Source organism: Nomascus leucogenys, chromosome 7b (assembly GCF_006542625.1).
Source record: "Nomascus leucogenys isolate Asia chromosome 7b, Asia_NLE_v1, whole genome shotgun sequence".
NCBI classification, from domain to species: Eukaryota; Metazoa; Chordata; class Mammalia; order Primates; family Hylobatidae; genus Nomascus; species Nomascus leucogenys.
Window position 1 is genome coordinate 90318204 of NC_044387.1, and position 72089 is coordinate 90390292.

A 72089-nucleotide genomic window follows, 5' to 3' on the forward strand; every position below is an offset into this window, starting at 1 on the left:
CTCACAAACCACGTCTCTGTCTGGATTGTACACGTTATTTTAAAGTGACAGGAAATCAGACACCAAGAAACTGATAAATTGGCACATATTTTTATGGAAAAACACACTCACTACAATTGGTTGCAGACATGCTTCAGTTATCTAATTAATCAGAGTTTACTGATTTTTTAAAAAAGTGTGTTCTGGGGGTGGGAGGGATAGAGGTGTGTTTATATATGGAAATATGAAGGATCTTTGTGATGGAATTGTTCTATATCTTGATTGTGGTGGATACACAACCTACAATGTGATAAAATTGTATAGAAGTAAACACACACAGACACATACACAGACACAAATAGGCACATGTAAAACTGGGTAAATCTGAGTCAGAGTTGAAAACTGTATAATGTCAATATCCTGGTAATGATACTACAGATGTTATCACTGAGAGAAACTGGGTAGAGGATACGCAGGACTTCTCTGTACTGTTTCTTACATGCGAATCTACAATTATCTCAAAATAAAAAGTCTAATTTAAAAATGTGTGTTCCGGCCAGGCACGACGGCTCACATCTGTAATCCCAGCACTTTGGGAGGCCGAGATGGGCAGATCACCTGAGGTCAGGAGTTCGAGACCAGCCTGGCCAACAGGGTGAAACCCTGTCTCTACTAAAATATACAAAAATTTGCCAGGCGTAGTGGCGGGTGCCTGTAATTCCAGCTACTTGGGAGGCTGAGGCATGAGAATTGCTTGAACCTGGGAGGTGGAGGTTGCAGTGAGCCAAGATTGCGCCACTGCACTCCAGCCTGGGTGATAGAGTGAGACTCTGTTTCCAAAAAAAAAAAAAAGTGTTCTATGTCCCAGGCTTAGAGTATTTAGAAAGATAAAATTCATACATGCAACAGATAAGCAAACACACATGTTCACGACAGTTGTCAGGGTTCAGCCCACCACAGTGAGTACACACATTTTGCTACCTGTTGGAGACAGTTTTATGTTTGGGCAATGGACTGAATCTAAATTCGGTATCATAAAGCATAACCATCCTTTTTAGATCTCTCACACACAGGAAAATCATGACTATATTAGAATTTTTCTATGCTGGTGAATGTAATTGTTTAATGTGGCGGGCACCTGTGATCCCAGCTACTCAGGAGGCTGAGGTGGGAGAATCGCTTGAACCTGGTGGGCAGAGGTTGCAGTGAGCCGAGATTGCGCCACAGCACTCCAGCCTGGGTGACAGAGCAAGACTCCATTTCAAAAAAAAAAAAAAACCAGAAGAAGGTTTGTAACTCTATATTTGTATTGATTTTTATATTGAAGTATTTTTTTAAAATATCATAAAGAAAAAGGTTTAAAAAGCCAAATTCACTTCCATATGTAAGAACTTGGAGGAAATGTGTTAAATGTTTTATGGGTTCTTGCAGTCTTTTCCCCACCACATACCCCATTTGTGAGCATAGCATAACAATATATTATCCTTATGTGATAGCAGAAAGTCTTCTTTTTAAGCTTCAGATAAAGAAACATTTATAGATCACCCACTGCTCTGCTTTTATAATCATACTGTAAATCTCTCATTGATTCAAAATGATTGGGAATAAAATGTTTGACTAATAGGTTACTGAGAGTTTGTGAGCTTGTATGAAACACAGCAATTACCAATTTCAAGGGATTCAAAGAAAGTCAAATATATTTTAATCCAATCACCTCAAATTCATTACGGAATGAGAGAAGGTAATAAAATAGTCAACATGATACTAAAATATTTATTTTTAAATTTGGATTTTTTTTCAGGATCTGTCAGGGTTCAGAAATATCATTAGTGTATCTCAACTATTATTGTGAAAACAAATAATTTAGGCTGAATTGATACAGAAAGTTATTCTGCATATTAAACAATCTAACAATCACAGATTTCTCTTATTGACTGTCATTTTTTCCCTACAAATAGAATGTAGACTATGCAATTAAATTTTCTGAGGTCTTAACACTTTCAGATTTATTATTTACATTTTTTTTCTTTTTTCTCTCAACAATCGTCACAGATCAAATTTCTTATTAGATAAAAACACTTCCATAAATTTGATGCCAGGTCCTAGTTTTTGTATGGTTTGTTTTAAATAATTTCAGACACACACAGCATTAAACTGACAAAGGGCCTGCTACCTGGCAGATGAATTTTCTCCTGGAATCTATTCTATAACCAAGCATTTTACATCACGCATAAGTAGCTGGTCTGCTGGTCAGACAGCTGAGGTAATGCTAGCAGGGAAGAAAATAGAAAACACCAGCTAACTATGAGGGAATCTATGCAACTGTTACAGGATTACTTTACCTTCTTCAGACACACGTTTTTATTTCCATTTTGTGTAAAAACTTTGGTGGTTTGCAGAATTATGAATCCTCTTAAAGCTCTGGGGCTTTGTTCATCCATCTCACCAAGTGTCTAAACAGAAGTCTACGGCACCAGCAGACACAGTAGTAAATCTGACTTAAATCAGAGGCACTGATCACTTAAGGGGTCTCCAATGTACATCAGCTTCATATAAATCATGAAAACTTTCAGGAAATAGATGCTGTGCAGCATTTATGCTGAACAGCAAAAAGTGCCCTAATTTTGTTGGATTTCTATGCTCAGGTGATTTTTTGCATGGTTCACTGGGATTCCTATTCCATAATGAACTTTAAAACACAAATGAATTGCAAGAAAATCCACTTTGTTTAGTTAGTTGCAAGGGCTTACCAATTCACCTTTTTCAATGAACTGGGCCAGAGGTGGAAAATACATTGGTAGTGAGCAATTTGTTTTTTGAAAAATTCATATTACTGTATCAACCTTCATTTTTAAAGATTATGTAGTATTTGTTAATTCATATCTTAGGAAAATTATTTTCCCCTCGTATCCTTATTTTATCTAATAGTGTAAATGCAATTGGTGCCGGCTATAATCCAATTGCTATTTTAAAATACCTAAATATGCCACTTCATAAACATATTTATCTGTAGCTGTATCTATCATCTATCTATCTATCTATCCATCCATCCATCCATCCATCCATCCATCCATCCATCCATCCTTCTTTCAGGGAGTCAATTCTAATGGTCCTTCAAAAACATACTAATCAACCAAGGCAATTAATCTACTGGTTCACTCATTTTCTTCCCTGGTTACTGAACAACTCTTTAAGGAGCTGTAGCTTTACGGCATCTCAGGGGGTGGGGGGTATAACTGATTCTGTTTTTAACATCCCTATTGGCAGAAATCATTCACTCAGAAGGGTGTTCACCACATGGCATACAGCTAATGTAGTAGTATCAGGCGCACCCAATCTTTTTTTGTCATCATCTCTTTTATATATACTTTTAGTTTTGTCTTGACAGTAAAGATGATTTTATTGTGGCAGGACTAACTCATGCTTCCAGCTCCAGATGGCTCAACAAGGACTGGTGGGGTACTACTATTAGGATTTTTGACTCAACACTTAACACCTAACAACAGAACATGCATGAGGTCATAAGCTCCCCGTTTCTCAGAGAATTTCAGACGGAGCTGAACTACTACTTGCCAGGGATACTGTAGAATAGATTTGTATAATACAAATCTTGAAATAAATCAGATACCCTCACACGTATTTTCCAACTCTGTGACTATACGCTTCTTTGAAAATCATTTGTTCATGTTAAGCCTGACTGATATATCCCCTTTAGACCCATGCAGAACACGGCATTCCAAAACCTGAAAAAAAAAATTAGCAGTTTGTTCTGGTCTTGAAAATAGGGATCAGCCAGGATTTCCCAGTTAGGACAAAAGTTTCCTGTTTTCTCATTTGTGATGACACGCTGTTAATTCTTCCATTTATGCCAATGTAATTCGCTTAAATCCTTTTTTACTTGAGCAAACCTGTGGATGGCTGCAAGCAGAGTTTATTGGATAACTCACTCAGCTGTTTTGTTTGCCTGTTTGTTCTGTCCTGCACTACGATATTGATTTGCCGCCCGTTTCTTTTGTTGCACTTTCCATTTGGTAGTCTCCTTTCTTGGTTCACTTATATACACTCCACGAAATCATCTCAACCAAGAGGAATTTCATTTTTGCTGTTTACTGATTGTCAAATAAACCTACTTAGCATGTTCTTGGATTTGGTGTTGTCTAGGTGCCTTGTGGCATTTCTGCTACTGATGCCTTCTCCCTGTGGAATGTTTTAGGGATGTGAGTTTCTTTCTTGGATTCTCTAAAGCAAGCTCAGTGTGATGTGCTAAAAATTATTTCTTGATATAGATTAAAATTGATTGCTATAAGATTTGTCAGGACAGAGTTAGGCTTCTGTAGTGGGACGAAATTATGCAGGTTTTAGATACAAATTACTTCATTTTTCTCTTTTCCCAAGAAATGCTGCAGATGCAACGGGTAGGGGTAAGAACGGACTGCAGGTTTTATACCACTGGAAAGAATGAGTCAAGCCACAGTTACACACCCTTCAGGTGGGACACGACACACATTCCACACAGCTGTGCAAACCCTTTATTAAAGCATCAATCAAAATACAGGATGGATCACACGGTTTTCTGTTTTTGCTACTGTAATACCAACTTATATGAGTCATTTGTTTACATCTTTATTTTTAAAAGTGAACATTTTACAGTTCACAAAATCACCAGATTGACATTTCTGTTGAGACATTTTTCCATTTTCCAATTTTAACAAAGGACATCCAGAACTACTGAAATACAACAAACGAAACCTAAATGCAAGCATCTTCCTTGACTCTCACTGTTAGCAGCTCTATGGTGTCTGAGATATACATTTGGAGGCTATTTTATTGGCTAAATAAAAACAATTTATGCCAGAATATTCTTAGAACTATTTACTTTCTATTTTTACATTCTCTACTTCAATTTTGATTGTAGTATTCTTAGTATTAGCCTCTTTATAAATTCCATCTCTAAAAAATCTGTTAAAGATCATTGTCATCCTCATATGATATCTTCGTGAATAAAAGATAAATGCTCAGTCCTTTGGAAAATATAATAAGCAATTGTTTTATTTGATTTTTCCCCCACAATTGATTTGTGTAACCCAAACCTGGTTGATCAATGAAGAAACCCTAAAAATGTCATTAGGAAAATAAACTGTGTTATTTACTGAAGGATTTTTTAAAATGACCAGTATCTTGATGCTCAAAATATGTGAAAATACAATGAGATTTGGTAGATATTTTAAGAGTATGAATAACTTGGTTTAAAAACCAAGAATAGAAACATTTATGGAATTACTCAATGCCAAAGGGTATGTGAAGAGCGGTAAAGGAAAGTTATCTGAACAATGCTGAGAAAACAGGGTATCTGAAATGTAAGGTAAATGCTCCGTTTTGGTACCAAATGAAACACTGAAAGGAAATCCCCAGTTAAAAGAACCAGTGACTGCCACTGAAGAGTTTTAGCACTGATCAACCCTGTATTTCCTAGGGCAGAATAAAAGGTATCTGGTTTGCCTTTCTAAACCATTTCTTCCAGTGGCTGGAATTGGTGTTTCTACAGTCAAGTTAATTAGTGTCGGCTGCACAGGGCTTAGAGCGTGCTGTTCAAAACATGCAAATGTCCTTTGTACCTGATTTTCTTCATGTGCTAAAGAGCTGAGCAGATCCTAGATCACCAGTAAATAAAGATCCAAGCATCAGACTTGAAACATCTTATCAGTCCATTAAAATAATTTACATAGCCATAGTTAAATTCATCCAGTCTTTCCATCACATTGCTTTCTTGTTATCTCACATTTGCCCCTCAAAACAAAGTTTAGACAACATAGACTGGTGCAATTAAAAATGAAACAAACAATAAAAACAGATAAAAGAGGAAAGGGGAATTCCAGAACTCCATTGTGTGAGATGTCAGGTCTTTCAGCCTTAGTTGTGAAAAAGGAATGCTCATAAGCGTCCAAGACAAATCATTCTGGACATAATGACACAGCACAATAATGCTTGGGATGGATGAGACATTCAGAGATTTTTAGAGCGATTTCTATAAGTTATATATCACATGTATCACATTTGGTTCCTAGAGATTTTAGTCAAGTATTAGTATTTCTTTTTGCTAAGTATGGTATACAAAAAGATGAGGATAGTAGATGTGCCCTAAAGATATGAAAATATAATATATAAAACAAAACCATTATAAATTACATAGATTTTTCCATATAAAATTGTTTTCCCCATTTAGAATAAATACCATCCAAGTTTACAGATCATCTAAGTGAATTAAATATACACACATACGTGAATCATTTTCAGAATTTCAAGAAAAACATTGCTAGAGATATGACCAGGATGACTCAGAAGCCAGAAATTGATTTTACAAATGACTACATATGACCCAAAGGACGAGGCTTTGGATTTAGTGTGAAGCTTTTAAAACTGCCCAAATGAGTCCAATGTGCACGAATGTGTACACACACACGTTCAGTCACACTCGCATGAATTTCTATGAAGCTGAACAGTTCACTTTATCTTTGAAAAATCAGCTGAAAGTCATGAGGTCTTCTGCATCTCATATTCTAGCAGGAGGGCCTCTCTTATTTCATAAAGAAGCTGTAGGATGGATAGGAAGAGTGTAGCATTTTTGGAAGGAGAAATTCCCATTTTTAAGTCAACCTCCCTTTGTCAGCTATTATCAAAACCGAGAGCATTATGACACCTTAAAGAGGGAGAAAGTTTTGAAAATCTACATAAGCTCTCCCCACTGCAGTCTAAAGCAGCGAAACCAATCAGGAAACATTCTTTGGCCGCATATTTCTGCTCTTGCTCCACTGAAAATCTGCCCACTTTTAGTTTATTATCACTATTCAATGTCTAGGTGGAATGGATGCCTTCTCCTTTCCATGTGGAAACCTACACACGGGTTTGGGTGGAATGACAACTGAATAGAATGGAGCAACATTCATACAGTATCACAAAATGAACTTAAGTCCTCTGTTGTGGCTTTGGGCATATAAACCCATGGTAAAGAGTTTGTGGACCTCCATGACAACTGGAAAATTTTTACATTCTAAGACGTGGTGTTAAAACTTTTCTGCAACCCAAAAACATACAATGCTAGTCCAGAAAACCCAACAGGAGTCATAATTTCTCCTGATTTCTCACTGCTCATTTCTTTATGTGACTGCTCAAAGCACTTCTAACCAGAAGTCAACAGTCCTTTTCAAGAGATGTCTGATCAAACTCCATGACTAGTCCTATCACCTTCCACAACAGTTATCTATAAATAAACAAATCAACGCTAGGTTTAAAACCAAGCCCACTGCTCTCAATTACAGAGCCAGATAATGTTTGTTGTAAAGTTTGGATGGCAAAAGCATCCAACTTCATGGACCCATTTTTTGCTTGTCTCATGCAACGGGGGCTGGTTATCCTGGAAGACTGCACACTTTCTGTGAACTATAAATGTTTCAACTAGAAGGGATCCTGTAGACCCTCGAGTACTACCTGCATATTTTACAGATGAAAAAGATTAAACCCCAGAGAGAGGAAGGGAGTTGTCCAAGGTCACCTCCTCAGATGGTGACAGAGTGAGGACTAAACATCTGGGTCTGCTCTCATCACCAATGTGATTCATGCAATCTTGGACATCATAACCCCATTACCTGATGTGGCCAAGGCCCCTATGAGTTTATTAAGGTTACTGTCTCCTTTGCTTATAAGGGAAAATTAAGTAAAACCACTCATTCTCACTAATATTAAATCTTAATTCCAGATGTGGTGCTAATGGTTTTTTTGGAAGGAGAAGATCCACGATTTGTTTAAAATGCTATGATTTCTCAAAACCAACATTCTTATTTAAGTAATGCAGCATGAAAATGTTAGGTGGACTGAGAGATGAAAGCAAAAATCTTTAAAGTGATTGTGAAAAGGAGCAAGGATGTGAATATTGGTTTGGTTCTGTGAGACAGTTGACACCATTTCAACGGTGCTCAGAGCTCATGTCATCTGCCCCTTCTACAGATAAGGGACCTGAGGCCCAGACTTGTCCAAAGCCAGGCAGCTGGTTATTGGCACAGTGGGTATTAAGCCTTTGGATGACTAATTTTGTCTTCTTTCCATAACATCATGCACCTCACATATAACCACTTTCTTGCAGGACTGAATAATTATTCAACAGTTTTGGCATAACATTTGATGGCACAGTTCCCTTTGCTATTACCCTAACCTTTCGCTCTCCCCTTTAAGGACAACCAGTCAGCTATGCAGTTCACAAAAGTGGACCTGGTTATATGTCATCCAACAGCATATGGTCCCTGCAAGCCTGTTTGAAAGCCAATATTCTATAACCTACAGGAATCCACTGAATCCGATGACTTTGGAAGCAATACATTTTCCAGGTAAAGAATCAGTCTTTATTTGGAGGATGATGTAACTTAAACAGTGACTTTCATGGGTGGTGTAGGTATATTTAACCTTTTACAATCTCCCTCTACATCTCAGCTGAGCTCACCAAAAGGCTCACTGAATCAGACAGGTAAACACATTTTTGACTATTAAAGTGCTATTCCGGGGCAAAGTTTTTCTCAGTTTCGTTTAACAGCAGCTTCATTGGAAACAAACAAAAAAAACAATCTATGAAAATAGGCCTGGGGAATGAAAAAAAAAAAAAAAAAACAAGCCTCATAACTACTTTGGAACATGACAAATGTAATGTGACTTGTAGATATCAGCCCTGGTACTGGTGACTGATACCAAAGTCTCTGAGGTACGTGTTCTAGGGAAAAATAAGGACAAAAATGGCAATGAGGACTAAACCAAAAAGAACAATTAGTATTAATAACAATGACCCCATTATAAAGGAACAGCAAAATTAAAACTGAGAAGAAAGTGCAAAAAACCCACGTACGTGCATTTGCTATTGTAGCAGACCTATACTTTTTAAAAGGAAAAGCAATGCAGGGTGCATTGGACAGGGTTCTTGAACTCAGAATATCTTACAGTGGTGTACTCTTTGCCAAGAAGGCATCACCAATTAAGGTATCTGGCAGAGATCAGCCTCTAAAACTCATTATCACATAGACACCTTCTGTCTGATATCAATTCTGCACCCTGATGTTTCTCGCATCCTTTTCTACTGGGGAAATTCCAGTCCCATTCACTGCAGGCAGGTGTTTCTCCTTTTAAAGTGGCATCACTCCTACCTAAGGGATGAGAGTCTCCTGGTAAGGCTTAGCGGCAAGTGCGTACTACATCTGTATTACAAGGAGCAGCCCCTGATTTTCTTGATATGCATAGCTTTTTGGGGTTGGTATTAGACATGGCTTTCGTAAATAATGCAGGTGTTTTTGTCATGTGTCACTGCTGGCTCTGTGGCTTCCAGGTAAGCTGGCGTCAGTGCCTTATCTGGTACCTCAACAGGTGTTGGCTCTTCAGATGTTAGCTCGGTGGACGTGACATCGGTAGAAGGCTCTGCAGTTTCGGGGGAATGTTCAGCCGACAGTTCTGTCTCCTCTACATCTTTGACTTCAAACTGTCCACCCTCTTGGTCATCTGCATGCTCTTTTTTGGACTGCGGGTGAACTGACACCTTGATGGCGATTTGCTGAGGTTGCTCGTGCAGCGATGAGGCGTCCGAGTCAGCGGCGGGGGAGTCGCTCCGCTTCAGAGAGTTGGGGATTGTGTAGACCTCATCCCTGTGTGCGGCCTCCTGACCCTCTGGAGTATGCCTCACAAAATTCTGCCCCTGCTCCTCCAGCCCAACCACCTCCATAATCTCCTCCATGATAGTCCTGCAGTTCATAATGAGAGGTGGCAGAGGCACGCTCCTGGCAAGCTCTTCGATGTAGCGGGCGAACTCCATGGTTTTGAACTGGGTGACTTTGGCAAGCTCTAGAGTTTTGGCGGAGGTGATGATGGGGATGCGCTTGGCGATCTCGAATGCCTTCTGCAGCTTCTCTGCACCTTCGGTCCTAAAGAACTCATTGATGGCCTTCTCGGTCTTCTTTAGGTGGCTGCTCATCATGCACAGGCGGGTGATATTGAGGACCATGACGATGGTGAAGGCCACCAGGCACACAACCATGTAGTAGACACCCATGTCTCCAGAGGTGAAGATGACGCGCAAGGTCACCGTGTTGTTCACGGTGCCGTAGATGTTAGAAGCCACGCATGTGTATTTACCTCGGTCTGAGAAGGATACCTTGGTGATGTTCAGCAGGCCACTGTCGTGCATTTGCCATTTTCCTGTCAGAAGGGAGAGAAGAGAATTCAGCCAAGGACACAGAGTTCCCATGACTACAAACTGATGCGTTTCTAAGAACATCTACTACTATGAACATCGACTTCACGTGCTTACTATGCGGCAGGCAGTGACACGCATCAGCTCATTTAATCCTCACGGCAACTCTGCAAGGTGGCCCCTGACGCTGCCTCTGTTTTACAGGATGAGGAAACTGAGGCACAGTCAGATTAGACAACATTCCCAAGGGCACCGGCTTGGAAGCCATAGAACTGGAAGATGAACTTGAGTTCCAGAGGCTGCACTCTTAACTACCAAACCATATTGTCTAACTCCACATCCTAGTGAAAAATGAGAGAAACGATCTGGAAAACACTGTGCTCGTATCGAAGAGTTCCTTAACTTTAAAAGCAACTGATTCTCTAACCTGCCAGTGAGCATGCCTCTATTGAATATATGTTCACTGGGGAGGTTAATGGAATTAAATTGTTTACCTGAGTTTCTCAGATTTAAGATTGAAGTCATCCTTGTATGATCTCAGTTAATTAAAACATAATTTGTGTCATTCATTTGGAGACTCCACAGTCAATTATCTATACCATTTAAAGTTACAAGTTAACAATGTGAGTATTCAGAGGCTGGATATGAATTCATAACAATTTGTTTTAGCCTTGCAAATAAATTACAGACCCATCAAGTTGAAAATAAGCTTGACATGAAGGAGAGAACACATATCGATAATAAATGTGAGTTTTCTTACCCCCACCACCCTCTCTGGAAAGGATCTAGCATCGCCTCAGGAATGATATTTTGAATTCAGTGAAACACTTTGGTTTGAATTTAGCCTGCCCATCTACCTGCAGGTCAAAGACCCCTGTGAAACATGATACTAGATATGGCTTCAGGGTGTTAGGTCTGAGCCCTTCTGAAACCCTACTACCTCCCTGGACTGTCCCATAGAGCAAATGAAGATCCCAGTTAGGCTTTTGGGGAGTTCTAAGGAACAGGCAGATATTTCTCCATAAAAACATTCTAATTCCCGGAGCCGACTACAGAAACCTCTCCTGAGAGCTGGGGCAACTGAACGCAGAGTTTCCTTTTAAGTATCTATTATTGCACTGTATAGTATTTGTTTGCTCTCCTTATGATAGTGAGTTTTAATTCTAATAGAAAGCCTGGTATTTCCCGAAAGCAATTTTTTGTTGTTGTTGTTGTTAATACAGGGTTCCAGTGGACTACGGAATAAGGCAACACAGGGCCTGTTTTCCCGCAGTGTCCTCTGCTCCAAGGAACTTTCTTGAGGAAGCTGGACGTGTCAGTGAGGTACCTCCTGGGGTTCTACAGTTCCTCCTGCCGAATGGCCAGGGCGAATCCGGTGGGAGCCTCTCGGTGGATGCTGTCACATGACTGTGCCTTCTGAAAGAACATCTGTGAAGAGCAGTTTCTGGTGTCCCTGAGTAACCCTTTTCTAACAATTCAGCCAGTGTATTTCCTCCAAGAGTAGAAAACACTGGCTTGGAGAATCTAGTGAATTTTCAGCTTCTTGTGAATGTGTATGAACAAACCAACCTACTTGGTCTGTGAAATTCTCGCTAATTCAGATGGGACATGGGCAAGGCTTCTAACACTTTCATCCCATGAACATAAATTTTGATATTTAAGCTGCAGATTTATTCAAATATACAATGACCTGAGGCCAGGAAAGTTACCTTGTCAATTTATTTTCTTATAATTTGCATGTCTCATAAAAGTAGACTGCAGCAGGCATGGACAAAAACAGAACAAAACTCTAACTGATTGAAAGCTTATTCCATTGAGGAGATGTTGGGTTCTAGAGACTTATAGGCTATGCTTGTAGTTTCTCATATTTACCTTCCTTTTGTTGGAAAATATAGCAGAAAATAGAGTGGAGGAGGGTGAGAAGGTGAGGTTATTTGTGTGAAGAATGGTTAGGATCAGTTTGTTTACCTCCTCCCCATCTGTACCACTTTTTGGAACAATTATCTATAAATATAAGGATAAACTAGTCTGAACCTGGGTACAGAAGAAGAGAACACTAACAAGACAGGCATCTGATGGTAATATCAACAGCTTTTTCCCCAAACCTAAGTAACAACTTTAGTGATCATTATGTTCTAATTGTTAACAGAAAAATAAAATGTGAAAATACTAGTTACAACATCCCAATGCTTTCCTCTATTGAATATTTAAAAATGTTTCTGAACGTGAACTCTGAGTTTTCAGATATGCTTTTAATTGTCTATTGATATGTATTTATCTAATCTACAACCAAGTAGTTCAATTCGGACAACTACTTTAGACACTTCAAACATTTCTTGTGACATTGTTAAAAGGGGCATAGCTTGGAATCAAATGTAGTCTAATTAGGTGATATGTGTGGTTCGTTTTGAGCAAATCTGTGAGATGTCTAACAGATAAATTATTACTTAGGAGTATATTCAGATTCTTAGCCCAGCACACTGGGTCCACAGACTAATGGTTTTCATTTTCATATACTTTATCCAATATTTAATTTTATTTGTTCTGAAAGTTTGAAGGCCAGTCATGTATCTGTGAAGTGATATATTGACTATAAACCATGACAAATGTGAGTGCATATATTATAATCCTAAAGCGGCTGGGTTATTACCTATAGCATGAGCTGTAACAATCTAGTTAAAGGAAGGAGATCATCACAGCTCTCTCTGCCAGCAACTTCCTGTTTCCAATGGAGGACAAGGATACCAAAATGTCTCTTTCGTTTTCAGTCCATTACTATATTCCTCTGGAAACAATCATCATCTTTATTTTATGGGTTAAGGTAATGTTAATGTCACTTAGAATTCTGGGTGAGATATGGTAAAATGAGTATGTGACTTGGATTAAAACATACTATTACCAGACCACAAAGCGAGTCCAAGTCTTTGGAAGCCAACACAGTTCTAAGACTACCATAGAAGAGAACTAACGTCCTGCAGCCTCCAAGGTTGTGTACGTCTGTATTCCCCTACCCCCTTTTTTGTAAAGGCCAATATATTAATTCGTTCTGGGAACCAAGACTCCAAGTATTTCCTCTCAGCCTCAGCCTGCCCTTCCATTAGTGAAAAATAAAGATTTCTGCACATTCTACTGCCACATACAGCTCTGAAAACTAAAGATGGTGCAAATTCTGTTTGGAGGCTCCTCCCACATCAGCTTTGGGCGCATGCTCAAGAAGAATCTCCATCCACACGGCAGTTGTCCAGACAGGAACATCTTGAAAACGTTCTTGCTGCTGCACGTTACCATTCGCATCAGTCTATAAATGCCTGGCCCTGCATCTCATCCTAGAAGCGTTCCGACTTCAGCTGCCAGAAAGTTATACAAACACCCACGGTGACTATCACAGATCTTCGGTGCTTTACACACGAAGTGGGGATACACAGTACAGTCCCCATGTATTTTAAACTGTAACTGAGTGGGAATGTCAAGCTTATACACTGAATGTTCATGAAGCTGCATCACTTCAGCACAAATAAAACCCAAAATGTCAGCAGCAGATGCCAAGTCAGTTCTACATGCAATGATTTTGGAGGAAACAACAGAGGCAGCCATCTCGCCATGACCTTCTGAATAGAAAAGACTCTCACGCTCTTCCTGCACTTGGGCTCAGTTACACACTTCCTGTTCCTTGTGCAGACTGTAGCCCTGCCACTCCCGACCCCTGGCCTTGAAATACCCTTCCTCCATCCCCTCTCTCTCCGCTCCTATTCTGGAAAGTGATGCACACCTAAGGCTTTAGGCAAAAATGCTCACACACGCCGCAGGACAAAGGCTGCTGCATCTCACGTCTCCTGGAGACTAGAAATTGCCAGGGACCTGTCACAGTCTTCCCCAAGAAACTCCAGGCACAAGAGTTAAATGTGAAAATCTCCTAGAGGTAGGTAACAGTGTTGTGGTGACAGTCTCTCCTTTGCAAAGACAAAAGCTGGCAGATGTTGTTTCTGAGTTGTACTGCAGGGCATGGGTTATGCCACACAACAAAGCTGACATTTGTAGAAGGGCAGTGAGGTTTTTTTATCTTGTTCACTAATTCAGTCAACAAATGTCATTGAGCAAACTGTGTACCAGGATCCATGCTAGATGATGGGAATACAAAGATGAGTTAGACATGACCCGACTGCAATAAAATATCCAGTTCCAAGAGAAAAACAGACTCAGAGACACAACCATAGCATGATGTGGTAAGTATAATGGCATCTGGGAGGGACTGAAGGGGACAGAGAGCAAGGGCTTCCTAGAGGAGGCCACTGCTAAGCCAGATCCGCTGGCACAGGTAGGGAGAGGAATGGGAGTAAAAGACAAAGAACTTTTGAGGTCACAGGGAACACATGAGCACAAGAGAGAACACTGTGAGCCGCTGGAGCTGACCACTAGAAAACTGAGAAGGGCTCAGATGGAGGAAGGCAGGGCCGGATTACAGGAGGACCCCCAAATGTGCAAGAGCTTTATATCTATCCCGCAGGAGAACGGGAGCCCCGCCTGCTTCACGACCTCATTTACATGACTTTTTCCCTGACAGGTTTGCCTTACTGTATTTCTTAGAGGGGCCACAGGACCTTCCCTCATGCTCCCTCTCTGCCTGCAAGGCCTTCTTCCTCCCCACCCTAAGTCCCAGCCTCACACATTTAGCCCAGTTAAGACCCCATCCTCAAGTCTTGCTCCATTTCCCAATAAAGCCTTCTGTGAACTCTGATTAAATCAGTGGAGGAAACTTGAAAGTCCAGAAGCAGATGCAGCCAAGCGTGAGAAGTTTAAAGATGAAGACCAGAGCATCTCAAATTGTTGGGGGGGTGGGGGGAAGACTACTGGGATAGATGACTGTTCATCTGCAAGAAAATAAAGGCAAATTCCTAATTTATGTGATACATAAAAATAAATTCCAACTACTCTGAAGATCTAAATGTAAAATTAGAAGTATAAAATTAATAGAGGATATAAAATATTTTTATAACCTTGAAATAGGAAGTGCTTTTTAAGCATTTCAAGCACCTCAGAAGCTGCAAAGGAAAACACCAGTGGATCAGATTTCCCCTAAATTAACTTTTTTCAATATAAAATACACCATATTAAAGTTAAAAGCAAATGATGGGCCAGGAGAAAATTCTAGAATGTTTGACAGACAAATGCTTAATGACTCTAAAACATAATGAACAGCTATAAATCAAGCAAGTCAAGACAAACCCGAAAGAAAAAATGGGAAAAGGCTATGAACAGATCATTGGCAAAAACAAGAAATGTGAATGGTGTCTATGTGTAGAAAATCACTAAGATGTAAATTATGATTACATTTATAGAGATTACAGTCATTTTTAAAACAACTTTTTCATCTTTCAGGTTGCCAGAATAAAGGGGAGTCGCTAGCGACATTGCCAGCAGTGGAAAGTGACGGCTGCCTGGCTGGGTAGGTGTGAGGGGCAGGCCCGGTAGCTCACGGCCCTTCTATCACACACAACTCACCGCAGCCTGGATGGCCAACTCCTGCCCAGCTCGGCCTTCTTTCGTTAATTCTTTTTTTTTTTTTTTTTTTGAGATGGAGTCTTGCTCTTTCACCCAGGCTGGAGTGCAGTGGCACGATCTTGGCTCACTGCTAGCTCCGCCTCCCGGGTTCACGCCATTCTCCTGCCTCAGCCTCTCCGAGTAGCTGGGACTACAGGCGCCCGCCACCACGCCCGGCTAATTTTTTTTTGTATTTTTAGTAGAGACGGGGTTTCACCGTGGTCTCGATCTCCTGACCTCCTGATCCACCCGCCTCGGCCTCCCAAAGTGCTGGGATTACAAGCGTGAGCCACTCTGCCCGGCCCTTTTTTTTTTTTTTAATGTTGCTGAGAATGTAGGGTAAGGGACACTCCCATGCACTGCAGGTAGTCATCAGGCTGGTAACACTGTTGGAAGGTTGATTTGATCACAACTTAAAATGAAGGTAGCCTATGACCCACTCTTAGACTTCTTGAAATTCTTTAAATCAGGCAAGCCTAGGTTGACTGGAAAAACAGTAATGATGTAAACCAACCAAGGTAATAAAAAAAAAAAATCTTTTTAAGAACAGTGTTTCTTCCCAGGGACATAGTTCAGAGCTTTCCTCCCCAGCTCACTTTCTCTGGGAGAAGCCATAACCGTGCTGGGTTCCACACCGGGAAGGCAACTGACCTGGGACCACGGTGCTCGCCGTGGTGGCATGCCCACGTGGTATGGCCCAATGTCTCCTCAATAGGACAGTGCCAGGTAGCCCATCTGGCAATGAGAGAACAGATCAATAGCATCCTATGGTTACAATTAAACCTGTAAACAGCAAGAGATTCTATGGTACAGGGGTGACTGTGACTTAGTGTGAAACCAACATACGACAACATCAGAACTAACGTCCACACAAACAACTTCTGAGCAAATTATTGCTGTACGGCAAGGGGCAGCAATGAGCAATGCATTCTGAACTGAAGACTCACAGGGAAAGTGAGAGCACAACCTCCACAGATACTGTAATCACAGCTTTTCTCCAAACACCACTTCTACCGAAACCTTCAATCTTTCCAGGTTTACCTTAGGATCACTGAGCGTTAAAAATTAACATTTTCAACTTGAGAAAGCTGACTGAAAAAAAATAAAGCTCTTAAAATTTCCAATCCTTTTATGAATGCGTGTGTGTAAACAGTGACGGACGTATGGTTTGTCTATATTCCCAATGAGTGGTATAAACAGATTAAAACTGTATTAACGATCCTGTTTAGACACTTTGGCTCTTAAGCCTCACACACCCATGCTTTTCCAGGAGAAGAATTAAATCTGCCAAAACAAGTATGTTAGTTTCTTGAAACTAACTTAAAAATATTCAGATAGTGAGAGTTCCAGTAAATGTTTATGCAAACAATAAATGAAATACAACATTCATTCAAACGAGGACTGCGTAGAATCAGCACCCTTCAAAGAAGCACAAAATGTGTGCATATGTGTTTGTATCTATAAATGTGGCACATATTTTGTGAAATATAGGCTACTGAAGAGAAAGGATTCATGCCTTTTTACCAAACATAATTGAAAGCAAATTTAGCACTGCATGGCTGCACCTGTTACAAGGCTTCTGCAGAAAATGACAGCTCCTTGAAGCCACTGCAGCATCAGGTTATGAATCCCAGAAGCTGCAAGTGCTCTTGTGCCTCCCCAACCCCACCCACAACCCTCCCAAGAGACCTCTTCATTCAGAGAGGACTAGGGCAGCTCTAACAAGCTATTTCTTACATCATGTAGAGTGAAGGTGGCCTGGGATAATATAGGCTCAGCTAAGCTTTCAACTCAGGAAGGTGGGGATGGAAGGATTTTGCTGTTCAGAACCTGTAGTTCTGTTCTACTTCAAGGTACTAATATCTGAAAAGAACCTACTGTCTTTTTATTTCCTGGAAAAGGAAACATCTGTTCCTCTAGCTAATTTGATCTGGTAATCTTAATTTTTAAAGAAGTGCCAAGCATGTAATTCCATAAAACATGGAATCATAATACATGGGCTCATAATAGTCTTTTCTAGAGAGTAGCTACAGGTGGTCCTCCAAAATAACAGCACCCTACACTTAGTTCACATTAATCACTTCCATTTTGGGAATCTTGGCTGTCATCCATATCTGAGATGGATCTGGAAGGGTCTTTTCACTGCTAAGACTAAAGCTATCTGGGCTCACATCCCAAGTGGAGCACAACTCACTGAAGAAACACACAAATGGTGGTTACCAGGTTGGCACTTGATATGGCTCAATTCAGAAAATTAACCTTTAGTAACGTAAATTAAACTGCTTCTAGGGGATCTACTTTGGAATGATTCTTTAGTTAGCCAAGGGGTTGCTCCTTCGGGTTACAACAGGGTTTCTCAATTCAGGTACTACTGACATTTGGGGCTGGATAATTATTTATTGTAGGGGTCTGTACTGTGCAATGTAGGCTGTTTAGCAGCACCTCTGGCCTCTACCCACTTGAAGCCAGGAGCACAACCAGCCTGACCCCACTGGTTATGACAACCAAAAATGTCTCCAGACTTGGCCACGTGTCCTCTGTGGAGAAAACAGTTTCCAGCTGAGAACTACGGGGTTAGGCAAATGCAAAATTCATCTGGTGCATAATACTTTGTAATTTCCACATACACTGCTTTCTTCCAAGGTAGAAGCACATTAGATATCAAAGGGCCCTTTGTACGCAGAAGTGATGCACCAGGAAAGGAGGCCTCTGATGAGAAGAGAATCCCAAACTCACTGTCATAGCAGTCAGGACATTATTTTGAAATTTCAAATAACATTTAAGGGATAGGAATTTCTTTTGCATTTACTGAGTTTTGGAAAGGTTGAGAACTTGAGAGAGAGAATATTAAATTACCCAGAAAACTCTTTCTTTACAAAACACACTATATTAAGAAACAGGGATTTTTAGCAATTGAAATCTATTATTGTGATGATATAGTATAATATTAACAATAATAATAGCAGTGCCACTTACTGAGAGCTTCCTATATTCCAGGTACCTCTGCTAAGCATTTAAGACTCACAATCCCACTTGTAGTAAAAAAGGATTATCTCTATTTTACAGACAAGAAAACCGTGGTTAAGTCAAAGAACTTCCTTAAAGACTATATAGGGTGATTCTTCTGAATTTCCAATCATATATTCATAAATTACATATTTTCCAATAATATGTACATATGTTCACAAATCATAAATTGTGATGGGTACCATTTGATGTTTTGTTTTTGAGATAGGATCTTGCTATTGCCCAGGCTGGAACGCAGTATTGTGATCAAGGCTCACTGCAGCCCCAAACTCCCAGGCTCATGCAATCGTCCCACCTCAGCCTCCCCAGTAGCAGGGACTACAGGTATGTGCCACCAAGCCCTGCTAACATTTTTTTTTCCATAGAGACAGGGTCTCACTATGTTGCCCACGCTGATCTTGAATTCCTGGGCTCAAGTGACCCTCCTATCTTGGCCTCCCAAAGTGCTGGGATTATAGCCATGAGCCACTGCACATGGCCTTGATGAGTGTTTTAAAATTCAAGTATTTAATATACTAAACAAGAATTCAGTATAACAGGTTAATACACCACTTCACAGTGATCTTAGAGGTAAAAGATAATTTACATTTAATGTGTGGACACCGACCTATTGATATATAAATATTAAGTAGGGAGGTGATAACTACAGTCTTATCACTGGCTGACACAGCTTGTCATGGTCCCTTGCAGAACTAGTTAAAAGGCATATTCAATCTATTCAAAGAAACCTGCAAAAGTAGAGGGATAAAAACAATAAAGCAAAGTAAACTAGAGGCAAAATTTATAATGAATTCCATAGCACTATAGTAGCAGTTGTGACAATTGTGGACTCAGTGCTTAATTGTTTTTGGCGACCAGACACTACAAGAGTACAGAAAACAAATCCACAGGAAAAGTAAAAAACCTAACTTAATGGAAGAATTTCAAACTTAATCTCTAACAAACCCAGACATTTTTACAAGGGCTGAAACCAGCTGACTTTCTTGAAACCCATGTTACTTACCTCAGAGAGGTGCTAATGTTAATGTAAATGGTTTAAAGTCACAGTAAGAAGCAACAGTGAAAACACGTTGGATAATTAGTGCCTGAAATAGTTAGGACTTAATTGCTGGCTACTATACATTTCTACTCACTTCTAGCAAAAGGAAAACTGAAAACAGTATATTTTGTGGCCATCTGTGGTTATTCATGTTGTCTGCTTTATGGTGGGTGGACCACCCCAAACAGGTTCTTTGCTGAACTACAAAAACAAAAGTCTTCCAGATAGAGATCACACATTAGCCTCTTCTGATCCTGTGGAATTGAAGTGACAGCACCAGGCAAGCAAAGCAAACCAGCTGCTGCTCCTGCCAATGACAGGAAATAGCCCCATTCTCTCTGGGCCTGGAGGGACTGGCATGAATAACAGCTTTCTCACCTTTTCAGCAGAAACAAGACATGAAATTGCTCCTTTCCAGGCTAATCACAAAGTGAATGGCAGTGTGCTCCTTGAGTGACTCACCGACGATTTTGAACGCCTTTTTGTGCACGTGCATGCCATGTACACACACACGTTCCGGCACAAATCCTAACACTGTCTGACCTTGCTATCGGTAGTGAGGATGCCTTTTCCATCTAGAAATTCTTCTCATATTCACTGAGTCTGGGTGAGAGGCTCTTCAACATTTTTCACCTTACAGGAACCTAAAGGATGATGTGGTGGGGCACAGAGGGAGAATGAATACCCGCTGGCCACACTCTGGTTGTGTCATACCCTCTGGTTTCACCTGGTTTCTCATGTGTATACATGAGGATTAATAACCCTTCACTGTAGGGCTTATTATAAGGATTAGAAATAATATATGTCACTTGGTGCAGGGACTTAGTAAATGGCAGCAGTTGTTAATGAAAATTATAATTTTGTTAGTTTGGTTCTAACAGTAGTCTTAGTGTACCTAGGTAAGGTTCTAGGATATTAGTATCATTTTTCTTTTTTCTTTTTTTTTGTTTTTTTTCAGACAGAGTCTTGCTCTGTCACCAGACTCGAGTACACTGGCGTGATCTCAGCTCACTGCAACCTCCGCCTCCCAGGTTCAAGCGATTCTCCTGCCTCAGCCTCCTGAGTAGCTGGGATTACAGACATGCGCCGCCACGCCCAGCTAATGTCTGTATTTTTAGCAGAGGCGGGGTTTCACCATGTTGGCCAGGATGGTCTCAATCTCCTGACCTTGTGATCCACCCACTTGGCCTAGTATTTTTCATACTATATTCAATCACCTCTTTGTTGAGTTATTTAAAAAAAGAAAAAAAACACCACTCCCCTATAAACTTCTAGCCTATTGGCCTGAAAATGGAAATCTATGTCCATGTTATAATATGGACATTTCCCCCATCAAAAATAAAAAGTTAAAGACTATGAGCTTACCAATAGGCCATTCCAGCTCTCAGATTCTGATATTTTATATGCAAGAATCTCTCATTTCTGTTGTTTTCTGTGTATTGCTTGGTTGTTAGGTACACTGCTTTGTATATTATCCCATGTTGCTTATGCTCTGAAATTACCATCATGCATTGTAATTACAAAAGCTGAGCTGGAACATCAAGTACTAGTATCACGCGTTCTTTTTAAAACTTGAGAGTTTTAAAGAGATTTAAAATAGCTAACTGATTTATCAACAAGGCTGCTGGCTACAACCAGAGTGCTGAATTCTGATGGAGCAGTTCTCTGTGGCAAAGGCTTTTGACTGGTGACCACTAGCTTGGGATCTACTGACAGGCTACTACTACAGTCCATCTTAGCACCCACAAACAAAAGAAAATGGAGCCAAATATAACTACCAACTAGTTCAATGCCCTCAATACACTGATGAAGGAGGCACGGTGCAGAGTCAGCTTGCCAACGCTGATCAGCAGTTACAAGGGCCTTTTCGCTGAAGCAGTAAGATACTACACTTTGGGATAATCCTCAAAATGTTGGAACTGAAATTCAGGCCCCAGCACTATGCTGTTCCCACAGTTCTCTTCCTCTCTAGGACTGAGGAGTTCAGTGCCCCAACCCAGCTCTTTAATACCCAGAGATAACCTTTGCTTCAGGGTCCACGTAAAAGGGAGATCCAGGTCTGGGGTCTTTCTTCCCTTTGATTCAGTCACCCTGGGTTCCCTAGCGATGGCTCAGCCCTGCAGAAAGACCTGCTAAGGTACCTGGCCTGCAGTGTCTTTGTTACCATGGCTATTGCCCTCCATTCACAAGTGTGACATCACTGCCTTCTGACTTGTCCTGGAGGAAGCGGCTGTAGGAACCAAAACCAGTGTGGGCTAGGGGTTGTGTTCCCTCATCTTTCCACTGTCAGTAGTAAAGGTTCTTGTCATGGCCACTTTTTAAAACTGAGACAGAGTCTCACTCTGTCGCCCAGGCTGTAGTGCAGTGGCGTGATCTTTGCTCACTGTAACCCCCGCCTCCTGGGTTCAAGAGATTATTCTGCCTCAGCCTCCTGAGTAGCTGGAATTACAGGCACGTGTCACCATGCCCGGCTAATTTTTCTATTTTTAGTAGAGATGGGGTTTTACCATGTTGGCCAGGCTGGTCTCAAACTCTGGATCTCAGATGATCTGCCCACCTTGGCCTCCCAAAGTGCTGGGATTACAGGCCTAGTCATAGCCACTTAGTAACAGCAGGACTTTGGGCAAATTTCAGTAAATGGGCATTTGAACTGTAACGTCTCCAAGGTGCCTTCTAATTTAACTTTGCTATGGTCCCACAATTCCTCTTGGTGGGTAAAAACTCGACTCTCCTAGGTTAAACACGATTCATAATATATAATATTTTGACTTAAAGGAAGAAGCGTTATAATGCTCTACAACCTTGACTGGCTAACCAAAAGCAATGTAAGTGACAGCACTACAGCAAACCCCACATCCTGGCCAATTAGATGGCTAGCAGCCTTAACCATTCGGAACACAGCTGTGAACCAGAAGTAGGCAACTGCAAGAAAACTCCATTCACTTAGCTCTAAGGAGATACACAGCATTAGCCTCTATTCTTTTTTCAGGGCAATTAAGATAAAATGAGGGAAAGAGATTTAAAATGTAGGTTTTCCTGGAGCAGAAACTCTTCTGGGGATTGCTCATTGGTTAAAGAATTGTGGAACAGGAGGGCAATGTGAATGGAAGAAACTAATAAGCTGCTACTTCAGAACAATGGTCTTTTCACTCCCCCACCCCAACCCCTCTACTTCACACAGTAAATGCCTAGGAAAGCAGATTAACTCCTTCTGGTCAATCTGACCAGGCTTGGGTTTTCAGACAATTACTTCTCGCATCTAAAACAAGAAATGCACTGATTCCCGAAGACCCAATCCTCTCTCTGGCTAGTCTTTTCCGGAGTGAGGTGATTCACACTTTTTGGTCAGAAATGTATTTATTAAAAACCAAGCAGTCTCCTGTTGCCCCACATCCTTCCTTGTTATTGCATCCTCCCCTCCCTCCCTGCCTCAGCCTAGAAACTGCAGCCAGGTCTCCAGGAATCCTGACCAGTGGCTGAGACTTGCACTGAGGTTTCTTTTCAGAAGTGTGGTCTTTAAATCCACGGCCAGTGAATTAAATGGACATTTAATGATAAACAACGGCTATATTGTTTATTCCAGCCATCTCCATGAAAGAAAACAAAACTCCCTTAAAAATTGAATATATTATTTAGGAAAATCCATTTTACATTTGTCTCTATAATGTATTGGATGTATTATATTACAAAATTCCAAGAAGCCTTTTAAGAGACTTCTGTGTTTGTTCTTTGTCTTCTGTGTCAATGAGTGAAAAAAATGAATTAATTGCTTCTTTGAATCCTTAAGGATATATATTCTCTCTCCTGCCTTAGAAAAACAAGACAAGATGAGATCTTTAAATCATTTGCACGAGAAGAACTAACATCACGGGTGCTGGCTCCAAAGCTCCTGTTTATATTTTATTATGACATTTGATACAACTTTAAAGCCTACCTCCTCCTCTCTCCTTCTCATCCTCTTCTTCTTTCAGCAGCTTGCCAATGGAATTATACCACTTGAACTGTGGGTCAGGGATGCCATAAACACTACAATTAATCAAGGCACTGTTCCCTTCCTTGACTATGATATGGTCAGTTCTGGCAATGATTACGGGCACAGAGCCCAAGACCACGTTAGTGCCATTTAAAGTGCTGTTAGTCACACTCTTAGCGGTGGCTAGAGTGGATACTAGGATTAAAAAGGGCACAGAAGGTAGAAAGCACACAGTCAGATGGCTCTTCAATCGATCCATCTTCTTTGCTTGCTCTGTAAGGCAATAGAGAGATGGTTTGCCAACCGAATCTTCTATCAGACAACACACTGTTCACAGCAGGTCATGGGACAAACCTGTCCTGGGTCCATAGAGTTGGTACTTGAGCAAGAACCTGTTTTTAAGAAAACAAAAATATATATACATAAACATTAGCATTCATCCATTCAAAACACTATAAAACGTTAGCAATGCAGCTAAAATACAAACATCTACATACTTTTTTTTTTTTTGAGACGGAGTCTCACTCTGTCGCCCAGGCTGGAGTGCAGTGGTGCGATCTCAGCTCACTGCAACCTCCACCTCCTAGGTTTAAGCGATTCTCCTGCCTCAGCCTCCCAAGTAGCTGGGATTACAGGCGCCCACCAACACGTCTGGCTAATTTTTGTATTTTTAGTAGAGATGAGGTTTCACCGTGTTGGCCAGGCTGGTCTCGAACTCCTGACCTCAGGTGATCTACCCACCTCAGCCTCTCAAAGTGCTGGGATTACAGGCATGAGCCACTGCACCCGGCCAAACCTACATACTTTTTAAACAAAACACAACCATAAGATGCTCAGGATGTGAATTATATTTTTTACAGAAATCATAGTTTTGTTTTTTGCTATCAAAACATATAGTTTTTATACGAACAAATATATTTCTTATATTAAATTTATATATTACTTCATAGAGCTCAAAAATGGATTCAGGCTGCTTTCATTTACCATGACAAGCTCTCTTTCCTCCACATTACCTGTCTTCATTGTGGAGGACCTAATTGTTCACCTGGGTATTCCTTAACCTCTTCTCTCCCAGTAAACGTGACTTCCAGTCTATGTCACTGGTCACAGCTTGGGCTCTGCCAGCATTTGGAAGGACTGCATCAGAATCACTCTGGCATTCTCCTAACTCCCCATTACAGCTTCCAGAATGCTCCTTACTGTCTCATTCAACTTCCCATGCTCCTCTGAGCTCCACCTCATCTAGCGCTCTCTGCTCTGTGTTACCGTTACTTATGGGCTCCAGGTCACTCATGTACACCCTGGTTTCAATCTCATCTGCCTCCCACAGGCTGGGGAACATCACCAGACATTACGCTTGGCTGCACTTCTATGTCCAAAGATCTAACCTTCACCTAGTCCTCTATCCTCCATTTCATTCTAATCCTACAGCCATGCCTTCTTCAAAGGCAGAAGTTATTATTTCAATTCTGCCTACAACAACACTGAAGGGGTATCTGGTGATGATAAATTAGCTTCAGATCATATTTTTTTCAGTAGGAAATAAAAGAGTTTTGTTTTGCCATAGATTTCCATAAACCCCACTAAACTGGAGTGCTTTCCTGCCCTAGGAAGCCAACACATGACGCCACCAGCCGAAACCCTGTGGTGAAGGGAGATAGCACAGACTGCAATGGCATGATAGACACCCTGCCATGACTTTGCAAATGTCTTTCTTTACTTGGCTAAACTTGTGGTTTCCTTTGTGGTTGGAAAGCTGACCTATTCAATACAGAATAGCTGTGAAGAGCATGGCCTCAGCTTTAAGAGAGACCAGGCCAGGATTCTGGACATAACCAACTTCGCTGGCTGTGTGTTTTGGGCAAGTACAAGACAATTATAAGGATTCATAATCAAATGTATATGAAACACCTATGTACTGTTGCCCTGATAAACAAGAATTATTAGCAAAACATATAAAGCATCATTTATTGAAATTATGCTTTTCGAATCTATTTTTATGTCTTCTAAAAGCCAGACCCTGAGTTTTGTTTAAAACGTTATTATAAATTATAAATAATAATAAATGACTTTCAGCATCGGGTCCTTTGCAGGGGCTCAAGTCTGAGGATGCATGAGCTGCCCCCTTAGGTGTATTCTGTGGTGAGTATGTTGAGGGAAGGGGTTGGGTCACTCATTATTGACTCCCTGGTGCCCGAGCCATAGCAGATGCCTGGCTAAATACCACGGGGGAGAATCAGAGACAAGACAGGTTGGGAGATGGGTTCTAATAAATATGGGTGGTAAATATAACTCTTCCCTCCAATTAAAGAGAATGCCACAAATGGAAAATCAAACTGAATTTTAAAGTGTGTATCTCAAGAGCTGTTTTCAAACAGAGGCTCTCCACATTTGGCTTTCTACTTTCAAACACATTGTGCTAGCAGAGTCAAGAGAAGGGGATACTGCTGTGCTATTATATTTTAATAATGTCAGTAGGTGCTTTGGGCTAAAAACACAGCAACTATTCTGAAACGGAATCCAGTTCCCTTAGAGACCTTATGAGATACAGAAGCAGAGACTTTCATTTTATGCAAGGATTTCAGTTAGCAAAACGTTTTCCCTCTTCCTCATTTTTACTCCCATCCTCTCCCATCTGGAAAAACTACTAAGGTACAGAAGACATAATGCATCATTTACAGGTTGTTTGAATCAAAGCGTTTTACTCTAAAATTCTGTGAAAACTGATTCAAAGTAAGCACTGAATTAACACTAACGATTTAATAGTTTTAGTAAGAATTTACTCTCAATTTACTCTTTCACTTCAGATTTTTCAAAAGGTATTTATTATGTGCCGGGCACACTGCCAGGATTTAGGGGATGGGAAGTGCCACAAAGCTCAATAAAGCACAGACCATGTCCACTCACAGTCTAGTAGGGGAAAGACATAGAGATAACTTCAGTATGTTCTTTAGGTGCTACAGGCTTGGAGTTGGGTAGGAAGGAGGGGCACTGAACAGCTTGGGTTGACTGCGCATCCAGCATCCAGGCCCTCTTCTGCCTTTCCTTTCTGCGAGTCCCATGGCTCACAGGGTAGAAACTTCTAGTCCTTCTCATCACCCCATGGCATGTGCACCTACCAAACTTGACAGTGCTTCCTGGTGTATGATCTTGCACTTTTCTGTTTTGAGTAAATTCCTTCTCGATTATAAGGAGAGCTCCTGGATAGCAAAAACTTGCACATACAGTTCAGTAGGATTTTCTTATTGCTAGGCACCCATAATCATGTTTACACACTTGCTGTATGAAGCCATGCTTATATGGAATCCAATGGCAATTATTTAAGAACAAATTACAATGTGTTGCCTGAACAACATAAGATATCACGTGACTCTGGATGCTGGCAAAATATTCTGCAAATGTACTTTTTCAGCTTGTTGGATTAGGATCTTACAGACAGCACCATGAAAAGTTTAGTTGAGCTGGACATGGTGGCTCACACCTGTAATCCTAGCACTTTGGGAGGCTGAGGCAGGTGGATCACGAGGTCAGGAGTTCGAGACCAGCCTGACCAATATGGTGAAACCTGGTTTCTACTAAAAATACAAAAATTAGCCGGGCGTGGTGGTATGCTCCTGTAGTCCCAGCTACTCGAGAGGCTGGGGCAGGAGAATCACTTGAACCCGGGAGGCAGATGTTGCACTGAGCCGAGATGGCATCACTGCACTCAAGCCTGGGCGACAGAGCAAGATGCTGTCTCCAAAAAAAAAAAAAAAAAAAAAAGTTTAGCTGATAACAATCTAACATTGTGAAAGACGTTTGAGCCAGCAAAGAGTAAAATAACAGTCTAACATTGTGAAAGGGATTTGAGCCAGCAAAGAGTAAACCCTAAGTACTATAATCCAGCAGCTTAAAATGCAGTCCTTCAAAACACAAGAACAAAGACCACAGCTTTCAAAACCAGGGCTTAACAAAAGCTACAATGGACAAGTTGTTAAACCTCATAATCTTTGGGAAAACTTTGATAGACTACTTTATTTTCTATAAATAGAACAAAAGAGAAATATTTAGCAAATATCAAATGTTCTTTATTTTGACCCCTTCCCTACCTCCCAGCCATTGTATTTTATCTAAAAATGTTTAATAAAATGCTTTGTTTAGTCCTATTTCTTCTTTTTCCACCTATAATCAATAAGACTGTTGCCCATGTATTTCTGGAGCTAGAAGGAAAAGGACCTCTTGTGTAAGGGGTGTTCTGTACTAAATGAATATTATTGTTTTTTCTTGACAGAGTCAATTTGGGTATTGCTCCAACTACTCTGATGAATAATTTGTAGAGTGATACAACTGGATTTTGTTGCAACACCTACTGAGAGTTACCCTGATTTTAATTTGCGTGGGAATGATGCCACAGGCACATAAGCTACCTTCTGGATGAAAACTCATTCTTCATAGGGTTATACTCATGAAGCATGGAGAGGGAAGCCCAATTTCATATGAATTGGAAAGTGGCACTAAGTACTCAATAAGACATGAATGCTAACTTTTCAAAACTGGTAGTCAACTCAAGCCATTTCAGTTATGAATATGTTTTTGCCACTTCCTTTCCCATATATCATAATGAATTAAAAATATCCATGTTTTTTAAACAAAAATTAAAAATATTTTCTGCGACTAAAAAAAAAAGAGAACAAAATTCTCATTGGCCTATTCTATCCCACCTAACATCTTTCAGGATCAGCACAGAGTCTCTTGAACAGCATGGGTCTGAACCACTCAGTCCACTTATATGCAGGTTTTTTGTTTTTTTTTTTAACAGAAGTTACACTGAGTGTGCCTGCCTCTCCTTCCCCCTCTTCCACATCTACCACCTATGAGACAGCAAGACCAGCTCCTCCCCCTCCTCCTCAGTCTACTCAACTTGAAGATGGCGAGGCTGAAGATATTTACTATGATCCACTTCCCCTTAGTGAACGGCAAATGTATTTTCTCCTTCTTAAGATTTTAATAACAGTCTTTTCTCTAGCTTACTTTATTGTAGCAATATGGTATATAATACACATAGCATACAAAATACGTGTTAATAAGCTGTTCATGTCATCAGAAAGGCTTCTGGTCAACAACTGGCTATTAGTAGTTAAGTTCTGGGGAGTCAAAAATTATACACAGATTTCCCACTGCATGGGGGGGGTGGGTGCCCCTAACCCATGTTGTTCAAGCATCAACTATACTGAATTTTAGGTAATTAGGGTGATCTCTGAATATAAACTATGGTGATATGGTTTGGCTGTGTTCCCACTCAAATCTCACCTTGAATTGTAATAAACCCCATGTGTCAAGGGTGGGGCCAAGTGGAGATAATTAAATCATGGGGGTGGTTTCCACCATATTGTTTTTGTGGTAGTAAGTCTCATGAGATCTAATGGTTTTATAAATGGGAGTTTTCCTGCACAAGCTCTTTTCTTGCCTGCCGCCGTGTAAGACATGCCTTTGCTTCTCCTTTGCCTTCCACCATGATTGTGAGGCCTCCCCAGCCATGTGGAACTGTAAATAAATTAGACTTCTTTGCTTTATAAATTACCCAGTCTCAGGTATGTCTTTATTAGCAGCATGAAAACAAACGGATGCATATGGGAATCTAAAGTCAAGGGCCAAGAAATCTGTGGAACAAGAATGTTCCTTTAGCAATTACTGCAGTCCAGAGTCAAATCATTTAAGTGATACAGCAGTTAAGTCTTATCTCAATGTCCAAAGTCCTATTACAGAGATTCATTCTGCCCTTTATTGCCCTTTCTTGTCCATGTTCTAGAGTCTATTTCTGTACAGAGATTCTTGATGCCTTTCATCACACAAAGGTAACACCTAATTCAGATGGCAAGATAATCACAGGAAAGTATGAAAGGGCATTGCTTTTAGGTTACTTTTAGAAGCATCTAAAGGGGATCAGTTCAATCCAAATCGATATGCATCATCTGAGAAATGACCTGTGCTGGGCGCACTGCCAGGGGTTGAGGCACACAGATGTGAGAATCAGGCCTTTCCCCTCTTGTCAGAATCTGACAGGGGACACAGGAACATAAATTGACAGTTACAGGACAGTGTGACAGCTGCCCATCACAGGGTGTTGAAGATCCACTGGGGCACCAGACAAGAGATCGAAGTATTAATAGTTTGGATGAGCCAGGAAGAATTTTCTGGAAGTGATTCTTTAAAGAAGTACCCAAGTGGACCAGGGGAGAGAAGTTGACCCAAAAGAGGAATAGAATATTGAAAGAAACGGTGATTACAGAGAACCTGGGGAGATGTCTGTAATTAGGCACTGATGGCCAGGTGGTGTGTGCAAGAACAGAGGAGGGGGAAGTAGGCTGGAAAGGCAGGCTGGCCTAGAAAATGACCAGATAGTATGCAATGCCGAGGATGGGGGCACTCACAGGTTTTGAAAAGAAGTGACAGGGCTAGTTCTGTGTTTACAAAGATCAGCTTGATCCTCTTATGGCTGCGATGTAGAGCTGGCTAGGAGACTAGTATTATACAATATCCAGGAAGGAAATGAACAGGGGCCTGAAACAAAAGCAGTGGGGAAGGAATGAAGTGGGCAGATGCAAAGAGGTACAGGAATTAGAATGTACAGAATGACTATCTGATAGCAGGTTGAAGTAGTAAAAGACCTCCTGACCAGTGGCACCTATGATTATACAGACAGCTCTTAGGAAGGAAGTGTCTCATTTACTAAAAACCAATGGCTGGCACTGTCAGTGGAATACACAAATTAAGAAATTCAACAAACCACTCCCTTGGGCAGCACTCTGCACTCTGCTGCCACTCTTGGATGAGGGCCTGTCTGCTAGCAGTGACCTGGCAGAGTACATGGTCGCTCCCGCCTGGGTTCCTCACTCTTCCTCCTAGCTTCACCATTTCCTCTCTCTGTAGCCCTGGTTGATGGAGGGTGTTGTGATGACAAGCCACAGTCATGACATTTACATATAAAAACTCACAAATTAAGAGCTATACAGCAGCACACCATGAGAAGAATTAGAGCCTGTCTTTTTAAAGTAGTTGGCCCTTAGGAGGAAAATGAGACTCAGGAGAGACCTCATGGCATTCTTGGTACAACACACACTTATTAATTGTGTAGTGTTAGGATAATTTCCAGCTACTTAATGGGTAGAACTAAATATACACCCAGACTTGCTGGATTGCTGTGAACAGCCACCAGATGAGCTGTTTAAGCCCAGGGAACAACTGAGAGGGGTACGACATTATTACTCCAACTACACTAACGTTCGGCCTCTACAGAATTTTATTTTATGCTGTTATTTTTTTTTTTGATACACAGAAGGCACGTACTTTTTCAAAAAACAGATCTGGGTTAAATCACTGTTTTTCAAACTTAAAAACAAACTATAGGCCCAGAGATGCCATCTTCATAAAACTTTATTTTTAATGGGGCATAATATTAAGAAACCATTCTTGAATCTCCACACTTTGTTCACATGGTATGTTTTTCTGATTAAAAGTAAAAATACAAAATAAAGCTCTCAGAAATATACTGTTTAAATTGCCCAGGGTCATCGAAAAAATCACTCTAATATGGAGATGAAATACTGTTGATACCTTACTAAACATAAATGTTGGTTAAGCCTGATTATCAGAAGGGAGATACTCAAGGGACCTTTACTACAGTCTTTTAAAGAGAAAAAGAGAACCACAAACCCTTATAAAGGAGGAGGGAAAAAATTACATTAAAGGTTGTTCTCTATAGATATATAATTATCAAGCAAGATAAAAACAGGTCTACACATCTCAGAACTAGAACATTAGACTTGGAAAAACTTCGATATATTTTCATAAAGGTTTTTCTTTACTCTAAAAAATGGAGGCCTAGAGAAGGTATGGTATTGCATATGGTCATGCAATTAATTTAGTGGCTTAGAACCAAAATAAAAAGACCATGACTGCTAATAATAATCTCAGATCAGACCTGGGATTGTTTTCTTGGTTCCATAAAGCCAATTGTTAAATTGTTCTAGCACTTGAAACATGCAATGAAGGCTATTCTAATCACAGGTATATCATTTAGAAGAGCTTATTGATGTTTCAGCACATACTTAATGTCAAATTCTTATTCATTCATTCATTCATGTATTAAGATAGCATCTCACTGTTACCCAGGCTGGAGGGCAGTGGCACCATCATGGCTCATGATATTAATTGGGTTATCCTTAATTGATCAGAGAGACATTTCTCCAGAAATCTGATGATCCAAGGAATTAGCCAAATCTGGAAACTGAATAGAAATGGGACAGACACACTGGTGCATGGGGCCTTTATGCTGCCAGGCCAATCCCTAAAACGGATCACAATGCACATCAGAGGGTTACAATGCTGTATTCACATTTTTCTTTGATCTTTGACACCGTCCTTATTAGAGTCTATATTCAACCTAAGCTGGTACAGAAGCATCTCTAGCTGCTGTCTTTCTTTTCATTAGAATATTGTTCCAACATTTCCCCCCTTTAAAAAATTATGTCCTTTCAAAACATTCTTCCTACTCATTTGGAGTATGCATGTAGAGATTCGAATTTTCATTCTAGTCCAATGAATTTATGTCACCTGCTAATCTGTAGATGGCACTACTTCTGCCAGCTTTCAATTGCTTTTATTTGATCTCGAGCCCATTTTCCAAGAAGTTCCTGATGTATTTAGTGTGAAGCTCCTATATTCAGAGTGAAACCAGGCAGGAGCTGATGGATGTCTGGAAGCCTGGACACATCAGTGAGTCAGAACTCTTTTTTGGCTAGAAAAATGGCTAGAAGATGCCATGTATCAGGGAGGTGCTTTATGGAGGTGCTGATCCCTGGCTGCCTGCCCACAAGTCCAGGCTGCGCACGCTCTGCCTGGATGGAGGAAGCAACCCTCGTCCTCTCTGCAGCCCACAGAGCACACTGTCTATAAATCAGAGGGCAATCTTCTTAATATGCTTTCCTAATATGACTCAGGACTTGAAATAATTGTGAGTTTACATTTTCTTGCTAATTCTGGATCCTCTGCAAACCCTTAAGGCCTTGATAATGAAAGTGCCTTTCTCAATTCCTACCTCTCCCTCACATTTGATTGTGCACACACGGCTTCCCAACTGGCCAAACAAAACTCCCTTTTCTGAAACTGGGAGGGTAATTTCACATACAATCTTACAAAGGGTGGTTAATTATTTTGTGGTGGGACAGCTCATAATAAAGCTACTTAACTCATGATGAGCCTGAAGGATAGTATTAATAGTACCCAACTGAGACACAGAATAACTTCTAACAGAAACACATCGAGTGTTCTTAGCGACAGCCAGTGTGAAGAATTCACTGCAGGTCTCCCCGCAGCCGTGGAGCTGAGATTATAATACAGCAAATGGATAGGATCAGGTGCCTGGGATAAGAGATGGGTTGGGCTCTGAGGTTAAGGTCAAGAACAGAAATTCTGGGGTGACATGTGAAGAGCAGACGAGTTTAGAATTTTAGGATTAAGACTCACGAGCTGGGAGTGAGGATACTTACTCCTTTCTTCCATTTTTTATTTACTAGGAGATGACCCCTGGGAGTCAGCTGATCTCTCCAAGCTTCAGACCCATCTCTTAGGTCCTTTCCAAATCTATCACAGTATGATCCTGACAACCAGGAGTAAGACTGGGGCTGGAAAAGGGAAGAAATGGTGAGGGGTAAAGAGAAAAGGGAAAGAACAAGAGAGTTCTTGGTGCATTGCTAAAAATTCCATTGCAGTAAATACAACTGGGGCAAAGCACTGTGATGGCCAAGCCATTTGTGACTTGGCAGATGGTCACAGACACAGCTTGTGCACCACGCGGCCCATGAAAACTTGTTCTCCACAGGCAAGACAACTTATTGTGTGTCCCTTACATTCTGGACAATAAAATACGGGAGTAAATGGATTCAAGCTCTCAAAGTATTAGGATGTCCCCCATTCATACCCTCTCCAGATGCCCTCATCTCACTGCAGATGTGAATCAGCCCAGATTCCTCTAGGACTTCCTATACGGAAGACGGGCCGGTCCTCTTGGGCACAGCTGCAGGTTTCTCCCTCCAACTTCACCTCCAGAACAGCCTGGAGTGAAGCCTGAGCCTCACTACTTTTACCTTGTTACCTGGACTAAGGGTAGGTGATGAACCTTAGTGCCTGTGGCCATGCCACGGACCCAACCTTTCCTCTTCAGACCAAGAACTGCTGGTTGTGTAAATCTGAGCTGTTTCACAGGGGGTCTGACCAAGGCCCGTGTCTTTGGGCCTTGAAACCTTCATTTCACTTGATAATTCAGAGAGGCCTTGAGTCTACTCTGGCAATTTGGGAATGTAATTTTTATCATTAACAAAATTGTCCCATTAAAAAAAAGGGTTGGTATTCAAATATTTGTTGATTGTACTTAGCACCATGCATTCATTACTTTTATTATTATTTAATGATTAGTAACAATCTGTGCATGGAGAATGTCTCAAAATATAATGAATATAAAACGCTAAAATTCTTAAATTATTACAATGTACATTTTTCTAGCAGTTCGTCATTCAGTGTAAAAGCCAGAGGCAGCCTTGCTATGGCCTGACAGTAGGCCTCTGACAGATTCACAGCCTCCATATCCAACCTCACTACACTCGCTCACTCCCCACCAGCCTCCCTGGGCTCTGCTAATCCTGAAATGGGTAAACCCCGGCATCCTTGAACTTACTATTCCCACCATCTGAAATGAGTTCTGGGATACCTGGAACATTTCCTTTGGAACCCTCAGGCTTTTAACCGCGAGGTCCTTCCTGGTCACCTACGTGAAACAGTGCCCACCCCATCATGCTCTACCTACCTCGACCCTGCCTTTGTCTTTAGAGCATTAACTACTACGGATTTACATACTGTGCCCCCATTAGGATGGGAGCTCCTAGAGGGCTGGGCTCCTGTCGTTGCTGCTGTTTACTGATGTATTCCCACTGTTCAGAAACACACTTTGCTCAAAGCAAACACTTGAACATCTGCTGAGTGAATTTATTCTACTTATATGCCCTCTAAGTTAGACCTTTTACTAACTTACTGCTCGCCTTTGGTACAAATTCGATTCATTTCTTAGACAGTTTTGGAAAATGTCTATTCTTTAACCACAGAACTAAGTATAAACCAAGATTTCTTTAAGTCAGTCCTCAGAAATGCATCATTTGCTTACAGTGGAATTTGAGAGGCTGGTGATAAAGACAGGCTTGAGAACAGAGGCTCAGGGTAACACAGAAGGGGAGGCAGAGATGCCGGAAGTGATGCTCTTGTTACTGTTGAAGTGAAAAGCAATCGCCTATTTAATTTATATTTCAAAATGTAGCACCGTCCCTCATTCCTGTGTCTGTGGTTGTTTGATTAAGACCATTCAAACTCACAGCGTAGGAACTAGATGACCTAGGGTTTCCTCTTTCATCAGGATAAAATGTCATCTATTTAAAAGATGCACTCAATAACTGGAGAGGGTAGTTAAATAGCATTTCCTCCTTCCTCTTTACCAGCACATTATCACAAACTGGAATTGCATTGTGAACACTTCCCTGAATCTCCCATGTAAAGTGTCATTATAGGCTCTTTCACTAAGAACTGGATCTCAGTGAAAAACAGATCAGAAGAGATCCTGTAATTCAAACCCTACTGAATTTAATTCTTATTAAGAGTGCTATGATAACTTCCCTTGCAATTCACCTAGCATTTATGGTTTACAAAACACCCCCACAGATGTTATCTCATCAGAGCCTCAGCACCACGCTAAGGCTGGGACAGGCCTGTGATTCTGCCCACACAACAGTGTAAGAATCCGGGGCCAAGCCACCAATGCTGCAGGAAAAGCCCCTTGCAGAGCCCACATCTTCTCTCAGTCCAGGGCTCCTGTTACCTGCGCACGGCGGTCACTGAGTGCCCACCAAAGCTTCGGCAACCCTCGTAACAGTGTAGCTAATTATTTTAAAATTTTGTTCATAAAAGCAATATTTTTCAGAATTTTATTCCATCTTAATAATCTTCCTGACTTTAGTGGTTAAGATCAGTCTTCCACCTAAGTGTTTTTCAGTGTGACAACATGGCAAATTGTTGCAATTAAACAAAATCACCAGAAGAAAGCTGAACATAGGGATTCAGTGGTTTCCACTTTGCTTTTCTCTCAGCTTCGAAGGAAAGGGGCCCTGTTAGGCTGAGCACACTCTCCAGGTGATCTCAACCATCTCTCCGATCTCTCCGCTGGGCAGTCAGCTTTATCTAAGTGATAAACACAATTAGGAGCCAGTCATATCAATTAAAAAACCTGAAAGTACTTATGAGGCCAATATTATCCACTTCGTACCAATTACTATGGGGATTAAAAACAGTTTAAGACCCGGCCTTTACCCCAAAGGTGCTTAGAATCTTGGTGACACCTGCATACAAAGCAATATGCAATTATGCGCTAAACTAGGTAAATGTCATAGAAATTCAGAGGAGGCCAAGCTGGGAAGGTAACAGAATGTTCCCTGGGGTTGGCTAAGACCTGAAAGATGAATAAAAGGAGGCCAGACAGTTCTCCTAGCAGGAGAAATGGTTTAGTCTAGACAAATAAGGGTAGAAAGAAACACGGCATGCAAGTAATAAAAACCTAGGTGGCATTGGTTTTCACAAGCATTATGCAGTGGATCTGCTGTGCAAAGCTGTCTGGAGAGCTCTGGGACAGCAGGGAACTCCTTCAGAAATTCTATTCCAGATGAAGGTCTCTCGGGAGTCTTAAGAGAAACGATAAAGGGGACTTTGGGACATTTGATCCACTACTTAGGCACAAGAACTAACACCACAGTGAAAAGAGGAGAGGCGGCCGTAACTTGGAGGTAGGGATGAGATACCTTACAAAGGCAAGAAGATATCAAAAGTCCACTGCAGGTCCTGGGTACACAGGCACAACGAGAAATGATCAGCCCCCATTAAGGCAAAGGATTGGTAATACTCAGATGTTTTTTGGAAACGAATTTCAAGGTCCTCAAAAGTGTTTTGAAATGGAGAAAAACAGGTTACCTTTGAGAAGTTCTAACCAGAGCTGGACTCAAAGACCAAGTAATCTAGGATTGTCCAAACCTTGAAGAAAAACAAAACGACAACAAGAAGAAAAACACCTTCCCGCAAACGTAGGGTGCCAGCAGAAATGGCAGGGAGTCAGCAGACAGAACTGCAGGCCTGGCCGGGGGTGGGGCAGTGAAGCCCAGTGCCTAGCTTTAGCAGGTAAGCAGCAATTTTCAAGATGAACTTAATAACAGCAGCTGAGAAGCAAGAACGCTCACTGGTTACTAAAGAGTTTATGCTACCCACAGCCATCCTGGGCAGTAAAGACCTAACAGGAGGTGCTAGGAGCCAAACACTAACTTAGTCTTCACTCAAATACCTTTCCCTGCCTAGGACCAGGGAAAATGGGTTTTGAATCTTTAAGCACAGTCGCTGTTTATCTACCTACTTCCTTGCAGGGGAGTCTGGCCTTTGGAGAAGAAAGGAGTTGGCTGGTCTCCTCAGGGTGGTCATTACTGCCACAAATACAGAGCCCTTGCTAATTTCAAGAAGGAACAGAAAGGTACAGATGCAGCCTGGTGCAATGGCTCATGTCTGTAATCCCAGCACTTTGGGAGGTGGAGTCTGGAGATAGCTTGAGGCCAGGAGTTTGAGACCAGCCTGGGCAACATAGCAAGACTTCATGTCTATAAAAAAATTAATTAGCTGGGCATGGTGGCATGCGCCTGTAATCCCAGCTACTCCAGAGGTTGAGGTAGGAGGATCACCTGAGCCTAGGAGTTTGAGGCTACAGTGAGCCATGATCATGCCACTGTACTCCAGCCTGGGCAACAGAGCGAGACCTCATCTATATACACACACATATGAAAGGTAGAGACTCGAGAACAGACGGATCCTATCTTGCTAAGAAGAGGTACTGCTTTCGTAAACCGACGAGAATGATTTGAATTAGTCTCAGCCTGCACCTGAACTGGGTAGGTCCCAGCAGTGGACAATTCTGGAGCACTTTATTCTAACCCATTTATTTCCTCAAGGAGCAAACCATTCCCTTATGCTCTTCCTCACACCACCAGCAACTCAAATCCTCAGTGGAAGGAAGGCGTTGGGATTATATTTCAGTATCTGCTCAGCAAGCTTTCCTCTTTCCTGTTGACTACAGAGTCAATTTCAGCACAGCCTCTAAGTTACAGTCTCAATCCACAATTAGGAAAGCCCAACCCACAACAACTTTCTTTCAGTCTCATTGGCAAGTCCCCAATGCTTCAGTCCAAAAGGTGAGGGTCCATCAGGGAATTAATTTCTTCTTTCTTTTATGTCTCTCTTACAAAGTCTGTGCCCTGTGATAAGGTTCCGACTTCTTCCCTCGCATGAGGTGCTGTGTGTGGGCTTTGCAGCTCCTCCCCTGCCTGAAGTCCCTTTTGGTTAAGCACAGGCAGTGGAAGTTAGTCACTCCGGTGCTGCAAAGTCTTACCTTTGGTAGGAAAACCCCTGAGAGATGCTCCAACCCCACTATCCCTCGAGACAGGTGGGCCTTCCACATTTCTGCTGTACCTGAGACAGAATCTGATTCACTACAAAGACATTGTTTAAAATGTACCCTTTCCTTCCCTGCCCTGAGAAACAAATCAATCGCTGAGGTCTAATGATTCTCACTCCTCAATATTGGGCTGCCACATCCTGGGCTTCCCCTGGGTTATGTGCTCATCGTCTCTACTGGACTCCTTCCTTGCTGACCTGCCTCTAGTATTGCCTGTCTCCAATCCACGTACCATGTCATTACTAGAGTCAGCTGTCTCTGAAAGATCTAAAACATATTCCATGTCTTCGTTGTGTCAACAGTGTGAAACTCAAGTCCTACACAGGACCTAGGTGATTCTTCACAGTCTGACTCCCATCCACCTCCCTGACTGCATCTCTGGAGCCTCCCCCTCCCCCTCTCCCTCCTTCCATCCGCCCCCAACCCCAGCAAGTTCTCTTTCCTGAACTCTCAGTAGTTTTCCACAGCACCACCTTCAGCCATGTTCCCTTCCTTACCTTGCACATCTGGCAAACCCCTAGCTTTGAGGTCTTGGTTCAAAAGCCCTCCAGGACTCCCCAGGTAGCCCCAGACACTCCTTTTCTCACCACCCTTTACTCATAACTCCCTATTTTCGCTATAATTATCTTTTTGCACATTTGACCCTTCATTAGATTAAAATCTCAGGCTGTCACTACTTGTTGAATGAATCAATGATTGGATGGAATATGGACTTGAGAAAGGCTGGACACTGGTGCATGGGTGACTGATGCAGTCATGAGGAAAAATAAGTCACCCAGAAAGAACACAGAGGGCCACAAGCAAGACAAGAGGACCCAGGTTAGAACCCAGGGAAAGCAGAGGACAAGCCCTCAGAGAAAGAGCAATAAAAAAAATATTGGGAATAGCTAAGGGCACAGTATTCCAAAGGCCACAGCAGGTAGGCCCTCTGCACTTCTGCAGAGCCTGACACATATAATCCAATTAATTACATGGGAGTTGTTTAAAATGCATCCTTTCCTGCCCTGCCCACAGATAGAGTACAACTCTACCACTGAGTCCTGGTGGTTCTCACTCCTAAATATCCGGCTACCACATCCTGGTTTTTCCCTATTAAGATTTAAGAGAGAAGGAATGGTTTACACTGACCTAGTACTTTACAATAGAAAACAATTATTTTTGCATCATTCTACGAGAACATTTGGGTAAAAATCTTACGAAGTTATACAAATGGATGCTAGCTATACAATATAAAGTTTTGTTTTAAGATAAATTTTAGTCAAGTCTTACTGTTGTTTCCAGTATCAGATACTGCTAACCCAGGCCTTCTTTTACCACACTGTCTGAAAAATTTGTTTTTCTTACATACAGTTCAGTTTCAATTCAAAGCCACTCTTATAACACTAACATAGAAGAATCCTTCAGTTTAGGGTTTCTGGACACAGAGACCTCAATTTAACCAGGAGACAACACATTTTTGCAAGGTAGATATTGAGGCCTTGTACATAAAAGAGACTAAATGAATATGTTTGAGAAGAATTACTAGATTTCTAATATTCAAACCCAGAAGTTAGTTTATGTAGTATTATAGCTGTCCACTCCCACATCCCCTAACGCCAACGTCAAATATGGAGCCCATCGCAAACATTGGTGATTGATTGTGGCACTTTACCAGCTGAACCAGTACAAGCCCATGACATTGCAAGCAGCTATTACCAACTGGTCAGAGTTGGCCCATGTGAAATCTCATCACTCTCAAGTTAATTATGTTAAATTTTAGCTTTCACAGCTCCTTGCTCACGTGTGCATGGTATGCAGACTGCAGAACAGCTGATTACTGTTAGAGGACAATGAGCAGAAACAAAGTGAAATGTGACTTGCCTCTTCTGCTTTATGATGTCCTTCTTATTGTGAATAAAAGTTTTAAGCTATTAAGTTCATACATGCATACAAATGCTGCCATTTCAGATGAATCCAGAGACCTGAATTACAGCATGCTGGTTCCACACCTCTACTGGCCACTGATCACCTCTGGTTGGACTTCCTTTATCAAGCTGCCCTGTGAAACCCGGGGTTTAGTTATCCCCGGGTTTGTGTTTTTAAGTTGTGTTTTTAAGAAGTAAATCTGGCATCGGTCTGTCCATTTCATGTTCCGGTTTCCCATATTTTATCTATAATAGGGCAGAATCCAAACTCCTTCACATGACACTGAGCTCATCACAGTAAAAGGACCACTTCGTTCCCCTCCTCCTGCCCTTGTCTATTAGTCCACTGCACCAAACCTTTCAGTGGATATGGCTGTATTTGCTTTCCATGGCTCCCGTAACAGATTTCCACAGACTGAGGGATTTAACACAAATTTATCTTGCAGTTCTGGGGCATGGAAGTTCAAACAGGTCTTAAAGAGCCATCATTCAGGTGGGCCCAATGTAATCACAAAGGTTCTTTCACGTGAAAGAGGGAAGCAGAAGTCAGCCTCAGAGTGATGCCCCGAAAGAAAGATTGGACTGGCCGTTCCGAGCTTTGAAGACAGATGGGGCTACAAAACAAGGAATGTAGGTGGCCTCTAGAAGGTGGCAAAGGCAAAGAAACAGATTCTCCCCTAGGGACTTGCGCAGGAACAAGGTCCTGCAGTGTCTCTGACTTTCGCCCACTAAGATCCATGTTGAACTCCCACACCACAGAAGTGCATTGGGCCCACCTGTATAATCCTGAATAAACTCCCCATGGCAAGACCCTTAACTGAATCACATCTGCCAAGTTCCAAAGTGGACACCTTTGGTGGGGGGCATTATTCTGCCTATCCCAGTGGTGTTCCTTCTTCCTGGAGTGTCTACTTCTCTGCTTAGAAGACTTCTAATTCTTCAGGCATTCCTTAATGAAATACCATGATTTTTCCCATGGAAATGTCACTCCAAGCCTGAGGTCCTCTCCTCCTCCAATCTATGGGGTTCATTTCCCCGCCTCCTCAGTCCCATGTGCATACTCTTTGGAGCACTCATCCTGTACTGTGTTTTATTTGTCCTCAAGCATATCTCTCTGACTCGACTTTGACTTACTCTTACTCATTTTTGTGGCCTCAGGAGCCTAACTATAAATGTTTGTGGAAAAAAATTAATGTGATATTTTAATGAGTAAAGACCTCAGGTGGAAGCAAAGGCAAGACCAATAAATTCACAGGACTTCTGTTTGGAGCATGACTTAGAAACTACTTCTGATAGCTCTTAAGTAGTTACACCATGACATAATCAACCAAACCCTTTGTAACCATCTTTCAACCACGCCAGGGAGGTATTTTACCAAACTTAAAATTAACCACTGGCATTTTAAGGCCATTTCTAACCGCAATGTGATATGCCATAGATTGAAAACATTGTCAAAGTTTTAAGTGTCCTCCTGGCCTTGGCTAGAAAAGACAAGTCACATCCCAAGTGCTGGGTTAGATGCCAACTTAGGGGAGTGATAGTATCTGCGTGATTTCTAAATTCCAAAAACTAAATTAACACTTGTTTAACAAATCTGACTAGGCTGTGTTGAGGTTAAAAGCAACTTGGCTACAATATTTACTTATATTCCAGTATCTAAAAGTTCTTGCATTAAAAAGTAGAATAAAAAGTCCAAATTAAGCACAATTTAAAATGCCTCGAGTATTTAAATTGCAAGCCAAATAGGAGTTGGATAAATTAAGGTCACAGGGATTGGGGGGGTAGATCTATTTTTAAAGGGAGTAATTTGCTGTAAATGTCTAATGTCACCAACAACATCATACAGTATAGAAATCTAAACACATGGAAATAAACCTAAAAATCACGTGCCTAACAAGTGAGCTGCAAGAACCCAAAAGTTAACTACAAAAGGGAGGAAATGATCACCTTTTTTTGTAACATGCCTACAAAGTCTATTTTTTTCTTCATGAGCAGTACCTACAAAGTCTGTTTTTTTCTTCATGAGCAGTAATAAAACCCCTTTTCAACCTAACTCCTGTTGTTTTTTGAGTTTTAGGTTAGGGAAATGTGGACTTTTTGAAGCCAAGGGCAGTATGTAAATAAGTCTTTGATTAAATTTCATCATGTCTCTTAACACTGAGAAAATACTTAGGATTTGTACTTAGGATTTCTGGATCGAGAAGGGGGCCTATTTATCTGTATTAAACCTCACATTCACAAAAAGTAAACTGAGGCCTTGCTGCTTCCTCCAGGTCAGGAAGAACCCAAGGCTAAGAGGAGGCTCTAGCTACTTCTACTGGGGAATATCACCTGAGGATATGAGACCTGCTGTACAGGGTAAGGTGTACATGCAGCCAGTACTTCATGAAAGATTTTAAACTTGATGCATTTTTATAGAAAAGAGAAGCACAATAATTCAATATTTGTGTTGGGGTTTTCAAACTTCTTTTTCTATAAATGTATTTAGAAATAAATTTAGGATCAGTGAACATCACCAACCAGACTATTTGGCTAAAATAGGGGACTGCAGGTTCTAATTCATAAAAATGGTAATCATGTTGTTGCTACTGCTGTTGTTGTCTGGATGTTTCAAGCCTTTCCTATTATTAAACCTCGGTTATGCAGCATCACAGGACAGAGCCAACTCTATACTGGGGGAAATCACCCCAGAGAGTATCCAGAATTAGAGCTGGAGCCATCTCAGGCTTGCAAGCAAGCACCAACCTTAAAGCCTACCCATAACTCAATGAAAAGTCAATACACTTCTAAAGTCTATGAAGGTCTATAAAGAATGTAAACAAGTGTTTTGTAATAAGCTAAATGAATAAAACAACTGAACCCACTAAGTGGTACTTACAGAAAAGAGGCTTGAGAATTTAGCTTTAGTTAGCAGAACTAGTTCCCACTAGAACAGGATTGTTTATCTTGCCCCTATTAGATACAATAATCCTAATAGTGTTAATGGTACTAAATGTTTTAGGAACAAACAACTGTAGAAACCACACTGGGACCTACAAATTGCACTTTCTGTGTAAGTAAAATGTCAGAAGAACTACACTGTTATAACTTATGGTCTCATGAAAAGACATTTTTTTCCATCTTGTATTTCATCCTGAAGGATTTTACTATGTTCAACATAGTAGCAACTGAAAAAAATGTGTTTCATCTAGAAACAAAAGTGAGAAAACTACAAAAAACACTGAGCTTCTGCAATGCGCGGTTTCCAAGTTTTTAACATTAAATCGAAGATAACGCAAAATAAAGATTGCCACAGTAACCAAACTTTTCTGCTAAGTATCCTTAAAAATAATGACAGTTCGATCGTATCTTAACTGTCTTCTACAATGTGAGCAAACACACCTACAAACCTTTTTTTGCTACCTTGCTTTATAAAGCTTGCAAGATTAAGTTTTTTTTTCAGGGGTGGAGAAGACAGATGAATGATCAAGCTTAAAATAAATCGGTTCTGCAATCACTCTGTATTTTAATCCGATGAAGCACGTTTCCCCATTCCACGCCATGAAGCAATTCGATGTCAACTTGTTATGGAGTCAAATGCGACAAACTCCGAGAGCTTCAGTAGCGAGGCGGCGGCTCGCAGCACCCACAGCCGCCCGCACTCCTGCGGCATCTGGACACGGCGCCCTCCCGACGCGGAACCCGCATTCACGTTCTCCGGAGCCCTGGCCAGCGCACCCTCCTCCCTGTCCGGGGAAACTGAGGCACGGCGATGCGAGGGATCCAGAGCCCAGGGAAAGCCCCCACGGCTGCTCGGCGTCCCCTTCCCCCACGACACCTAGGTGGCTCGCCGGCAGCTGGCAGTGGATTCCGCGCTCCTCGCCCTCGGAAGGTTACGGTTCGAGCCCGGGATGCGGCGGTCCCCAAACGGCCAGCCCCCGCCCCGCACGGATCTCGAAGCATCCTGCGACCCCCTAGAGCCCGCTGCGGGGACCCTGCGGCGTCTCGCAGCACAGCCTCCGCCGCAGTCTCCGCCAGCCAAACACCCGAAAGTTCCGCGGCCCCGGCGCCGACTCGGCCGCCGACCGGGTGCGGGGCTGGCTCCCACCCGTGCCCCTCCGCCCCGGCCCGCCGGGCGCCCCTGCTAACCTGACACCGCCGCGCCACTCAGGTGGCCGCCGTGCACCCCTCGCCATGGCCAGCCCGACAGCGGCCGCTGCGCCGCACTCTGCGCTGGACACCCGGTAGCGCCTACTGCGGGCGAGCCGCCTCCGCCGGCGCCTCACAGCGTTGCGGGCTGCGCCGCCGGCTGCCGGGAGCGCGGAGCTTCCCACCTACAGGAGCCTGGGCCGGCCGGGGCCGAGCATGCCCAGTGCGGCTCGCTGGGCGGCGCGGGTGTAGCCGCCGGGTTTTCGCGGCAGCCGCGGGCGGGGGCAGCGGGGCGGGCGGTGCGGGGCGAGCCAGTCGGAGCGGCGCGAGCCAGTAGGAGCGGCGGGCCGGCCCCGCGGAGGAGCCAGCGGAGGCTGTCGTTGCCGGGGAGTCCCGCGTTCAGTCCGCTCAGCCTCTGGGCCCGGCCTCGGCGGCTCCGAGCCTCACACGCGCACGCCCAGGGCCTCCGCGGCAGCGCGGGACTCTCACTCCGCTCTCTCTCCCGCCTGGGGCTTCCACCGCAACTTTTGTGGGCGTCGCATCGCACTCGTGTTCAAGGACGCCCTGGAAAAGGCTTCTTAGGGTCCCATCCTGGGGCCCTAAATGGGAACCAGTCAACCCACCCCGAAGCCTACCCTGTCTCCTTGCAATCAAATGCAATCACGAGCAAACCACTTTGCTTCCAAAAGCTTTTCAGGCCTTCCCGGGCGACTGCACTGTAAGTCTTAAACGTCTCTTAAAGCAAAGTCCACAGATAGAAGAGTCTGGAAGAAAGCCCAGCGGGACGTTCCCTGGTGACTTTCTGAGTGGTGGGGTTCCAGGATTTTTTTTTTTTCGTTTTCTTTAAAAATATTGTTTGTAATTTCCATGTTTTTTCTAATGAACCATAAGTTGACTTTTTAATTAGGAATTAGAGTACTCTAAAATTATTAAGTACCTACAGAAGTTTCGCTGCACGATCCTGCAATGTCAGTGGCTTCCTCCCCTCCTTACCTCCCTTTTTTTTTTTTTTTTTTTAAATTTTAAATATGAGACTCTGAATTTCTGGGGCGGGGCCCGGCTCCTTCCCCAGGCTTTTTGGTGCCCGCCCCCTTGGCCACGCCCCCACTCCGGCCTTTTTACTCCCGTACCGCCCTCTTCCCGATGGGTTGCTGCGAAAACCCGGAAAGGTGGACTTTCCACATTGACGCTCCTGGCGGCTCCGGCAGCTAGACTGGGCATGTTCCGCCGCCGAGTCAGGGATTGATGTACCAAGAGAGGAGCTTTAGCAACTCTCAGTCTCTCTGCTCCTCTCTGTTCCTGGCAAACTGACAAAGTAGTGCCTCTGACCCCACGCCCCGAGGTCAGACCTGCAGAAGTGGGTCAGGACCCGACTGAGCATGCTCCTGGCAGTGCCAAGCTGCCGCACGCGGCTGCATCTGGTTGCCCAAGGTTGATGTAGCCGCGGTCTCTCGTCACGACATCGAAGCTCGGGAAACGGATGGAAACAGGGCTCTAGAGAGGCACGATTGCATCGACACGTGGGCAGGTCGCCCATGCCAAGGGCCATGTTGGTGGGTGGGTGCGTGGGATCTGTCCTATGAGTGAGTCAAAGCCTGATTTTTTTTCACCAAAAAGATTGAAATGAGATGTCATATTTTAACAGTTTTGTGGCATCTCGAATAGCAACACATTTTAGCTCAAGGAATTTTTCAGCTGTTCTTTTGAGAAACGTAAATCTTCTTTGCTTTTAAGTATTTAATAAGCATTCTTTACAATTGCGCCGGAGCACGAACTTTCCACCTGCTTTATTATTACATTTGTGTCCCCACTATTAAAATATTTCGCAGTATTATATCCCGTTTTCTTCTCCAGCATTTCTGCATTCACTCTGACTCTATTTCCTCCCCTCCCCCATCTCTTTTAAATTCTCAGAACCTGCAAAATGCACTCTTGCTATCCTAGAAACCACTTGAGGTCGGTGTGGGGAACTTGCTTTTAATTCTCATTTAGAGAAGACAGTACTGAAATGGAGAAAAGTCACAGGGAAAGTACTTTTAGAGATTCGAGATTAGTAAAGAACCCAAAGAGAGCCTTTCATTGAGAGCAGGAAGGCGAATGGAATTCGCTGTTTTCTGTCTAAGGAGGAGGAGGATGGGCAGGCAGGTTAGCTGCCTAGTGGGGCTTGGTGTGATAGTGGGAGTCACCCTTCATTTGAACCTCTCTGCCTTGCCCAGCTCCAGTTCAGCTTGAGCGTGGTCAGAGACACTATCTGTATGGAAGGTCACTCCTGGAATAATACATTTACTCAGCTGTTTCCACCATGGAATCCTAGCTTGTGCTGGAGTGTCCCCTTCATGCTCCTCCTGTGCTTTGAGAATCCATTGTTGCTGGTATGCCCTGAGCAGTGCCCTTGAACTTGCCCAGGTACCCCTTGACATCCACACCACAAATAGTCTAGCCTTACAAAGGTGGACAAGATGTCTTTTCAACAGTCCGTACTGCTACTTCTATCCATCTGAAGCTTTCTGTTCCTGAGTCTGTCATGACATTAATCTTTCTTGGTTCTCCTACCTCTCTCTCTGACTGTTTCTTCTCATCCTCCTCCTCCAGGTTATCATCCTTTGCACCACCCCATTGTAGGTGTTCTGTGGTCTCCCTGAGGGCTGTCATACTTTCTGATGATTGCTGCTCTCAAAGGGGTCTTAGCTGGTATAGTCTCACATGGACGTGCTAGGTGTTCATTTCTAGAATCCTTTCTGGTTGATCAGGCAGTTGTTCTGATTGGTCAGCGTCTTCCCTTTATCCATACTATTTGTATGTGTGTGTGTGTGTGTGTATATATATATATTTATTATTATTATTTTTGAGATGGAGTCTGACTCTGTTGCTCAGGCTGAAGTGCAGTGGCGTGATCTCTGCTCTCTGAAACGTCTGCCTCCCAGATTCAAGCGCTTTTCCTGCCTCAGCCTCCCAAGTAGCTGGGACTACAGGCACACACCACCATGCCTGGCTAATTGTTTTGTATTTTTAGTAGAGACAGGGATTCACCATGGTGGCCAGGCTGAACTGGAACTCCTGACCTCAAATGATCTGCACACTTCAGCCTCCCAAAGTGCTGGGATTACAGGCCTGTTCGTTAATATTTTGGATATCATCTTTATCCTGAACCATATCTTCCTCTCCACATCTCCCCTAGTTCAGATTTTCATATGTGATCTACCAAATATCGTAACTGGTATGATCCTCAGGAAACGTGAACGCAGTATGACCAAAACAGAACTCATGACCTGCAATTGCTCTTCTGCTTGTATTTACTAGCTTGGTTAGCAGGTACCCCTATCTTCTCAGTCACTTACATGATAAATCTGGGCGTTACCCTAGACTCATTCACCTGCCTTTCCCCCGTCGTCCAGCTTCGCCTGGCATTATCTATCCTGTCCTTATTCACTTCTGAACACCTCCCTTCCTTGCCTCATTGCCTGTCTTACTCCAGTCCCCATCATCTTCCTGATCAACCACAGAGCAACAGACTCCTAGATGGATCCTCTCTTTGTGTCCCCTCCAATCCAGCCTCCATAGCTCCTCAGACTTTTCTTTTTAAGCAAATTGTATTACAATATGTCTGTTAAAGATCCTTAAGTGAATTCATCATGCCTTCAGGATAAGGTCCAAACTTTAAACATGAACTGGCTGCTGCCTTCCTTTCCAGATTAGTCTCTAGCCTGTGTCCCCTAATATCCCATGTCCTCACCAGTCCAAATTACCTGCCATGTGAATTCACGCCTCCATATATCTGTTAGTTCTTTTGTCTCTCTTTCTCCTTTGTTCACCTGACAAACTGTTAAGCGTTGAAGAGCCAGTTCAGGCAGGGTGTCCTCTGATCTTCCCAAGGCGAATGCCTCTTGAGTACTTCACCTGTTTTCATTTGACACCTAACCTTGATTGATTTTCTTTCATCTCCTCCACTACACTGTAGGCAACCTGATTGCAAGGGCTGTGTCTCAGCCATCTTTGTGTCTTCGTTCTCAGGCTTCAATAGAATTTCACTTAATAAATGAATATTAAACCTATGGACTGATATAATGTTATAAGTTTATTAATTTAGAAAAAATTGTTGCTGAGAATTATAAACAGATTGCAAAGGAAAAATGCCAGAACAAAGTCATATCATATACAATCTGCTGAATGGTTATACTCCTAACAATAAGTCAGGAGACTAAGATAAGTGAGCTCTCAGATTTGACCTCCTTAAGCCCAGTGAATTTTCTTCAGCTTCAGAAATCAGGAAGTATTTTGTGGGCCACTCTGATGTCCTTGTTTTATTGGTCTGTAACTGCATGAAGCTCAGCACTGTATTACTAATTAAGCCACAAATTCCATTGTTCTTTATCACTGTACTTATTTCTTTCCGCAACGTAGTAATAACCTTCTAATTACGTGGTTACTCCTTAGAGTAGATTTAGTTTATTTTTTTCTGTTGAAAGCATGGCACCCCAGGAGGGCAGACTAACCTTTTGGGAATTAGCATAATTGTTACAGTTCTATCAGCTCATAGTGTCTGCTGGGGGCACCTGGTACTAACTATGGGCGAACTGATCACCAGTTTCAGGATCACCTGGGGGATGAAGTGCCCATTCCAGACCTCTGGATAGAGTAGTCCAGGAGGCAGTGATTTTTAAGTCCTCCTGGTGACTCTGCACACTCTACGTGAGAAACAGTTCTAAGTCATATGGATAAAAGGAAGAATAATAACTCTTGGTCAAAAACTTCAAGTAGCCCCTGTATTGGGTTTTCTTTGGCAGAGAGATCTATGTGGGTGGGAGAGGTATCTGCCTATTAATAAAAGTGTTATTTATATCTGTGCTTATTACATAGTCTTGGCTTATATTAGAGGGTCTGGAGAACATAAAAGAGTAACTTAGTAAAGCAGCTGCTTGTTTTTCCACTTGTCGAACCACATAGAGATTTTACTTGGTAATCGATGCAGGCCCAGCTTCTCCTTTCTAAATTCTAACCCCTCCAACAGAGAGTGAGTGGAGCATTGGAAGTTTTGACCTCACACTGTTCCTGGAAGAGGACAATAAGAGGTGTATGATCCTACCTACATTAGGCTATCCCTTATTCCTGGGAGTTTGAAACAGCACAATTAGAAGGAGGGTTAGGGGAGGAATGAAAGCAAGCCAGTACTTCTCTCTAGTCTTGTGATTTGCTGGTTGAGGAGAGCAAGGCCTCTTGAAAAGGCTGAGTCAATACTGTATTAGGAAAATATTCCCCTTCCTCATTCTGGGTTTGGACTCAGCATTGACATTGGCTCCTTGGAGGGGTGTGCATATGTGTGGGTGAAGTGGTTATCCAGCTGGAAGAATCAGGAGATCAAATGGCATGCTTGCAACTCACAGCGGGCAGAAGACCCAGCGTGAAGGGTCACATCCTTCCTGGACCTCCCTCTGAGACCACACCAAAGCCCTTCCCTCCTGGAGAGTTTGCAGCTTGCTAGCTTGGGACACTAATGACCATCACTGCTGAGCCTCCCACCCCACCAGGGTTTCATTTTAGTCAGTAACTCAGATGTAGGGCCATGGATTATTGGCAGGAGAAAGGATGCATCTGGAACTTTGCCTCCTGTGTGTAGGGGTGGCATTTCTTGAAAGTGGGTGGATATTTGCAGAGGAAGGTTAGAAAAGGAATGTCTTGGTGAGAGAAGTATGAAACAGAGCCCTGGAGACTCCAAGTAGGGGGATGGCTGAGCTCTAGAGGGGACCCCTTTGTAAAGAATTTGACTTCACAGTTACTTTGCTTTTGGATTCTGGAAAAGTCGTGACTTGTATTTAGCTTGGAGTTTGTTCTTCTAGTTCACAATTTCCTCAGGAGGGAAGAAAGCCAGACATCCACTTTCCCACTCTACAATGGAGGATGTTGGAGTTGGGTGACCCAAGGAAACAGACAAGCAAGGAAACAAACATCAGCAGTCAACATATGGGAAACACACATGCAGAGAAGCCAACATACTCTCCAAGAGTGTGGCCCACCAGGTGAATCCTTTGTCCCCAGACTTGACAGGGAGGCTGCACCACTCACCTCCAAATGCTGCTTAGAAGAGGGGGGCTCTCAAGCTCAGGGGAGGCTCTGGCAGCGTCACTGTGATCTCAGTAGGAATAATTGTGACTTTGCTATTGCATGATGAGAAATCCAAATGAAGCTCGTGAAGTTGATTGTAATTTTCTAGGCTGGTGACTTTCATGGCTTCTCTTTTTTTGAGTAGTTGTTTACTAGAAATAAGAGAGAAGAAACAATTCTGTATTTTATCTTTTTATTTATTTATTTATTTTTTGAGACAGGGTCTCGCTCTGTTGCCCATGCTAGAGTGCGGTGGTGCAATCATGGCTCGCTGCAGCCTCAAACTACTGGACTCAGGCAATCCTCCCACCTGAACAACCTGAGTAGCTGGAACTACAGGTGCATACTGTCATGCCCGGCTAATTTTTCAATTTTTTGTAGAGATGGGTGTCTTGCTATGTTCCCCAGGCTGGTCTCCAACTCCTGCCTCAAGTGATCCTCCCACCTTGGCCTCCCAAAGTACTCCTGGGATTACAGGCATGGGCTACAACACCTAGCCTTGTCTTTTTATCTTTTGGATAGTCGTGACACCAAAAATCCTGGTGTGGGCACAGCAGCTCCTTTGAGGGCAGAGGCTGAGGAGAAGCCCCAAGGTATGGCCTAGGCCAGGAGGGATGAGGCTGAGGTGGATGGTAGAGGTGTACAAAGACCTTTGTAGGGGTGTCTGGGGGACTTACAGAGACAAGAATGGGGAGAATAAGATGCTGGCTTGACAGTAGGTGGAGCAAGCTGGCTTTCATTTGGTAAGATCTGAAGGACACTGGAAGGCTAAGCAGGCTTGCTTTATGTGGGTATCTGGCTTCTCTTCTTGGGACCTCCCCACTGCTAAGTGAGGCTTTGCTAGAGCATGGAGCCAGCTACCCAAAGCCTGGGTCCCACCATGAGAGGCTCCACAGTGGAGAGCCCAAAGGCCCAGGCCATGTACAAGTGGATTGTCACAATGGGAAAGTGTGTTTGACACTAAAGTCTACTTTAGATGATGTCACAATTTTGACTTGATCCAACCCCAGCAATGAAGTTCCTAACAAATTGGACCTTTTTACTTCCCTATGATAAGAGGCCAAATGCTGTCACTTTCAGTATGATGCTGGCTCTGTCTTCCCCAAATAATAAATACCATTTCTATCCTTCATTCCAGGAATGATTGGCTGGTTTGTTTTGTTCTCGATCATGGATAAATATGCTTATCAGTAGTTTTTCTTTATTTATGGATTATGTGGAGCATATGTCATAAGTGCAATTATCCAGCTGAGGAAGTAGGTTTCTTTATTTGGACCTAATTTCTTAAGAAATTATGTTTCTTTTATGATATTCAGGCATTTATAAGCTCTGCAGCTTTTCTTTAGGAGTCTTTTTGGTCTAATCTAGTAAAGTTTCTGGCACACAAGAGATGCCAATACATTTTGTTGAATTATCTGCTGGAAGTTGCCGGAAGAACCTCGTGCTGGAGAATCCTGGAGGAAGGCATTTTAAAATACAGGCAACCATCAGTCCAGTTGGTTGGTGTGAAATATCATTCAGACTTTGGCCTCAAGTCTATTTGGTATCGATTCTGCTTTTCTCTCTGGTGACATGTTTCAGATCTGTTACCAACATGTTTCTCCCTGACTTCAGTCAGCGAGCAAAAAGACAAAATTGATTAATCCACGATGAATGTGTGGCCAAATGTATGGATGACCTTGAAGCAGTGGCTGTTTTTTCAGCATCATGGTGTATGGGCTCTCACATCATAGGTGGGCATTTCTTCTGCTAATTCCAAAGAGTCTTCCTTGCTGCTAAATCCAATGAGCCCTCCTTGCTGCTAGTTCCAATGAGCCTTCCTTGTTGCTTTAATGGGAATTTTAAAAGCATGTTGAAATTAACCATCCCTAACATTTGAAGAATGTTGTCATTGTGTTTATGAATGAAATGGGACAGTTTCCTAAAATGAATAGAAATTACAACTTGCTGCTCAGAAGTATGGAGCGTAGGGTAAGAAGGGCAGCTAAGAATTGCAAATAAGCATAATGATGTGGCTTAGCAATGATGGGGAGAGAGAGAAAGTGGAGTATAAAAGGACCCTGCAGATCTCTGTCAATGTGATTGATTTCAGTGATGTATACTGCTGTGTGTGTATGTGCTTTTGGCCTGTAGTACTAATTACTGAAAATGGACTAAGATTAAAAAGGGAATTGCCAGATGCCTTTAGGAATCTTGGGCTGTTACATGAATATTACATTTGATTATATTAAAAGTCAACTATAGCTTATTGCCCATAAGAGACAAGGTAGGTAATGAGTTTACTCTGAGCACAACTGCTGGTTGTCGCTTAGCCATTAACCAGCCTGTGATTCACCTAGCACCAGGCCCCTGTTTTGAGGGCACCAGAAAAGCAGGAGAACCAAAGACAGCTCTAAAAAGGTCAGTATTACAAAAGAGTACCAAAATAGTCATCACAGGACAATCACGCTCCTCCGCCCTGCCTTACACTCATTTTATGGCTTGGACTTGTTTGTACATTGACTGCCTACTTGTTTCGGTACTTGGAAGCTTCAAGTTCTAAAGGTCTTAATCTGGTTTTCTGTCTCTATCTCTTGTTTTTGCTCACATTTACTCTCATGCTACTTATTTTTCTTGAGAGCATTATTTGCCCTCTTTCATAATGTTATGGGAAGACTTATAGGAAAATGAGGAACCAAAACCATTACTAGAAGCATCCAAGAGACTTCTCAGATATAAGCCAGCTTGTAGCCTCCAACAGCCTTCCTGTCGGCCTGACTTCCAGGACAGTTTTCAAAGGCTCCAGGCATAAATGGTTGATTATTTCCTATAAGACACTGGCTGAGGCATAGGTTTGCTTTAAATAGCAGTTGTTGTCTAACCTAAGGCATTAGACATAAGATATGATACACAAGTCAGGAATGCATAAGTTACATAATTCAAGGATCTCTGGCTCTTTGAATCACCATGAATATACCATTAGTTTATCTGTGAGATCAACCTACAGAATGCATTTAACTGTTAAGAAACCAATATTGCCTGCTTCAAAGAGGCTGCTGTATTACCAACTCCCTTTTAAGGTGTTCTTGCTTAACCTCCCCAGCTTCCCCTAAAGTTCCTCTGCCCCTGGCTCCATCAGGGTCTCACTTCCTCAAGGAGAAGGCCATGGTCTGAGTATACCTTTCTGTAAGCAGTGCCTGGGGGCCCGGAAGCTGAGAAGCAGCCCAGGAGGATGGAGACCTACTGAGTGCTCAAGGTCAGCTTTGGTCAGGAGCGTCCTACCCTGCTTCATGTACCAGCCACTTCCTGGCCCCTGTCCTTGGTCACCAGGTTGAGGATGACGGAAGAATGTGGTGATCATTCACCACTGCCCTTAACTAGCCGATGGCCTCCCAGCCCTTCCTGATGGCAGAAGAGGTTGAAGCCTGAGGTTGGGGCTGAAAGGACTCTTCCACTGTCCTCTTCTTGTCCCTGCTTCCCCAAGCATGGGCTGCGGGCTTGCTAGTTTCTTGCCAGTTTCTTCAGGCACTGTTACATCTGCCCCAGTTTTATTCAAGATACCTTGGGTGCTATGGATGACCCCTGGGGATTTCCTCAGAATCCCCTAAAATCTAGTCCGCCTCTCAGAATTGCAGCTCTGTCTGGGGTTACAGTTAGAGCAAGCAGTTGCTTGAAAGAGGCCTGGGGGTGGGACCATGGAATGACAGGAAACAGAATTTAAGAAGCAGGTTGGTATGTCTTCATTTTATACTCTTGTCAACCGAGTGTAACTTTTTAATGGAATCAATATATTTAATATAAACATGCATATTGATTGTTTTGGGGAGAGAATATTTTTCATTTGTTGCATTAACTCTCAGACTGTATCATTCTAGACATTAAGATGTCTACACATCACCACCATGTCACTGAAGTGGCAAATTGGGAAATATTGTATGAGCTTCAGTACGATTTGCTCTTAATGTCACCACGAGAAATTAGCCATATGATTCATGCATTTTAGAATGGATTAGATTCAATATTTTGGACCAGTGAAACAAGTATTGTGAATAAGTGGGGAAATCTAGTCCATTGCCTACATTTTAATTCATTATAAAATAAATAGGCCAGATTTGTCTAACAGTTTAGGAACATTGCATAATTTATAGCGACAGTTCATTTACGAAAGAACTAGAATGTCTTTTTTTAAGCCATAAAATAAATTGGACAGTGACTCTTATCCCATGATTTATTTATGGTGGAAGATTAATAAAAACATTAAGCATGATGAATGTATTTTCAGTGACAGGATTACAGCAAAAAAAAATACTAGCAACAATAAAATGAATTTTACATTTTTAATCAGTCTGAAGAATTTTGCTGCACAACAAAATAAGTGATATTATTTTTATCACTCACATTAAAATTGTTTCATTATGCAAACTATATTGACGTGCATTGCCCATCTTTCCAAACTAGGGCTAAAGCCCCTTGAGAACAAAGGACACATCTCATGTTCTTGCATCTGTTGCATCCAGGTATTGTCCTACACATAAAGGTATTGCTGAGTGCCTGTTAATGAAAACATAAACTTACTATTGATTTATACAGTTTTCAAATCAACTCTTCTATATTAGGAACTAGATATGTGAAAGAAAGGCAATGACTTCATTTTGAGTAGCTGTTCACCTAAAAAGAAGAAAGAAAAGATTATTTGGTTAGAAGCCAGTTGGTATTCACGGAAGTAGCTTCTCATGGAGGTTTAGGTTCCAAAGTTAGTACATCGTAAAAATGAATCTAGAAAATCCCTTACATTGACCATAAAATTTAACATATGTTTGAGTGTATAATCTATGCAGTAATTCTTATGCACACAAAAACTTCCAAAATGAGGGATAAAAGGGAAGTCCCTATGCCAATGTCTGGGTGACAATCAGAGCCATGTGTCTTGAAGGGATTTGTCAAATTGCCAGGTGAGTGGAGGCTAGGGTGAGATGTCCCGGGGGCTCCTGCTTGCCCACAAGATTTACTCCATTCAGCCTTAATATTAAGCCTTGATGGCTTTAATATGTATCACTATGAGGATTAAACCTGATAAGGAGTCACCTGTTCTGTATGTTATGGAGGGAAGGGCCAGATGCTGAAGTCAGGGAGCCTACTGCCCTTTATCTTATGAATATGGTTTTACCTGATGTGAAAGGAGACTGGAGATCCATGGCAGTTTTTGGATTCAATTCCATCCTTTCGCAGTTGCTAGAGCTTCACACTCTAGTCATCCTGGAGTGGGGTTTGCTCAGAGAAGTTTTGATCCAGTAAAGAATTGCTTGATGAAGTCCTGTTTGGTCGGTTACTGCTCTCAGATCAAGATAAACTACAGTGTGACAGTAAAACCAAAATATCATTTATGTTTGAAGTTTAATTTCACATTATTCTGGGTCTTAGGAAGACTTTGTCCAACCATCTTAAGATGTTCACAGGGGAGACTGCATAAAGCATAGTGCAGTAGTGCAGTGTGTCACCATGATTGGGAAAAATATGCAAAATCTGGTGAGCAGTCTAAAGTCGATTATGCATCCAAAGTTCATCATTAACTGTTTTTGGGCAAAGATGTAGTATTTCTGTCCATTGCTGTGAGCCTGCTGTACATTTCTCAGCCTTTCTTTTTAACGAGATCCTTACTAATTTAAGCCCTATCCAGGGCCTTGTTTGTAACTTGTTTGTAACTCAGGGCACGAAGAACCTGTATGGTCAAAGCTGGTGCAAGATTTATCCTGAAACAATGGTTTAGTTGCCAGGAATGCTGACTTAAGTTTGAGTTCCAAATATTAGCAACCATGATGACCTGACTGAGCAATGAGATTTATTCCTGAAAATTCTATGAGGAGCTCCAGCTCCAAATGGTTTCCTGGGGGTCACAAGAGCACTTTCATTTGCCACATTGTTGAGCAAAAACGAAGTGATGGAGAGCATGATTCTATGGGCTCCATAAATTTTTGTGCTCTTCTCATTTTAGTTTCACTTCATACCTCCAACCTAGAGTGCAATGTAATAAACCCCTTTCCAATGGGCTGGCATTACATGGAGGCAGAGTAGCTGCCCCCCTTCCCTGTCCCCCACGCTGAATTACTCAGGAGTAGGAGTCTTCTGCAGACGGCTCTCCAGCCAACATCCTTGGCCAGCCTGCAACGCATCCTTCTTTCCTCCCACCTGTGTGTTCTGCCTTTTGAGTCGCCACCTCATTTCCACAATGGGGATAATGGTCTTCCTCTCAGATGCTTGTGACCTCATGTATGTAAGTGTGGAGTGCACTGTTTGAAAGTGAAGCTCCATATAAAAGTGTCACATGACTTTCGTGTGGTGGTATGGTTAGCACAATCGCAGCCTGGGTTGCAGACTCAAAAGCCACGGGTTCATTTCTACTGGGTTTGTGTGACAACTGTGCACATATGAGTAGCAGAAAACATTCATCCAGCCTGGGCAATATAGTGAGACCTTGTCTCTACAAAAAATAAAAACAATTAGCCAAGTCTGGTAGTGCATGCCTGTAGTCCCAGCTACTGGAGAGGATGAGGTGGGAGAATCGCTTGAGCCTGGGAAGAGGAGGCTTCAGTGAGCAAGATTGCACCGCTGCACTCCAGCCTGGGCGACAGAGAAAGACCCTGTCTCAAAAAAGAGAAAGAAAGAAATAGAAAACATTCATCCAAAACAGACATAGTGCCATCCTTCATCAGTCTTACTGTGACTCAAGTCTGCCAGTACAGAGGAATTGACTTACAACAAGACAATTGATTAACAATTCAAGAAGCGGCCAATATTAGTGTCATGTTAGTGCAACGGGCTGCTCAGATGTCTAGCTGAGTTTTTCTTTCTGCAAGGATGTGATTTAATGAAGCTTTCAGAGTAGAGCATGACGTGTTGCTGTGGAGTAATTTGTAGGTGGTGTATGTGGAATTGTGTTTCAAATGCAACCCTACTGTGTGTGTTTGTGTGTGTGTGTGTGTGTATATATTTATATATATTATATATATTTATATATAATATATATATATTTATATATATATTTATATATATATTTATATATATATTTATATATATATTTATATATATTTATATATATATATTTGAAGAATGGTTCTTTTTTGTTAGTTTGTTTTGGGACACTTTAGTATAATTCAAGGGATCTCAGAGAAAATGCCCATGATCATTTTGCTCTTTCTAAAATAAATTATTGGGCTCTGATTTCTTCTTTTAAAATTAAAATTAATTTGTTAAAACATTTAAGTTGTGTAAATCATTCCCCACCCCTATCTCTTTTCTTGAATTGCATTTGTAGTGCTTGTATTGTTGTAAATAAAAATTATTTATTCACTGATTTAATTCATTTTTATTTCTCCTGGGGTTTTTTTTTTTTGGTACTCCTTGTTTTCCTGTTATAGAATTGGTTCAGATTATAGTTTTTTCTGTCTCTTGTTTTTTAGTTCTGTCACTTACGAGTACATACAAATTCCAGGCATGGTGGTTCATGCCTGTAAATCCCAGCACTTTGGGAGGCCAAGGCAATAGGATTGCTTGAGCCTAGGAGTTTGAGACCAGCCAGGGTAACATAGCGAGACCCCGTCTCTACAAAAAATAAGAAAATTAGCTGGGTAGGGTGGTGCATGCCTGTGGGCCCAGCTACTCTGGAGGCTGGTTGGGAGGATTGCTTGGGCCTGGGAGGTTTAGGCTGCAGGGAGCTGTCATCCTGTCGCACTCCGGCCTGAGCAAGATAGTGGGAAATTATCTCAAAAAAAAAAAAAAAAGTATATACAAGAACAAGTTAGAAACACACATACACAAAACATTTTTCACAAAGTGAGTTTTCCTACATAAGGAGTTATATTTTGTTATTGAGCCTGATATATGGAAATATGGTTAACAGGTAATAAGAATGAGAAATGAGAACTTCCCCCCACTTTTCTCTGCCATTTATATTGACCAATTTATCTTTGATTAGCTGCTCTATGTAAAAAGTAATGTCGGCAGATAAAGCTTGTTTCAGGCTTTGAAAGTGATGGCAGCAGCAGCTGTCTGGTGTGGCGGCCATCACACCAGCTGCTGCAGGGCATGGGGAGGAGGCAGACAGCCCCCTCACTTTCCCCCACAGCTTGCAGGGGGGAGCAGCACAACAGGGGAGCAGGGAGATCAGGCAGAGAGGGATCTCGATGTGGAGCTGGGGGTTCTTAGGGACTGGGACCAGGCAGAAGCCCTGCCCTTGCTCCTACCCGCTTCGCAGCTGCAGCCGCCCAAACCAGTGGTTGCAGACTTAGATATTCCTGCACTCTTGGGGGCCTGGGAAGGCTCCCCTGCCCCTGCAGGCTTGAGAGTTCCTGCTCCTGCTGCCTGACTTCTCTCTACTGTTGGCACCAGCTCTGATCTTGGAGCGAAGTCTGGCCAAGCCTGGGTGCCATGAATGGCAGGAGGCAGACAGATTCCTGGGTGGAAGGGGCCAGGGAGGGCAGGAAGGCTGCAGGAGGGGCTGCCAGATCCACCAACTGGAGTGGGGACTTGTGGTGCCTTTTCTGGGCCTGCCCATGGACCAACTGGCACATACTTCCTATCATATGAGGTCCATAAACGCAACCCCCACCCCGCCCCCGAGCTCAGCCAGAGCATATCAGAGGACGGAGAGCCACCAGAGGACCAGCTACAGAGAAGAGCTACCCTCTCTGTGGAGAGCTGGGAAGATGATGGGACGACCAGCTGCGGAGAGGAGCTACAGTATCTGCTGAGAGCTGAGCACACGTTGGGAGGAGCCTCCTCTCTGCTGAGAGCTGCAGAGTTGGTGGGACAACCTTCCTGCAGAAAGGAGCCACCCACTGTGGCTCTCCTCTGAGCTGTTCCAGCACTCAATAAAGCTCCTCTTTGTCCTGTTCACCCTTCATTTGTCTAAATACCTCATTCTTCCTGGATTCTTCCTGGACGTAGGACAAGAACTGAGGCAAAGGTGCCACTGGACACCCCAAAGAAAAAGCAACGCCCCAAAGATCCCAAAACATAAGCACATGTTGTTCTAATAGCACAGACCAGGCATGCATTTCCATTTGGTAGAATTCTGGAAGATTCTTGGGTGCAACCTTATTTTGCACAAAAGATCACTGAACAGTACAGAACATATTATTTTTTAAATTAAGTAAAGGGTCTTCCCTTTAGATAACAATGAAGGCTCCTTTATGTTTACTCATGCCTTTCTTTTTCTTTTTTCTTTTCTTTTTTTTTTTTTTTTTTTTTGAGACACAGTCTCCCTCTGTTGCCCATGCTGGGGTGCAGTGGTGTCATCTCAGCTCACTGCAACCTCTGCCTGCCGGGTTCAAGCAATGCTCCTGCCTCAGCCTTCCAAGTAGCTGGGATTACAGCTGTGCGCCACCATGGCAGGCTAATTTTTATATTTTTAGTAGAGACGGGGTTTCACCATGTTGGCCAGGCTGGTCTTGAATTTCTGACCTCAAGTGATCTGCCCATCTTGGCCTCCCAAAGTACGGGATTACAGGCATGAGGCACCACATCCAGCCTCCTCATGCCTTTCTCCCAACCCAGTGACCCCTCTCCTGCTCTCTGTCCCTCTGAATCTTCCCCATCATCCCAGCTCCAGCTCACCCTAGGAAATCTTTGTTCTCACTGGCAGGGACCTTGCCCAACTCTGCACTTGTGATCTTCACCACCAACCTCTCGTAATTTGGTTCATTCTGTCTCCTGATTTTTTTCTAGCTGATATTTAAAGCATGTATACCACCATATGTTATCTATCATGCCATGCATTCACTAGGTTCCTGGCATTTATAAATTGAGCACTTTCTGGTTTTATTATGGAAAGGAACTCCAATACTTAGGCACATGAAACTTTTCCGCCTTTAGATTAATCACTTTAATTAATCTTAAGAGTGGATATGTAGGCCAGGCAGGGTGGCTCATGCCTGTAATCCCAGCACTTTAGGAGGGCGAGATGGGCGGATCATGAGGTCAGGAGTTCGAGACTAGCCTGGCCAATATGGTGAAACTCCGTACAGAAATTAGCCGGGTGTGGTGGCGCGTGGCTGTAGTCCCAGCTACTCAGGAGACTGAGGCAGAAGAATCAGTTGAACCCGGGAGGCGGAGGTTGAAGTAAGTCGAGATCGCGCCACTGTATTCCAGCCTGGTGACAGAGCGAGACTCCATCTCAAAAAAAAAAAAAAAAAAAAGTGGATGTGTGAACGTGTTGGGGTGGAGTTGAGCAGTGAGGTAGCAATGAGTCTGTTAATTATTGAGTACTCAGCTGACTATACCTTGTCCAAAAAGCAAACCAGCCGCCATTTTCCACTTTGATAACATAAGCAAATTGCTGGGAATGTATATGCAATCATGTATTTGGGAATTTGAGAGTTTCCAGGGACATCAGACTCTTTTGGGCCTGTCTCTGTGACAAGGTTATATGTGAAGGCAAGAACCTTTTCTTTTACTTCTTAAAGCCCAGCATAATTCTGGGGGCAGAGTCATGCTTATTAATGTATTACATTAGTATTAGTGAAGCCAGAGATTTCCTTAATGTAAATAAAGTAAATAAAGAAAAATGTGGCCAGGCGCAGTGGCTCACACCTGAAATCCCAGCACTTTGAGAGTCTCAGGCAGGCGGATCACTGGAGGTCAGGAGTTTGAGATCAGCCTGGCCAACATGGTGAAACCCTGTCTCTACTAAAAATACAAAAATTAGCTGGGTGTGGTGGTGGGCACCAGTAATCCCAGCTACTCAGGAGGCTGAGGCAGGAGAAGGCTTGAACCCAGGAGGCAGAGGTTGCAGTGAGCCAAGATCATGCCACTGCACTCTAGTCTGGGAGACAGAGTGAGACTCTGTCTCAAAACAGAAAAAAAGAAAAATGTGTTCTTACTGTAATAGACTCAGTAAATATTTTGCAAGTAAACATAAATTTACTATAATTACGAAGTGGAGTTTGTCATTTTAATTTTGAATAGTATGTACTACGGTTTGAATATGCCCTCCAAAACTCATGTTGAAATTTAATTGCCATTGTGACAGGTTTTTTTTGTTTTGTTTTGTTTTAGCTTTTGTTTTTTTGAGATAGAGTTTTGCTCTTGTCACCCAGGATGGAGGGCAATGGCCTGGTCTCAGCTCATTGCAACCTCTGCCTCCCGGGTCAAGCGATTCTCCTGTCTCAGCCTCCCAAGTAGCTGGGATTACAGGTGCCTGCCACCACACCCTACTAGTTTTTGTAGTTTCAGTAGAGACGAGGTTTCACCATGTTGCTCATGCTGGTCTCGAACCCCTGACCTCAGGCAATCCACCTGCTTCGGCCTCCTAAAGTGCTGGGATTACAGGTGTGAGCCACCATGCCCAGCCTGTGACAGGTTTAATAGGTGGGACCATTAAGAGGTGTTTAGGCCATGAGGGCTCTGCCCTCATGAATAGATTAATGTTATTGTAGGAGTGGGTTTGTTATAAAAGCAAGTTTGGCCCTCTCGTGCTCTCACCCTCTCTTGCCCTTCTGCCTTCTGCCATGGGATCATGCAGCACTAAAGTCTTCACCAGATGTCAGCATCATGCACTTGGACTTCCAGGACTCCAGAACCATGAGCCAAATAAACTTCTTTTCCTTATAAATTACCTAGCCTGTGGCATTCTGTTATAGCAACGTAAAATGGACTAAGTATGTGACATATGCTTTTAAATGTTATAAAAATTGCAACCATACATTAACCTTTCTAAAACATCGAATAATATTTCTTTAGAGTGAATGAAAACTTATACATTAAAAAAATGAATGACACTTCTGAGGTATGTAATATAAAATTATATAGGCCTGACACAGGAAGGCAAAATAAATTAAATATCTTAATTGGAAAATTGATATTTAACTATATTTGCCCCCCTATGACTTAGAGTAGTCTAGACATTATACTTTTCTATCTAGTGTGCTGAAATATGTCTTGATGATAAATTCAATTAATAACTACACGTATCTTGTATTTTTGTAATTAGTTGAATGAACGGGTTTAGTTATCATTAGTCATAGAACTACAGGCCACAGTATGATTAAATAATATTGAATTTATAACTCATTCTAAATATGAGTTTTATATTTAGATTCCTGTTGAGATATCACATAGAATAAAATAATTTACTGTAATTCTTTCTGCAAGCTTTTAAAAAAATTATATGAGGTAAGACTGCCGCCTGCTGGTCAAGATGTGTTGCTTCATTTACGTTTCAAACTTGTTTTTCACGATAGCATAGGATGTGATAAATACAATTCAAAGCAATCCAGCATACAGACTTTTGAGATGTTCTAGGTTGTCACAAATTATTGATGCTTGAACATTCTAACAACTATCATTCCCACAAGCCTTTCGTGTTTATCCTTCCCTCTTGATGACCGTTGATAACAAATCTCTGGCTGCATATTTCTGGGTCTTCAAAATGCACAACTTAGGGGCTAAGTTGCATTTACGCTCCTTTCTCTTGAGCAGTGTGAGCTAAGCATCCATCTGTAGATGAGAGATCTCTAAGTGTTGCTGAACCTGCTGCATAACTGCACTCCTCTACCTTATCTTTTTCTGACGACGTCTCACAAACACATTGGCAATGCTGCTTTGTCCTCTTCTGGAACCCCAGCATAAAGATGTCCCCTACTCCTCTCACTGGCTCTGAGCCCAGCCCTGAGGTCACCCATCACTCAGGTGATCCTCAGCTCATCCCTAAGGTGACACAGTCTTGTATCATGACTCTAGGGCAGCAGTTCCCAACCTTTTTGGCACCAGGGGCTGGTTTTGTGGAAGACAATTTTTCCATGAACTGGGGTTGGGGGGATGGTTTTGGGATGATTCGAGTGCATTACATTTGTTGTGTACTTTATTTCTATTTTTATTACATTGCAATATATAATGAAAAGTTAAGACAAGTCACCATAATGTAGAATCTGGGAGCCCTGAGCTTGTTTTCCTGCAACTAGATGGTTCCACCTGGGTGTGATGGGAGACAGTGATAGATCATCCGGCATTAGATCCTCATAAGGAGTGTGCAACCTACATTCCTCGCATGTGCAGTTCACAATAGGGATCATGCTCCTGTGAGAATCTAATGCCCCTGCTGATCTGACAGGAGGCGGAGTTCAGGCAGTAATGCAAGTGATGGGGAGCAGCTGTAAATACGGATGAAGCTCGCCTCCTGCTGTGCAGCCCGGTTCCTACCGGGCCATGGACTGGGGGTTGGGCAACCCTGCTCTAGGGGACAGATAACCTGAGTTTGAAGGCCTGCTCTACCCCTGGCTACCTCAATTACTCATTTTGGTTGTGAAGAGCGTGCACTCCAATAATAAGTAAAAAATAAGTTGTTATAAACGTCCTTCCCTAAATGCTTCAACCACCAACCTGCCCTGACCTGAGGCTGATGCTGAGTTCCAAGGGGCTCAGGTCTAAGAAACAAAGTTCAGATGCAAGTTCTTGGGTGTCAGTTTCAGTTCCCAGACATTGCTCCACCTTCTCCTTATTCCCAAGAATACCAAATTATGCACATCCTGTCTGCCCTCCCCAAACTTACTGAGCATGTTGAAATTAAATTGAACCCTGACAACTTGAAAATCCTTTTCATGATTAAACAAATATTTATGGAACACTTTCCAGGTAGCAAGAACTTGCTAAATACTGCATTTAAAAAGCTGATTGTGCTTTCCAAATGCTTAATTTGCACCATGAACACCGCTTATTCAGGATTGCCAAGAGAGACCCATCCAGCAGAGGTATCTATCAACTCTATTGAGGAAAAAAAGGCAAACACGAGAAATGTCAGGCACGTGAAGTTTGTAAGACCAAGAAAGGTAAAAAAAGAAATCTTGAGAAATTCAAATGTGACATTATGTAATAGCCAGGAAAGTTACTTTGTTGTTGGGATTAAAATAGTTAAGAGATTTTTGTGAGCTTATTCTGGACATGGGCTCTTTTCCTGATCTTGTATTGCCAGCACCTCTCACAGTAGCTGCATATAGTTAGCACTTAATTAACATTTATTGAACTAATTGCCTCACTTGCTCTTGCTTACTGAAACAGTCATAATCATTATCCCCTTCATCTAGCAAATACAAAGTTAGGCGGAATGCGCACAGACTAAGTAAGAAACAGACAAGTGAAGCTGGAGAAGCTTCAAATGTTTGGAGGACGCCCGGGGCATTTCTCCCCAGATGAATTCTGTGGTGCCAACGGTGATGCAGGAAACGCCGAGTCCCTGGGATTGCAAAGTCTGTCTGCCAAGGAAGGAGGTCTTCAAAGTACATGAGAAAGGAAAACGAGAATAAAAAATGGATTTGGCAATAAAGATGAGGGAGAAAGTCATGTGTCATATCTCGGTGAACCTTTTAACTGCTGATAATAGACATGTATAGCAGAGTCTTCTAAGGCTCACAAATAACAACGACGCTATGTGCTTTGCATGCATTACCTAAGTTAATGTTCAAAACAACTGGAAGCAGATTTGCCCCATTTTACAAATGAGGAGGAAACCGAGGTTCTGGGAGGTTGCTAGCTGCTTGGTGCAAGAGGCCTAGATTTCTGCGTATCTCGGCTTTCAACATGCCTTTCTCACTAAGCTTAATTATTTCTAGCTTTTGATTTAAAGTGAGAGACTTGAGATTCCTCCTTTCACTTGAACACTTAGAGGCTATTGCAAGATTCTTTTCTTTTTTTTTTTTTTTGAGACAGGGTCTTGCTCTGTCACCCAGGCTAGAGTGTGGTGGCACAATCTCAGCTCACTGCAGCCTCCACTTCCTGGGCTCAGGTGGTTCTTTCAGCCTCCCAAGTAGCTGGGACTACAGGTGTGCACCAGCATGCTAGTTAATTTTTGTAGTTTTTGTAGAGACAGTGTTTCTCCATGTTGCCCAGGCTGGTGTTGAACTCCTGGACTCAAGTGATCTGCCTGCCTCAGCATCTTAAAGTGCTGGGATTACAGGCTATTGTAGGATTTTTTTATTGATTGATTGATTGATTGATTGAGATGGAGTCTCATTGTGTTGCCCATGCTGGAGTGCAGTGGCACAATCTCAGCTCACTGCAACCTCCACCTCCCAGGTTCAAGCGATTCGCCTGCCTCAGCCTCCCAAGTAGCTGAAATTACAGGCATGTGCCATGATGCCTGGCTAGCTGTACTGTTTTGTTTTTGTTTTGTATTTTTAGGAGTGATTTGTATTTTTGGTATTTTTAGGAGAGATGGGGTTTCACCATGTTGGCCAGGCTGGTCTCAAACTCCTGGCCTCCAGTGATCCACCTGCCTTAGCCTCGCAAAGTGTTAGAATTACAGGCGTGAGCCACTCTGCCCGGCCGGTATTGTAGGATTCTTAATTGGCCTAATTTCAATATTGTTGCGTCTCAGGAAATAGGGAGGCCTGAGGAGAGAGATGGGGAAATGGCTGGTCTGTGAAACAGAACACACATAACATTTATTGATGAAGTTTGCCATCTTACAGGAGCACAGTTCATGGCACACCCCAAAATTACAATAGTAATGTAATCAGAGACAATCACCAAGCAGCATAACATATATAATAATAATTAAAAAGTGAAATATTGTGAGAATTACCCAAATGAGACACAGACACAAAGTGAAGGCATGCGATTGGAAAAATGCGCTAATGCAGAAGGTTGCCACGAACCTTCCCTTTGTAAGAAATGCAGTCTCTGCAAAGAGTTATAAAGTAAAGCTCAATAAAGTGAGGCAGCCCTGCGCACTCCTTGTTTTCTCTGCTGCTGCTGCCACACTGGTCTCCTGCCTGTTCCTGGGCTGCTGAATTGAGGAGGCTCAAACTTGCTTTAGGGCCTTGCTCTTCCCTCAGCCACCGCTTGTCTAACATGAGTCTTTGCTCACCTTCTCACTTTCTCAATGAGGACTGGGCTACCACCCCACTGAACACTGCGACACGCCCCTCCCCTGCACTCCCAGACCCTCTTCTTTACCCTCTCCAACCCACCAAGGTCCTTTTACACTTCTAACATACTATACAATCCACTTATTTATTATGCTTATTCCTTTTTTTTTTTTTTTGAGACAGAATCTTGCTCTGTTGCCCAGGCTGAAGTGCAGTGGCGTGATCTTGGCTCACTGCAACCTCCGCCTCCTGGGTTCAGGCAATTATCCTGCCTCAGCCTCCCAAGTAGCTGGGATTACAGGCATGCACCACCATGCCCGGCTAATTTTTTGTATTTTTAGTAGAGACAAGATTTCACCATGTTGGTCAGGCTGGTCTTGAACTCCTGACCTCAAGTGATCCACCCGCCTTGGACTCTCAAAGTGCCAGGATTACAAGTGTGAGCCACTGTGCCCGGCCTATTATGCTTATTACTTATGGGCTTTCCCCATACTTGAATGTAAGCTCCATGATAACAAGGACCTATTCACTGATAGTTCACAAACACTCAGAACGATTCCTGGCAATGTGGGCATCCATACATACAGTTTGAATAAACATATCCTTTTGTTAGCAAATAAAAATGGGATTGTATTGTAGAAACTGCTTTATAAAGACTCTTTGGCCTCATAGTTTTTGAATGTGTTCTCATTTCAATAGACATACGATTCAAATATTTTTTCTATCCGCATCATGGGCTACTACTGTATACCAGTTTTCTTCAGTTAATGTTTAATCAATCAAGCAATTAATTTGTTTTCATGGTAACCTTTTTTATAAACAGCTTTATTGAGATGTAATTCACGTACCATAAAATCCACCCAATTACAACGTACAATTCACCTGTAATCCCAGCACTTTGGGAGGCCGAGGCTGGTGGATCACCTGGGGTGAGGAGTTCAAGATGAGCCTGGCCAATATGGTGAAACCCCGTCTCTACTAAAAATACAAAAAAAATTATCTGGGTGTGCTGGCAAGCGCCTCTAATCTCAGCCATTCGGGAGCCTGAGGCAGGAGAATTGCTTGAACCTGGGAGGCGGAGGTTGCGGTTAGCCGAGATCGTGCCACTGCACTCCAGCCTGGGCAACAAGAGCGAAACTCCATCTCAAAGAAATTAAAAAAAAACAACAACAAATAATAAAGTGTACAATTCCATGGCAACACATATCTATTGAGAGCAAGACATCCGCGCTGCAATCGGCTCTGAGGTTACAGCTGTGAAGTTACACAGTTCTTGCCCTCACAGAGATTATGGTCTGTGGGGAGAAGGGGACAGGCAGAAATTAACAAATACTTGCACAAATAATTACTTCTTATTGTGGTAAGTGCTACACAGGAAAAGAGACGGCATGTCCTATGTGTAATTAACAGAAGACCCTAACTAGTCTTAGGGCCCAGGGCAGGGTCCTGCCAGGAAGTGGAATTTATGCTGAGCCCTGTAGGATGAGTAGGAGTCAGGCAGGCAAAGGGAGAACGGCTGGCGGGTGGACTGGAAGGTTGTTGTGGATGGATATGTAGGTTGTTTAATTATTTCACTAATAAATGCTGTAATGAAGGGTCTTAAATTATTTCCTTAAGGCAAATCCCTAGAACTGATATTGCTAGGTCGAGATGTATGCAGATCCATCCTCCCTTCCTCTCTCTCTTTTTTCTTAAACCTTTCCTATGTATTACATTGCTGGAAGGGTGGTAGTTTAGGGGATTCCAAGTCCCCTACTATTTTGCTGCTTCCTTCTCAAGATGATTCAGACAGGATTCCAGGAGCCTTGGAAAATAAGACCCTATGGGAAATCTTTGCAAACTGAGGCTGGCAGGTAGCTGCAATGTCTCAAGTATAAAGAGCATCGAAAATGCTGAACATTCAAATCAGGTTCCAGTAGATTTGAAGTGTAGCGAGAAATCTTCTCCTCCTCCTTGTCCTCCTCATTCTCCTCCCCCTCCCCCTCCCCCCGCCTTCTTCTTCCAGTCTCGCTTTGGAGTGCAGCGCTGCAATCTCGGCTCACTGCAACCTCTGCTTCCCGGGTTCAAGCAATCCTCCCACCTCAGCCTCCTGTGTGTGCACCGCCACACCCAGCTAATTTTTTTGTTTGTTTGTTTTTGTTTTTGTTTTTTTTTGGTACAAAAGGGTTTTCCCATGCTGGCCAGAGAGCTCAAGCGATCGCCTGCTTTGGCCTCCCAAAGTGCTGGGATTACAGGCATGAGACACCACGCCTTGCCTATTTTCTCTTTACTTAGTTTCTTTCTTAAATGGAAAGTCATTGAAGAACTCTATTAGGTTCTAATTTTGATTGCTTTTTCAGTGACTCTGATGAACACATTATTGTAGTATCTGGGCAGTCTCGCTATTTAAGTACTAAGTGGTACTGAAATTATGACCATTTTGTATGTTAGTACTGAAAATTTCAATTTCAGTTTTAAATTCCAAATAAAAAAAGGCACGAAGTTGTTTACAAGAAACACATGAAATAAAATGGAAATTAAAAAATCTGAAAGCAGGAATAAGGAAAGGAAAAGCAAATTGGCCAAATCATACTAAAAAGAGAAATAAGATGAGTTACATATTCAAATTATATGAGAGGAGGAGGCATGTAATACTTATTTTACCTTAAATTCATTGAGTGGCCTTTTTATGTTCAGTTTTTCTTGAAAAAATAGTTTTGCTTCTCTCCTCAGACATCTTTGTGAATTGCCCTTCACTTTAGTTAGGTCTTGCCTTAAATGCCAAGACATCAGAGTTCTCTCCCATCACACTAGTTAAAATAGAGCGTCTGTCTCCAGAATCCTACATGGTCTTCCAGCTTCTACCTTTGTTCTTTCTGATCCATTCTCTATGCTGGAGTCAGAGTGCTCTTTTGAAACCCAAGTCAGCCCATGCTGTTCTGTTGTTTATTTATTTATTTAGAGATGTCATTCAGGCTGGAGAGCAGTGGCTTGATCTCTGCTCACTGCAACCTCAGCCTCCTGGGTTCAAGCAATTCTCCTGCCTCAGCCTCCGAAGTAGCTGGGACTACAGGCGTGCACCACCATGCCCGACTAATTTTTTTTTGTACTTTTAGTAGAGTTCTACTACTTTTAGTAGAGATGGCATTTCACTATGTTGGCCAGCCTGGTCTTGAACTCCTGACCTTGTGATCTGCCCACCTCGGCCTCTCAAAGTGCTGGGATTACAGGTGTAAACCACCGTGCCTGACCTGTTCTGCTGTTTAAAACCCTCCAATGGCTTCCAATTTTCATTAGAATAGTTCGGACACTCACATGGCCTGTAAGGCCTTACCTAGTCTGGCCACCATCTCACTCCTATCTCTGACTTTTCTTCTTTTACCACTTTCCTGTTGTTGCAAACTGAATTGTGTCTCCCTACCTCCCAAATTCATGTTTTGAGGTCCTAACCCCCAATACCTCAGAATGTGAGCTTATATGGAAATAAGGTTGTTGCAGATGTAATTAGTTAAGATGAGGTCATACTGGAGTAGGATGGGTCCCCTAATCCATTATGATTGGTATCCTTGTAAACAGGGGAAATTTGGACACAGACATGCACTCAGGGAGAATGCCTCACGAAGATTGGAGTGATGCTGCCACAAGCCAAGGAAATACCAAACCTAGGAGATGGCCTGGAACCGACCCTTCCCTACACCTTCAGAGGGAGCATGGCCCTGCAGGCACCTTGATCCTGGACTTCAAGATTCCAGAACGGTGAGACAAGAAATTTCTGTTGAGCCACTCAGTTTGTGGTACTTTGTCACAGCAACCCTAGCGGACCATTACACCTCTGTTTGCTCTTTAGCATTGTGGACTCTTATGGTTCCTCAAACAGGCCAGATGCAGTTCCTCCTCAGGGGTTCTGCATTGCAAGTTCACGCTGCCTGGTATCTTTGCACAAGTATTTGCACGGCCCACTCCCTTGCTGCTGTCTGCTCAAATGCCACTTGTTCTAGTGGTCTTCTCTGGGCCCTCTATTAAAAACAGCACCTAGGCTGGGCGCGGTGGCTCACACCAGTAGTCCCAGTACTTTGGGAGGCCAAGGTGGGAGGATCACGAGGTCAAGAGATCGAGACCATCCTGGGCAACATGGTGAAACCTATCTCTACTAAAAATATAAAAATTAGCTGGACATGGTGGCGGGGACCTGTAATCCGAGCTACCTGGGGGGCTGAGGCATGAGGATCGCTTGAACCTGGGAGGCAGAGGTTGCAGTGAGCCGAGATCACACCACTGCATTCCAGCCTGGCGACAGAGCGAGACTCCGTCTCAAAACAAACAAACAAAAACCAAAAACAGCACCCCCGCCCTTTCGTGTTCTATCCGTTCACCCAGTATTATTTTTTCTGTAGCACTTCACATATGATATAAAGTACTTTAATACATTTTACTGTCATCCCTCACCAGTCCCTTACCCCAAATATAAGCTCCATGAAGGTAAAAAATTTCTTTAATTTGTTCACTGGTATATGCTGAGTCTAGAGTAATAGGCACTAATAAATATTTGCTGAATGAATGAGTAAAATATATAAGTGAAGGCTAGGCATGGTGGCTCACGCCTGTATCCCAGCACTTTGGGAAGCAGAGGCGGCTGGATCACTTGATGTCAGGAGTTCAAGACCAGCCTGACCAACATGGTGAAACCCCATCTCTCCTAAAAATACAAAAATTAGCTGGGCATAGTGGTGGGCACCTGTAATCCCAGCTACTTGGGAGGCTGAGGCAGGAGAATCACTTCAACCTGAGAGGTGGAGGTTGCAGTGAGTTGAGATCATGCCATTGCACTCCAGCCTGGGTAACAGAGTGAGTCTCTCTCAAAAAAAAGAAAAATACACACACACACACACACACACACACGTGAAAATTTAAATCCTGAAGCTTGGAACTAGGGTTAACTGTGAAGGCATGCTGAGATATTCCTGGTTATATCTGAGATATTCCTAGTTACCACCGGGTCCTAGAGAAAGTATGGTTCTGGACTTCAGAGAACTTAACTTAAAATGTTAATAAACACACATCACTAGTGAAAATTATATGACTGGTCGATATTTCACTTTCATTAAGACTTTAGATTCTCTAAAATAATTAAACCTACTTTTGATAAAGTTAATACTTCCTACCCACTGAGTATTTAATTAGTTGTGTTAGAAAAGAAATTTGAAGATGTACTATGCTCTACACGAATTATAGGGAAAGCATCTTACATGCAGGGGAGCAAATTCCTAAAGTGGATGAATAGTCAACTTTAAATTAAAAGAAAACTATGCCAAGTGACCACTGCTCCATTATCGGCCACCTTGAAATTGCCATGTGGAATACCACTAGGACCAGCTACTCCAGCTGCTTGAAGTCATTGTAGATCACGGCCAGGGAGACCATGGCTTCCACACAGAAGCTAAGCAGACTAGCGGTAGGAAACCCACGTAATTTTTGTTCAGGCCCACACTGACGGTGACTGCACGGATGTGACTTTCAATGTGATTCCTATTGCTTGGTAGTAGCCCCTTTGCCACCTGATATTTATATATTTTTACCATTGCCTTTAGGAATCTCTGTCCAACTGAAAAAGGGATTATGTCACCAGTTCACTTAAGGTGTTAAATGTATTTGTAAATGATAAAAGAGCCATGTTATAGAATATTTTGAAAATAAGGAAAAAAATTACCCAACTGTTACCATTTTGGTAATGTTTTCTGTGTTCACATAGTTGTAATTAAACTATGGCTATGCTTCTTCTTTTCTTCTTCTTTTTTTTTTTTTTTT

General features: G+C 42.5%; 1 protein-coding gene across 1 annotated transcript; it reads right to left on the reverse strand.

Moving 5' to 3' along the window:
* Window positions 1–4485: 4485 nt before the first annotated feature.
* Window positions 4486–44545, reverse strand: MFAP3L (microfibril associated protein 3 like). Its single transcript, XM_030816327.1, has 3 exons — window positions 44371–44545; window positions 23737–24167; window positions 4486–10203 (listed from the first exon to the last, which is right to left on the reverse strand). The coding sequence occupies exons 2-3, from the start codon at window positions 24032–24034 to the stop codon at window positions 9272–9274; spliced, it is 1230 nt and encodes a 409-aa protein (XP_030672187.1). The 5' UTR covers window positions 24035–24167; window positions 44371–44545; the 3' UTR covers window positions 4486–9271.
* Window positions 44546–72089: the final 27544 nt, after the last annotated feature.

Excerpts from the sequence above, each read along its gene's own strand:
- MFAP3L (XM_030816327.1), bottom strand. The coding sequence starts at position 24,034 with ATGGATCGATTGAAGAGCCATCTGACTGTGTGCTTTCTACCTTCTGTG. Across the intron at positions 10,204-23,736 it reads TGAGAAGGAGAGAGGAGGAG|GAAAATGGCAAATGCACGAC; the intron begins GTAGGCTTTAAA and ends CCCTTCTGACAG.